Source organism: Rhipicephalus sanguineus, chromosome 2 (assembly GCF_013339695.2).
Source record: "Rhipicephalus sanguineus isolate Rsan-2018 chromosome 2, BIME_Rsan_1.4, whole genome shotgun sequence".
Lineage (NCBI taxonomy): Eukaryota > Metazoa > Arthropoda > Arachnida > Ixodida > Ixodidae > Rhipicephalus > Rhipicephalus sanguineus.
In genome coordinates this window covers 17,202,631-17,274,719 of record NC_051177.1, presented here as the reverse complement: position 1 = coordinate 17,274,719, position 72,089 = coordinate 17,202,631, and the positions used below count along the sequence as shown (strand labels likewise).

Genomic DNA, 72,089 nt, shown 5'->3' with positions numbered 1-72,089 from the left:
CGTTTATAAGGGAAGGTAATCTGCAGTTACTAAGTTTCCATGGAACGTGATTTCCATGGGCCCAGATAATGTAACGCCGTGAAATGTGGAATTGAGCATGTTGTAAAGGAGGAAAGCCGAGTTCATCCGCCTCAATTTTCTATGACAGAACGTCACCGCTCTGTACAAAAGCAGTCATGTTTTGCTTATGTGGTCGTGAGCGCAATAGCACGCTTTTCAGCTAAAACAGGAACGAAGGACAAGTATTTTCTTGCTACTGACACAACACCGTTGAAACAAGAAGGCGTACGAGGATTAACACCATGAGGAAATATGGTCTGCACAGAGAATATTGGAACGCTTGTAAAATCGACTGATAATAATGGAACGTCACGAAAGAATGGCGAAGCTTGCACTAAGCCGGGCACAGGCTTTAAACAGCGAAACTGGACGATTCTGAAGACAAACCTGGTTGCTTCTACACTCTTAAAAAAAAGGGTGTCTGTACTGACTACCTTTGGGTGGTAATCGCCTCGCTACACATATGATGACCTTTTGGGGTGTCAAACGACTCCCTTCGTTCTTCAGACCAACGACTCCCTTCTTCACAATTTGGGGTGTCAAACGACTCCCTTCGTTCTTCAGACCAACGACTCCCTTCTTCACAAGCAGAGAGTCTACGTTACTCCCAACGCAGGAGTCTACGTGACTACCTTTTATTTCCCGCTAGTACCTCTAGGTAGTCAGGGTGACCCCTTTGCCATGGTAACGCTGACCCCCACTGGAGCGTTCCTTGACTCCGTTGTCCTTAAGGACAGTGGTGTACATGACTCCCCTGGCAAGAGTCAGTGTGACCACTTCGTGGTACTCAATGAGACACTCTGCAACAAATAATGCGTTTATTTTTCTTCTTGGTCGATATTGATGAAACTTGCTGAGTTTAGGTTTACTTATGTGGCGATTTCAAATATGCAATTATCTGGAAGAAAACGCAGTTTTTACACATAAAAATTTCATGTGTCTTGATGAGCAAGCCTTTCCAAACTTGGAGTTACAAAGTAAATCGACATATCGCTATAGTTAGGGGATAAAAACTGTATGCAATAGTTTTAAAGGAGTTTACTGCGCTGTTCTGGCATAATGTTCATGAACCCACTAGCCCACATACGAACTCGCGTTTTAAACCCATTTGAGTTAAAAGTTACGTAATATTGAACTCTCGTGAGCGAATCACCAGCTAGACATACACTTACTGGTCAATGTTCAGCATACTATGACTATTGTTAAGTGGGTTTAGGACATGCATTCTGGTTATGTTGCATACAGTTCCCATTTCATATTATTGTGATATGCTTACTTTGTAACTCGTGCAGGCCTAACATGGCACATGAAATGTTTGATATACTTAACACGACATATAATAGTAGAAAAATATTTGCATTTTCAAAATCAGCGTACAAATACACATAAACTAAACAAGTTTTATAGAGATTGATCAAGAATTTCAAAAGAACTTCAAATCAGAGCGAACACCATTAGGGTTTTATCTGACAATCGACGAAAGTTGGTGCCGCTACCTCTTGTTACTCAACAAGGCACTTCCACCGGGTTTACTCAAACAGGAACACTGTGGTGGATGCATGACAGCCGCAACAAGTTTTTGTAGCAACTTTACAGTGCTGCACTCGATTCCTCTGGGGGAAATAAAATACTACTCGAAGTTTATATAGATGAGTCTCAGAACAATTTCCGCTCGCGTAAAACAACAAAAAATGTTGATTCTAGAAGAAAGTAAGCCATGCAACACGGAAACAGAAGAGATGCGGACAGCTCAAACGCTAGCGTTTGGTTTGTCTGTGTCTTCTCTTTCACGTCTGCATGCCTTCATCCTATAAACAAACTGAAATTTCTGCGATTCGTAAAATTATTCTTTGAATCGGTTTTAAACACTTCATGCCATTTCATACATGTTCACATTGTAATGACAACCTACTGTTTTATCAGTAAGCACCTAAACTATAGGCACAACATCCTGCGAATAATGCGTAGTCCTTAGCCACGTCACCACAATTGTTAAGCATTTATATATATATATATATATATATTATATATCTGTGTGTGTGTGTTTGACATTTTTGAGCGCGCAAAAGAACAGGACGAAAAACGACGCGGACACAGCGCTGACTTCCAACATATGCTTTATTTTCTACAGTGGTACATATATATATATAGACAACAAAAAGCAACGCACGCAGGTGCATTGTACAGGAAGGCTTCATGTAAAACCACAAATAAGTATGCATGATAAGCAATCAAACAACCTGATACCGGATTTTTTTCTTCTTTAAGAGATCAAGCGGTCATTCCTGACTACCACTATCGTCTAGTCACCCTGTGGGCCTTGCTTAGAAAGTCTAGTTCTTTTTGGATAGGTCAATTGAAGGTGCACTAATGCACATGTCTCCCAAACTTGCAATCTTCGCCGCTTCAATTATCTCGCGTGTTGTTTGTGCCTGGCTCCTTCCTGTCGCAGTGCACTGCGAATACATGTGATCGCACCCACACTTCCTGCAGTGGAAAGCCACATGTCCCACACCTCCAGTTCGCACGTTATTTGCGTGCTCACGCAGCCTGTCATTGGCACACCGTCCCGTCTGCCCTATGTATTTCTTGCCACAGGACAGCAGTAACTCATAAACGATGTTGTTCTCACATTTAACAAAGCTTTCTTTGTGCTTTTTTTGGCACCTGGGTTTTTCAGAACCACTGTAGGAGGCCTTGCACAGATTATAAAGCTTGTTTGGTGCTGAAAGGACGACTCTTACGTTGGCGTTGTTTCCTATCTTTTTCAGCCTATGTGAGACATCGTGAAGGTACGGTATGACGGCGCATTTCTGCTTGACAGGCTCCGTTTCTGGTGAAGCCTGCTCCTCACCCTCGCGAGCATGTTTGACAGTCTTGAGAAGACCCTCCGCCACAGATGTGACGACATACTGAGGAAACCCCGCCTTTTTCAGGCAGTCAGCTTGCGCCTGGAAACTACACGAACACTTGTGAGGACATGAGCGGCGAAGCGCATTCATTAGGGTTAATTTTGCAATACCCCTTTTAACTAGCTTGGAGTGGCCCGAAGAAAACGGCAGAAGCGGCTTATTGGCCCTAGGCTCGTACGACCAGCAGACCTGGTCTCGCTCGAAGAACATTCGTAAGTCAAGAAAACGCAAGGCGTTGTTTTGCGGCATTTCATGCGTGACTGCGAGCGGTTGCAGGAAACGCGTGAACAGATCAAGTACGTTTGAAGAATCATTGCCAAATTCGCCTGGACTTGATTCTAGAAAGACAACGTAGTCGTCTACATATCTAAACACCTTCTTTACATTTGTGCCTGTTACTAGAAACTAGAAACAGAGCTAACAGGCACAAATGTAAAGAAGGTGTTTAGATATGTAGACGACTACGTTGTCTTTCTAGAATCAAGTCCAGGCGAATTTGGCAATGATTCTTCAAACGTACTTGATCTGTTCACGCGTTTCCTGCAACCGCTCGCAGTCACGCATGAAATGCCGCAAAACAACGCCTTGCGTTTTCTTGACTTACGAATGTTCTTCGAGCGAGACCAGGTCTGCTGGTCGTACGAGCCTAGGGCCAATAAGCCGCTTCTGCCGTTTTCTTCGGGCCACTCCAAGCTAGTTAAAAGGGGTATTGCAAAATTAACCCTAATGAATGCGCTTCGCCGCTCATGTCCTCACAAGTGTTCGTGTAGTTTCCAGGCGCAAGCTGACTGCCTGAAAAAGGCGGGGTTTCCTCAGTATGCCGTCACATCTGTGGCGGAGGGTCTTCTCAAGACTGTCAAACATGCTCGCGAGGGTGAGGAGCAGGCTTCACCAGAAACGGAGCCTGTCAAGCAGAAATGCGCCGTCATACCGTACCTTCACGATGTCTCACATAGGCTGAAAAAGATAGGAAACAACGCCAACGTAAGAGTCGTCCTTTCAGCACCAAACAAGCTTTATAATCTGTGCAAGGCCTCCTACAGTGGTTCTGAAAAACCAGGTGCCAAAAAAAGCACAAAGAAAGCTTTGTTAAATGTGAGAACAACATCGTTTATGAGTTACTGCTGTCCTGTGGCAAGAAATACATAGGGCAGACGGGACGGTGTGCCAATGACAGGCTGCGTGAGCACGCAAATAACGTGCGAACTGGAGGTGTGGGACATGTGGCTTTCCACTGCAGGAAGTGTGGGTGCGATCACATGTATTCGCAGTGCACTGCGACAGGAAGGAGCCAGGCACAAACAACACGCGAGATAATTGAAGCGGCGAAGATTGCAAGTTTGGGAGACATGTGCATTAGTGCACCTTCAATTGACCTATCCAAAAAGAACTAGACTTTCTAAGCAAGGCCCACAGGGTGACTAGACGATAGTGGTAGTCAGGAATGACCGCTTGATCTCTTAAAGAAGAAAAAAATCCGGTATCAGGTTGTTTGATTGCTTATCATGCATACTTATTTGTGGTTTTACATGAAGCCTTCCTGTACAATGCACCTGCGTGCGTTGCTTTTTGTTGTCTATATATATATGTACCACTGTAGAAAATAAAGCATATGTTGGAAGTCAGCGCTGTGTCTGCGTCGTTTTTCGTCCCTGTTCTTTTGCGCGCTCAAAAAGTCAAACATGAATTACCAACTTGCCGATGCCTACGCTCTCTCAATATATATATATATATATGTGTGTGTGTGTGTGTGTGTGTGTGTGTGTGTGTGTGTGTGTGTGTCATTCCATGCCAAGTGTCCCAGACGTGGCGCTCGCACATCACAGATTTTGCTGATAAAATTTGTGCCTTTTTCCTGTGCCACATGGAGTATTGTGGCAAAACACTTTTGGTCGAAAAAAATTTTGACAATCATGGCACCCCCTCGAAATTCGCTTCTATTTATTAAACTGTACCTAATAGAAAAATGTGTATAAAATCTATTTTTGTGTGTTGAGCTACGAAACCGCGCTTGCGCTATCACAGAGGTTCTGTTTAGTTGTCCCATTCATTATTTCCGATTTTTTTTGTGTTTCACTACCAGCTACGTAGCTTCAAAAACTACAAAAATCTTCAATGTTCGTGAATTTTTCTTGAGCTATTTGCAACTCACCCTAACCAATATTAATCATAGCCTGATTTCCAGGAAAGTGTATTTTAGTACAGAAATGTTTAGGGGTAAAATAGACTTCAAATCTTTCCGAAAAAATTGTGATATTTGAGAAAATGTACGATTTGTCACATGTTTGACCGTATTTTTCATACTGATGCGGTCAAAGTAAAAATCCTCGTCATGTGGCGTTTGATAGAAGACTTCATCGTTAAGTAACGAAGAAAGTCTAATCAAATCATTTTTTTTGTTTTAAGGAAGAAAATAATTTTTGAATTTGGCCCTCCGATCGCGCAGTGCATTTCATTTTGCTGCCACTTCGCCGCAAAGCACGTGGTCGCCCTTACAGCTGACACTCGTCACAGGCAGCGGCCAGATGCGAGATGTATGTCAGCGGCTCGTGAGTGGTCGAAAGTCTTGTCGCGCTGTCAGGGCGACGAGTAATGAATTTGCGTTACAATGAGCATTTGCTAGGCGGGCCCAATGGGAAATATGGACGCCCGAGAGCAGCATGTGGAGTCGTTGGCACAATGTCCTAGAGGGACGTCTGCACAACTAGCATACACATACTGAAAGAAATAATGCACACTGTACACACTTCTTTCTCAGGGTATACATGTTGTACAGACGGCCTCTAGCACAATGTGCCAACGACGCCATAGGCTGCTCTCGGGCGTCCATACTTCCCATTGGGCCCGCCAAGCAAGCTCACATTGTAACGCGAATTCATTACTCGTCGCCCTGACATCAACGTGACAAGACTTTCGACCACTCACGAGCCACTGACATACATCTCGCATCTGGCCGTTGCCTGTGACGAGTGTCAGCTGCAAGGGCTACCACGTGCTTTGCGGCGAAGTGGCAACAAAATGAAATGCACTGCGCGTTCGGAGGGCCAAATTCAAAAATTATTTTCTTCCTTAAAAGAAAAAAATGATTTGATAAGACTTTTTTCATTACTTAACGATGAAGTCTTTTATCAAACGCCGCATGACGAGGATTTTTACTTTGACCGCATCAGTATGAAAAATATGGTCAAACATGCAACAAATCGTACATTTTCTCTAATTTCACAATTTTTTTTTCGGAAAGATCTGAAGTCTATTTTACCCCTAAACATTTCTGTACTAAAATACACTTTCCTGGAAATCAGGCTATTATTAATATTGGTTAGGGTGAGTTCCAGATAGCTCAAGAAAAATTCACGAACTTTGAAGATTTTTGTAGTTTTTGAAGCTACGTAGCTGGTAGTGAAACACAAAAATTCGGAAATAATGAATGGGACAACTAAACAGAACCTCTGCGATAGCGCAAGCGCAGTTTAGAAGCTCAACACACAAAAGTAGATTTTATACACATTTTTCTATTAGGTACAGTTTAATAAATAGAAGCGAAATTCGAGGGGGTGCCAGGACCGTCAAAAATTTTTTCGAGCAAGAATGTTTTGCCACAATACTCCATGTGGCACAGGAAAAAGGCACAAATTTTATCAGCAAAAGCTGCGATGTGCGAGCGCCACGTCTGGGACACTTGGCATGGAATGACCCTTAAATATAAGAGCTACAGAAAGATCACGAAGGTCCTGATACTGTAGGAAGGCATTTGACACACGACGTACGTTTTAGCACTATGCTAATGCTAAAACGTACGTCGTGTGTCAAGTACCTTATATATATAAGGTATGATATATATAAATATATATATTTAGCGGTGGTATGGAGAGTTCTGTACAGAACTGAAATACAGAAACACCGTCCAGAAATACAGCGAGACACATTACTGTCAGAATGAGTGAGATATGAAAAGCAATAGTTTCGCTAACATCGTTCATTACTGTCAAATGCGGCAATATACTAGACCTGGCATAAACATTAGCATAGCCAGCAGTCAGTTTTTATGAATAGGAATCAATGGCCAGCCATCAAGCACTTCTTTGCGACATCCATTACATATTTTATGTGGCATACAGCGCAAAACATGCAACATGTGTAGTTCTCATGTAGTACAGGATTCTCATGTAGTCATCTGAGATACAGGACCCCAATAGGTGACACAGCTTGCGTGCATGAGCTTGGCAGTGTCGTGTTCCCAGACCATGTCAGGGTCAGGTGGCATTCTGGCGAAAAGGACAGCAGGTTGCACTGATTCGAGACCACTCACGGCCAGACCTTAAGCGTGGCTATTCCGAATTCTTGGACACGTCTTGACTACCTCGAGACACGAAGTTTCCAAGGAGGCTTCCTGGTCAAATGCAGCTGTAGAGCTTCAATGTGCAGTCTTGAAGCAACCTGAAATAGTCAAGTGCACAAAAATAAACACATGATGACAGACAGATCGATCACCTTTTAATCTGACAAGGGCAGCGCTCACACACCAGATTCCATGAAGTGTCATGGCAATGAACAAAACCAGGGATACTCATTAACTTTGCTGTACTTTGAGGGTCTGTTACTCCCTTAGCCAGCTGCAACTGTTTCCGCTGCATGACCTCCGTACAATTAGAAGGATGTTTTTTTAGAGAACGCATATTTCTTATCAAAATTGTATAATAGTCACGCTCAAGATGTTTTCGCGCACACACTCTATGTCAAGAAGGAAATAGTTTGCTGCAACTAAAATGGCAATGAAGAGATTAATTAACAAAAACTCATTAATTAACTTTTAATTCCTGACCTGGAGGTAGTTGTTTATATTAGAAAGTTGTATCGCGTGCCAATTTATGGCATACACATTTTTTTTAATCGCGAAAGTTACACGTAATTCGTGATATTCATCCTTGAATTTCAAGGACGAAATCGAAACTGATAGCGCCTGACGTGCAGGAAACGTCGCTTCTCTGTTACGTAAGCTCGGAGCTACACGTGAAAAGAAGGTGATGATAGTTTAATGAAGGTGGGCCGAAGCAGAATGTGATCAGGAAAATCTGCAAGCATTCAGAAATACACAAGTAAACAGCTTATTATTTGGGTGCGATGTGTGGTACTTATCTGTAAACATAGAAAGAAAAGGTTGATATTACTGCCGTTTCGGATGCGCGCATCTCGAAAGAAACAAATGAGCACCAAACGCCACATGCAAAGGTAAGGCGATCCGCTGACGCAAGTTAGATGACTTGCCAGTTTTCACGAAAAGGTACGACCACGACGCGCCTTCATTCAAATTTCGTCACTCCCTTGTCGCGGGCAGCTCCGGTCTGACGTAACAGAAAAACCGCGTTTTCTGTGTGCCGGACACGATCAGTTTCGATTTAGCCCTTAAAATTTCACAATAAATATCTCGAGTTACGTAAAACTTTCATGATTTCTGAAAAATGGGTATACCATAAAGCGGCACGCACTACAAATTTCTAATATAAACAACTGCCCTCAAGTCAATAAATAAAAATTAGTTAACGGTTTTTGTTAATTAGTCCCGTCAACGCATTTTTTGTTGCGGCAGAATATTTCCGCCTCGAACTAGAGTACTACTGGAGCGTGGCTGTCATAGAGTTTTTTTATAAAAGATATGTACTGTCTGAAAAAAAATCACCCTGTATAGCATGGCAGCAGTATTTTAATAATAATAATAATTGTTGGGGTTTGACGTCCCAAAACCACGATAAGATTATGAGAGACGCCGTAGTGGAGGGCTTCGGAAGTTTCGACCACCTGGAGTTCTTTAACGTGCACCTAAATCTAAGCACACGGGTCTAAACCATTTTCGCCTCCATCGAAAATGCGGCCGCGGCGGCCAGGATTCGATCCCGCAACCTGCGGGTCAGCAGTAGAGCACCATAACCACTAGACTAGCAGTATTTTAACGAAGACCTGTAGGTCGCGGGATCGAGTCCCGGCCTCGGCGGCTGCATTTTCGTTGGAGGCGAAAATGTTTGAGGCCCGTGTACTTAGATTTAGCTGCACGTTAAAGAACCCCAGGTAGTCGAAATTTCCAGAGCCCTCTACTACGGCGTCTCTCAATCATATCGTGGTTTTGGGATGTTAAACGCCAAATGTTATTATTAGTTTAACGAAGAAAACGGCAAAATGTGTATACAGCTACACGAAATATGGCGAATGTACGACAAGACTAGGCTTGCCTTCACTGCCTTCTTTCTGTCGCATCATTGTGAGCGTGCCCTTCTAGTGCCTGGCTTCAGAACAGCTGCACGAAGGTGCAGCTATTCTAAAGGCCTAATGTGCCATTTTTTCTTCAGATCTATATCAACAGGCAAAGGTCTCGTTTTTCCGTTTGTCTGGAAGGACAACCCACCAGCCAGCGTTGACCAGTATAGAGGGTTGGGAGCAAACTCGGGCAAACTGTGCAGCACAAACATCACCTCAAATCTCAAACAATCGAGGTGATGAGAAGCGGTCAAACAAAAAGGAACAGTGCTGAAGTGACTTATATACATATTAAAAACAACAGCTGATTATGGCACGAAATTGGGACAATTAAGGTGCATTGTAAAAGAATGTCAAATGAGGTACCCTGCTGTAAAAAGTGCTAAATATTCATTGCAGACTATGGCGAATAGAATTCAAATAGGATACAGCGAGTGTTTCGAGGTATAATGACGAAGCAATAATTGCTAGAGATTTATGAGCGAAAAGCACAATGCGATTAAGCGGTGCTACATAGTGGGAGATCACGGATTAATTTCAACTACCTGGAGTTCTTCAACGTGCACAAATCAGAGGGCATGGGAGTTTCTGTATCTCGCCCCCTTCTAAATGCAGCTGCCGGGGTCAGGAATAGAACCCGCGTCCTTGGGCTTCGCAGCGTAACGCTTCTAAGTCCATTTTAAAGGATTTTTGTCCACTGCCCACAACATCACTGTAGACTGTATCTTTGTGTTGAAAATAATAACGAACTGAACCACGGCTGGTATAACAAAGGCATCCAATATCCACGAAACACAGCGTTTGAGCAGTATGTTTACTGCCATTATTACTAGCCGGTGTTGTGTTTACTATTAGGTACTAGCACCACACCACATTAGACAAAGCAAGTATCACAGGAGGATGAGGTTATGCTCGTATGCAGTTTGTGGCAAAAAAAAAAAAAAAACTACAACTTTGAAGTGAACTCACATTTACCTTTGTTGCATGATAATTTTTAGCATCATAAGATCAAGTCACCACTGTTTCAATTAAATGAAACCGTGCTACAAAAGCTATTGCATCAAAGTTTTATAGCAGTTACGCACGCACGCACGCACGGACGCGCGCGCGCGCACGCACGCGCACACACACACACACACACACACACACACACACACAAACAAACAAACAAGCAAACACGGCGAGAAGTTCGAATATGCAGCGAATAAATACGTATTAAACGTGTTTCAACGTCTGGGTAGCAAAGGAAAGAAACACTAAATTCTAGAGTTTCACGAGCCAAAATCATGATCTGGATATCAGGCATGTTCGGGCCGGGTGCATTAGATTGATTTTGATCAGCTGATCTTACTTACCCTTCAAATCTATATCGGTGCAACGTTGCTCTACGTGTCACCACACTCGACTTGCAACCGAGATTTCAACTCGCAATTTCATGTTTTTCTGGCATGTATGGAATAAGGAAACACGATATTGGCGCGCACCACTCCGTTTTACCCGCTACTGGATAGTCCAGTGCGGTTTTCGTCGTTGCCAAGCCATTGAAACACGATAGCAAAATCCGTGCAACTGGAACATCAGAAAGACAAGTGGCAAAGCTACGTGTGAAGCGAATAAAAGAGTTGTAGGCAGAAGCCGGCAGAACTCACCTGAAATCTATAACGACCGTAGGAGCGTCGTCCACAGGCTTCGTCTGTCGGTGCCACTGGGATCCGTCATGCGCTGCCATCTTGCTCAGGCAAGTTCACGACGAAACGAAGCTTACTGCAGGGACTTCTCCGTCCGGAGGCTGCTTTTCCCAAACACTGAGTGACACTGCTTCAGCCAGTCACGGCAAGCGTGAGCCGACGACACGATACTACGCCACGAATGCATAGCACGGAAGGAAAGTCACGCAAAACGATCAGCCAGACACGGCAAGAGCGAGCCGACGATACGATACTACGCCACGAATGCATAGCACGAAGAAAGTCACGCAAAACAATCACTTGCAATCACGCCTGACGACACAGATTATTCTGGCGGACTAAAGAACGACCACAACGAGACGGATCACGAACAATGCCGTCTAAGTCTAACGACGCCAGGCCAAAATGGCTGTCTCGTATTGATGGCTTCGGCTTTGGATTAAAGTAGCCTCCACGAACGCCTAAATGGTTTCGGTTTTGTTTTGGTGCTATAGAACACACATCCATGCATAGTTAAAGCTCTATTGAATAATATCAGGGTGGAGGAGGCGAAGCGTGCCCTGTGTGTGTCTGTAAGGGCTGTACGGTGGGAGGGGGCGCAGGTGAACGTGCATCCCCTGCTCTAGGGGCTAGGGAGAGTGCGGTGAGGCCGTGTGTGCGTGCCTAGCTGTGCTCAACGTTTGCTGAGCGATTTGGTGGCCCGCGCGGATTATCGTGAAGATATAGTTTAGCTGTGGCGGGCAGAAATGATGACCACGCGAGCTATAATTCTGGTAGTATTGTCGCTCTTTAGGAGACGCGGTAAAGCGTCGCCTTGATAACCGGTCTGCGCGGTTATCATGCCAGCTTTGCGGCACATGTTTTTACGGCCGTCGAGTTAGATGTGTTCCCGATCGCCAGTGCGTTCAACACCATGCACGTCCATTTCACTAATAAATGTATGTTTTCTGCCATACATGCTGTCGTAGGAATCTACAAACCTCGCTTGCAAACGTGCGAAGATTCGCAAATTTGTCAGCGCTGCCATTGTTAAACGTTGTCATAACTCTGAATGTTTCGCTTGGGGGCAAGATTTTTTAAGAACCCTGTTTACTTGTAGACGTTTTCGAAGCGCCGTTTCAGCAATATCGTAACTGAAGCCATAACACAATACGTGCGTAATTCCACATTTTACGAATCCATGTTATATATTCTCAACCAAAATTTTTCGGTATACCACAAGCCAAAGCAGCGAACTGTATCTTGGTCGCAGCCAGTGAAGCTTTCTTTTTAAAAAAAAAACCCACCATCACTGACTCCCTTGGAGCAAGGGAGTCATCTATTTCATTCAGGAGCGTCGACCAGAGCATTGTGACTCCCCTTAGAAAAAAAGGTGGTCATCGGCTGCCACAAAGAGAGTCAAGCAGACGTGACTCCCTTTTGACTCTCTTTTTTTTAAGAGTGTAGGTTGTTTCTAGGTTTTAGCTAGGTGATGCTAGGTTGTTTCTACGTTGATTCTCAGCGCAGAGAGGTTCGAGTTAAGGCACAGATAGTCACAGACACGACGCGGATGTCCAAACTCCAGGGACAGAACCTCGCGCTGGAACCAAGCGTTCGCACCTCTCATGGATCTACAGGCACATCGTCGTTGGCGTAGGCCTTCCATCACTTCGGAGTCTTCTCGCAGCCGCCGTTGCCTTTCCCGTTACCTAGCATTATCTCCTTGTACGTACTCGAGGGTCTTCGGCTCGCCGCCGTCGCTTTGGAGCCATTTGTTCTTGGGCTAACTGTTGCATTCTTCATTTTTAGTGGACCGGTGGCGCGAAGTGGGATTTACCCAATTTCCGTGGAACATACTCGTTTATGATGATGATAGTTTTTCTGTTTGTTTCGTTGGACAAGGAGCGATTTTCTGAACAGCTTCGCTGTTAAAAATAAAAAAAAATCAATCGATTGTTCTTTATCAACAAGGAGCATAGAAACGTATAAAACTGTAGTTCCGGAGGCACGGATAATGCGTTCATCTAACGGAAAGAAAACTGCACCGGTACATATATGGTGCCTGCCTTTGTTGCGTGGGGTGTCAGTTTGAAAGCAATGATTACGGGCATGGGAATTACAAGGAACGTATGCCGCAGTAAGAAACTGTTTTTCCTCGCAAATGAATTCGTCATAACAAAGGAACATGAACTGTAGAACTGCAATGTCTTTTCATGTATTCGTAGGTATGTGGCGTTCGCCTGACCGATATTTGGGGAACAAATTTAACGTCGTCCTCGTTTTTATTTTCATAGAATGCGATTACTCAGTCACTGGTGAATTGGCGCGTATCAAAACTTGTGTCACGGTTTTTGTGCAACGGTAGGTATATGTGCTGTGTTTTACGCGTTGAAAATATGTCTGATAAACTAATAAAAAATATAACCAATATGGTTTAGTCGAGCGTTACTTGCATACTATCTGAAGCTTCATATTTAGGTCACCTAGGGGGTTTTCCTAAAAGAACATATACTTACACTACGCGTCGCTCTCTCTGGAACTTCCACCAAAGGTCGTCGTCGCGCAAACTGCTCTCCTTCATAAAAGTGGACCGGAGGCTGCTACCAGGCACAATGACGGCAGTTCCAGCGGAAACAATGAAAAAAACGACAATGCTGACAGCGATGATATGCACGGAAAGAAGCACGACGCTCAAGGCGGTGGTGCCGGAGGTGACGATGAAAACGACCAACCCGGAGGCCGATACGAGGCGGCAGGTCGTTCTCGTGCTGAAAGTGCCGCCGCTGAAGGGCCCCATGGCCACGTTCCCAAAGCCCACGAGCATGGAGGCGGAGCGCGTGAGTTGTGCACCTATTAGCAAGTTGTGCATGCATAAATAATATTAAGTGATACGGGAAAATGCAATTACGACTAACAATACACTTATACTGGTGTACTGTTTTTTTTTTGTTGTTGATGTGTAAAGCTGGGCTAGCTGATACTGCCTTAATGTATCCATTTTTTCCCAGCGAAAACACAAACTACAGGCTGTACACAAAACCACACAGTGCAACCGCTAGACTTCAAACGACTTCAACCAACCACTAGACTTCAACACTGGTTTGTAGTCAAGCGGCTGTGCTGTGTTGTTCGGTGTAGTCTGTGGTCTTGTGTGTTCTCTAGAAAAAAAAATGGAAGCACTGTTTTTGTTTTAGCTATATCTCTCAACTACGTTTATTTGAGACGAGAACAAGCTTGTAGAACTCTCTGAATATGTGACACAATGATATAACGAGCATAACATGACCTAAGTTACCACCACTAGTTGGTAGGGGTGCACGATTGGAAAACGCGCTCATTAAATGCACTGGCAAGCGCCGACTGTTTAAGTGAATTGGGTCACACTTTGGCCGAAAGATCTTTTAAAGGGGCCCTGCAACACTTTTAAATGCGAAGCATTTCTTAGCGAACTTCTGCGACTTTGAGCGTATTTATCTATCTAGCCACCTACGACTTTGTGCTCTCCTGGCCGTTTAGTTAATGGGATGTATGCGAAAATTGGTATAGCACAACATAACTGTGAGACGAACACAAATGACAGGCATAACATGAAAATCATGACATACTTGTCATGTACAGCATGATCTCCATGCCACGCTCATGGCACGCTTGCGGCCGTTTCGCTTTCTTGATATGCACCAAAATTGCTATTGCGTGACGTGACTGTACGACGAACGTAAATGACAGGTGGTATCATGAAAATCATGATATGCATGTCACGTAGTGCATGATTTCAATGCCACGCTCATGGTGCGCTTGCGGCCGTTTTGCTTGCTTGATATACACCAAAATTGGTATTGCGTGACGTGACTGTACGAAGAACATACATGACAGGTGGTAACATAAATATCGTGATATGCATGTCATGTGTGGTAGGATTTACATGACACTGTCTTCTTGCCCTTCCCGCGGTTTATTTAAGAGGATATATACAAAAGTGGTATGGCATGACATGAGTGCGTGACGAATATAAGTGACAGGTCATGCGTTATATATACCAGAATATACGTTTCATTAGCATGGTATAAACGAGATTGTACATGCATGCATGACAAACATGCTATATAAAGTGCACTAGATGGCATGACATGAATGACCCCATTTGCCTCAGACAAAGAAGGCGATGTATGTAGCTCTTTGTTGGCTGCTTCGCATTACATCGATTCCCACAGTGCGTGGGATCTGCCGTTTTTTTTTGTTTTTTTTAACATGGCCAGAAAACGCTGCCGATCGGTAGTGTAGGCTCCTGAAAACACGCGAGCCAAACACTATAGCGACGAACGCTGCCTGGAATTTACAATTAATTCTAGAAGTAAGCTAGAAATCGTTCCTTTTTCTTCCTACAAATGATGCCGTATACGCGCATGACCGCGCCATATACCCAAATTTCACGTCCATTGGCTGATTGAGCATAGTGGGCTGCATAGTTACTGCGGCCGCCGCGGGAGGCCGCCCCGTGCCCGCGCGACCTAGGGTTGCCACCTTGTCCCCCCCCAAAAAAAAACGGCTCTTCGAGAGGAGGGGGGGATTAACGGGATGTTAAATTAGTGTTGAAAAATAGATGTCATGTTAAGTCTCTGGCGTGTAGTACCATTTAATATAACATTACTTTCCTTTATTAAAATAAACCTAATGTACATGCACACAAAAACAGAACACTGAGCTTACCAACTAGTCTGATTGCTGGCATAAAAATGCACGTGATTGGAATAACGCTTGTTCTGTGAGGTTTTGGTTATTGCTCTGAATGTGCTGCACTGAAAGGAACCACATAGACTTCGTCCATAAAAGCTCTCCTTTGCGTCTGAATCCACCAGGCCAGTGACGTTATAGACACAAACGAACGTTTAAATATATATAGTGCATACGCCACAAAAATGTCGCATATTCATATAATAATATGCTCTATTTAAATAATCGCTATACTTGAAGGGATCTTAAAAAGTGGTTGACTAATAGCGTAAGAGGATAAATATTTACCGTCGTAGTTGTTGAATAGGCGCTTATAAAACACCTCAGAAAATAAATAATTGCGATATTATGACATTAAAAACACTGGTTAATGGCGGCCAGTCTTAGGTGCGCACTGGCAACCGGCCCGCTTTCTAAAAAACCGGCTGGGCCGGTCTAAAACCAGACAGGTGGCAACCCTAGCGCGTCCTCTCGCGATCACACTGAAAGTAAGTCGCGCGTTCCAAGCAAAAAAAAAGAAAGAAAAAGTGCTGAAGGACATGACGCGCGCGTGACGTAACTTCTTTACCCCGGGCTATTCCTCCTTGCTCAGCTTCCAGTGCGCTCATCGGGACGAGAGAAGAGAGAAAGCAACCACAGCATGCGACAAATCTCTGAAACTCCGCTCGTATTTTACGGACTGTAAAAATGTTTGCGGCAGTCGATTCGTGGGGCAACGAACTCTTTCAATGAAGCCATCCGATGGTTACTTGGAAAAATGTGCAGGGCCCCTTTAAAGGGAATCTTTCTTTTCAAACGTTCCCGGGTTTTGCTAACCGTGGCTGCTACTGCTTCCTTGCTGACCGATCCCTGACAGGCCCAGAGATCTGTCAGGAAGGTCCAAGAACGTCTTCGGTAGCCTGCGAAACGAGGCTACGCTGTGTGCAGATTCCAACGAGGCACCTTGGAGCTGCTGCCGTTTTTTTTTCCTTTATTTCAAAATACTGTGAGTGAATAAGTTGGCCCATGTAGGAGGGACTACAATTCGCAATCTGAATCTTTGCAGTCCCAAATCAAAATGGGCTATCGACAGTCAATAGCACTCATCAATAGAACTTAATTGCAACAAACTTAATGCAGTTCTGTTCTCTAATCTTTAGAAGGCGTCGCGTGTATCCCGTATGAATGAAATGGGTGAACTGGAGTTTGCCTAGAAGTGCTTTTTGTTGAACAGAACACGTGGACCGGAGGAGTGTTCCTACGCGTTCTCACTTCACGTGCGAATTTCTCTTACAGGAGAACTTGAAACAATAATCATGGAAGAAAAAGAGTAAGTTTCTTTGAATTTTTCAGGTGCAATTTATTTAGTTGCAGTTTTTCATCTCCAATGCTGCTGCTAAGCGTGTTTCCTTGTCCCATGGAGCGCAGCAGTGGAACTTCCGGTAGTCATCACGTGCAGGAGAGTCACATGACCTAAGCAGAAACGTCCCGTATGACGTCATACTACCGCGAAAATTTTGAATGAAAGGGAAAGCTTCTGCTTAGTATTGCATAAGTATCGCTATTTTGCCAGTGTCAGTGTTTGGCCCGTGTCACTTTGGCGCCAGTAGCCTACGCCATGGCGCTTCCAGGTTCTCACTATTTTGCCAGCATCCCTACTGCCAGAACCAGAGTCGACAGAGACGTGCCGCTCTACCGCTAACGTCACGCGTGACGTTTCTCCACAGGTCAAGTGACTCTCCCGCATGAGACGGCGACCGGAAGTTCCGCTGCGGCGCTCTTTAGGATGTGGAAACATGCTTGCTGCCAAGTAGTTCGTGCCAAGAACAAAGTAAATTAGGAAACATGATGTCGGAGTTCATCGGGAGCTTGCGATTTTCTAGAATTTTTACTGCTTAAAGTGATCGTGTATACTCGTAATTATATTATTCGTAATTATTCGTAATGCATAATATCTTTCAGAAAAGCAAAAGAACTCAGAGCGGCGGTGCTGTTGGCATTGACGTACGGAGCCAGTTTCGGAGCGGCTGCCGCGTACGGGGCTTCAAATGCTAACGTATACTTCAAAAAATATATAGAACTGTGAGTATACATTCGTAACATTACTCTGTACTGACTCTATGCTCTGCAAGGCACGTCTTCCCGGCCGTTAACTTTCGTGAGCGCTTCACGCATAAAATTTGTGCAGGCTGTTCCTCTATTGTGTTCCTATATCTAACCTTAGTGGCGAAACCATAGGAGAAACTGAAAAAGCAAGTGACTTATCTCGAAAGAATGTGCGGACCTCACCAGTTTGTTATAGTTTACATTGTTTACAACTTACGAGTAGAGATGCACCCTAGCTTTAGCGCTGCCAAAAAACTTTGATGTCCACATTATGCGTTATGTCATGTCACCTCTACATTGTAAGAATATAAGAGTCTGTCGCATTGTGTTTGCTTAGGTTACTGTACAGGCGTCTTGACTGTTCGACGGTCTTGAGTGATTGCATGGTTCGTCCTGAGGCAAGTTATTACCTCACAAGCCTAATGTACACATGTTGTTTTTTTGTGTCTTGACCAAGATATTTCAGTTCGTGACAATTTATTGTTGTCGGCGTGAGGATACTGGATACGTCCGTACATGGGAGCAAACGTACTTATTTAAACCACCGCTATGGTTTTGTTGAGCAACGACAGCCGGTGATACCGAGAACACCGATCATACCAGGCAAAACAGTTGTGCTTCAGTGCGGCAAGACTACGCGCACGATTGAATGCATGTAACAGGAAAAGAAGCCGATAAGTTCGAAGAAACTTTGACAAACTTACCAAAGCGCTGCAATTAAACGATTTTCTGCCATTATATGGATTAATGCGCCAATCGATGTGCTCGCGCGGCGATCCATTTCAGCGAAGCAAGGCGAAACCAAAATTCGTCCGTTGGATGTACGTAAAAACGCCTGGCGCGTATGTGCGAGCCCTATTACTCAGCACTGGCGTGCTATGCAGGGTGGCCTGAGTTTGGCGAAATTCGGAATCTTTCCGAGCTCTGGCGACGCCCCCTTTTGGATGAGTTAACAGTACGAAAAGGTCAAATCCATCCCTCAGCGCGCGCTGTGTTTCATTGGTTACGATGGGAAGCGACGTCACGTCAAGGGCGGTCGACAAAGATAGGTGGTGTCTTCATACCAGAGGCATCTTCTTTTATTTGTTTGTCGTTCCACTGAGTGTAGAAGTGCACCCCTGCAAGAAAAGTGTCAGAAACATTTACTAACAATGTTTTTTCGAGGTACGGGCTGTTTAAATTCTTTTTCAAGCGTGTCATGTCTGCACTAAGTACCCTTTAGAATAATCAGCACCGTGGCCTCTGAGATTAGCTCCGGCCGAGCGCCATGCTAATCGCCGAGGCCACCTGTGTAATCATCACGGTCGGCCTGTAGATTCTAGCGCATTGCTATGCCGGCGCACGCCCTCTTCGTCCTCTTATTCATCGCCTGGTCACTCCCCGAGCACGTGCGCCCGGCTGATTAGCTAACTGGCTGCGCGGTATACCTAGCTCATTAATTTAGATTATGCTATGACCAAGCTAATTAAGCCAAGTAATGCTAAGAGGGCCCCTGACCAGGTCACATAACGAATTTTAGTTAGACACTGGAAGTTGTTGCGCGCCCAATAAAGAGCATTATGCCACAAGAATTTTTCTAATCGGTCTGTTAGAAGCTGAGAAAAACAATGTTTTGAGGCGGCGCAAAACGTCTAGGTGGCGTTGCGCGAAACCATGATATGAGGAGGCGAGCTTGAACTTCGTTGCCGCTCGCCCGGCCCTTGTAGCATTCACAAGCCAAATCCCTTCCCATCCCTCTTCGGCACGCGAGCGGGAGGATCACATGATACATACACATGAACACGTCATGCGCACACAATGTCACGAGCATATGACGTGCCCGAACCAGCCCGAACCCCTGAGACGCGAGCGGTGTTGTGGCGGCGTTCTTTGCGCTTCATCTGACGCGAGACTAGCGGTGTGCCATATCTAGTTAGACGTGGGAGGATAAATGATCCTAATGAGCGCTGGAATCCGGTATAGTTTCGTTGCAAGGGGTGGCGTCTGCACGATGCGCAAAGCGCGAGAACACGAACGCATGCGAAATGGAGGTAGATTAGTCTCGCATCTCGCTGCGATTCGCAATAAAAATTAAAAAAGAAAACACACACATTCCGCTTGTGTGCTTTACACAAACTATACGTCGCGTCAAGTAATTATCGCAGTGTCACGTGCTACTGTTGGCGACGTCAGAACACAGTCGTCTACGCAGAGGAGCGACGTCACAGCAGTACCATCTGCGTAGGGCCATTCCATCGTGTACATCATCCTGAGCGCGCGACCGCGAGAAGAAGGGCAAGCAGCGTTCAGCTTGAAATATGCCCCATTACAGGGCGCGTAGCGTTGCAAATTTTGGCAGACGTGATCATGAACGCCCATTGCATGCATTGCGCTCGTCAGCTCAAAATTGTCAAACCTGGTGAGGGGCCCTTTAAGACACATCTTACTATGACCATGCTAATGAAGCCGTGCAAGGCTGAGACCGAGTTAATGAAGGTCGTGCTAATTAACGCGGCGATAATTAGGATGTTACTAAGTTCAAGTTAATTAGAATCGTGCTAATTCAGATTATACTAATTAGCTTCATACTATTATCTTGCTCATTAGGTCTGAGTAATAAATGTCGTGTTAATTAATACATTACAAATTAAGGCAGAGCTATTCAACATCATGTTAACTAAGACCTAGTTAATTAATACCATAAAATTGATACGGAACAGACGTGGTGGTTTTCATTCCGAAGCAGACCGAGCAGACTGAGTAGACGAGCCACGTAAAAAGCTGGAAGAAGCTAGGTGATCACAAGCTCCTCCCATGGCTCCAGTCTCGCACAAGTAGTGCGAGCTGACCAAATTATTTTATATGCAAAGAAGCTGCTGCTTAGCGTACACCGCATGAAACTCTTGACAGGCACACCAGCACCACAGTCACGAGTTGAACTGGGGCCTTTTCAGAATCAACGAGTGTGTACCCGAGTTCGCGCGTCAATCAGTTTGATTGACAGACGCCCGCGGCGAAGATCGGGTCCGCCCACCGCGTTTTCTCTTGCCGAGGAGCAGTGCTCACGCCATAGAGTCACGCCGCACTGCCAGCGAGCGGCACGATTCATCTACGAGCTTAATCGCACAGACTATGCACACACGCACGAAGAACTAAAGGTTATATCATCACGTGGCTACGATGTCTCGCATTCAATTTCACCGCGCTCACGACGTATCACTCAAAGCCTATAGTTACTCTGTATGCTACCTTTAGGTAGCAGAGTTGCTTATAGGTCCGCCATCTTGCCCGCCGAGGCGTCCACGTCATGCAGGAAAGCCACCCCTTTAAAATGCGGGAGCCGACGCGGCCCGTGTGCTTTCTCACTCGTTCATAACGCGTCGCTGGAGCAATGACTTTCGCTTCGAAAAAACAAGGAAAACTAAAAAAAATAATGAATTTAGATGAAACGGGTGCTATAGTTAATCTGTTCGATGGCAGTCACTATCAGAAGTAATATTTTTGTTTTAAATAGCAAACAGGAAAACTTTGACAGACACTATTCTGGACAAATTAAGTTCAGCAAAACGCTCGTTTCACGTAGTTTTTGACGCATCTCTTTAAAAGATTTAAGTAAGTGGCCCGAGAAACAAGCGCTAGAATTAGCACTTCATGTTTTACAAATAACGCAAGCAAACGAGAATTTAACGCATATCTAGATAGCTGTGGTATTAAGTAAGCACTCGGTAAGGCTTCGAACTTTTAATGCCGCACAGTGCTCGGACTGAATTATTCTGTTTTGATAGGCCTGTAAGATGAACATTCACACATTCACTGGCGCACAATTTTATCGTTCCGTCCCGTACGATTTTTGTCAACGGCTAGCCAGCCGTTGACAGTGGTCGAAAAGTAATACAAATCCTGTTTGTTATCGCCTACTCTAGTCGCAAAAATATTGGTTCGTGCAATGGGGAGCGCAGCGCCCGGTCATCGTCGCAACTTCGCAGCACTGAGTCACGGCGCTGCTCCGCACAGGCACCACAAAAACTGACGTTCACTAAAAATGGACAACACAAGACACCAACACAACACCAACGAAACACATTCCGCACTGAGCCGGGGCGCCTCGCCCGACTACTTGGGACTGCGGCGGTAAAGCAGCGGTGGTGGCGCGGCGGTCGCCAGCACCCGCGCGGCCGTGAAGCTGGCTTTCCCTCAAAAGGACGCTTTTTGCGCACGTGAGCGCGCTTGGCGAATGGGGGCGCGAGCCGCGAGTTCTATCAAAGGCGCAACTCTGCTACCTGAAGGTAGCATATACAGTAAGTCTATGACAGCCATGAAGCAAGCGCCCCTGGTGGCATTTGCGGCCAGAAATGTTACTATTTACTTGTTTGTGAAGACATCGTTTCTACCGATTCTTTACTGCAGAAACATCCTCAGACTTGTAATGTATGTAGCAGTAAGCTGTCCATTTATTTATCGGTAACATTCGAGAGAAGCGAAACGAGCTGCACGAGAGTGCTGCGTGTGCGCCCTTGTTGCCTTCGAGAGTAGAAATTTCCATGCTGCAGGTGGAACGAAAGAACTTGCCCGAAAGCGGACAAACGCCCACGAACACGCCTGTGGGACGCGCGATGTTCAGTTGGCTAAAAGATACCGCGACAATCACGCTAACGACGCTGCACATTTAAAATGTTGACTGAGTGGTGACGCTGACGCATTCGCCCGCGGTGTTCCTTTGAAAACCGCCGCAAATGCCGCCCATGCGTTTGTGACGCCATGCTCATTCTTGTATATAGCCGTTTTTGTCAACGCTGCTATCGCGCGCTCCGCACTGTCTTCCTACAATGGCCGCCGTAGTGCGAGCTCGGCGCAAACTCGTGTTCCCGAGAAGCTCGGGCCATCCTGCATGGCAGCCCTGGTGCACTAAAAATGAAGAGCAGGTGCGAATGCGGAGCAAGTGGAAAAAAAAGTGACCACTCCGTACAGAGAACGTGCACCCCGTTGTGTCACCAAGTAACCGCAGTGAAAGCGAGTACTAACCATTGTGATTAACGCATTACTAAACATAATGAACCGCTCATTGTACTCCTCCATGATGATGATCATGTGAAGCACAGTGTGCGGCAAGCGAAACAAAAATTGCGATTAACCCAAGCCAAACGTGTGTGTAACCTCATTAAGAAACAGAAATACTTTAATGAACCGTCGGGATTAATTCAGTGACGAACACCGGGACCGCACGTTTCAGCTTGGCTGGTTAACCGTCTGTGCACGGAGTGCTAGGGCGGGAATCTTTTTGCCCATCGTTGTTTTTTTCTTTCCTCCAAGGAACGTCGAACTGCCCAGCGCCAGCCTGAACCTGCACACGTGGCTTCTCGTGCACGTACCTTTCTGCTTGGCACTCATGATCATCGCCGCCAGAATCATTTATTACGTGCACACTTGGAACTAGTAAGCACCACTACTTCGGATATAGGCATAAATGCTTACTTGTTTTTGTCAAGCTTAGGCGCGGTTGCCTGTCTGTCTATCGCTCTTTTTACACAGCGACATTATCGAGACTGCCACCGCTCCGAAGAGCGACGTCGTTATTCGGGATCGACTGCACATCATGGGACAGGTCAGGTACGCGTCAACCTCCGTGGACTACTCATAATCAGTAATGTAAAGAATTACGATGAAGGAGTACTTTGGTATACAAGAGCCCACTACTTTTGTAACGTATGTTGTATAGAGCCTGCAAAGTATTTCAGTCTTCCTGCTCTATCGATGTGTAATTGCTAGCTATAATCAGAAGGCGACACCTCTTTCCCGCGCCAAGAACTTCTGAAAACTGTAACTGACATGTTACAGGCGTCTGCGTGATATTGTCGGGAACTTTACAACCATCAAATTGTGAATAGAGTGCTGTGGTTTTACACGCGCACACAACCATTTGATTACGAGGCCCCCTTCAGTGGGAAACTCCGGCCTAATTTCGACCTCCCGAAGTTCTTTAACAGTGAACCTAAATGAAAGCAGACGGGTGTTACTAATAATAATTTGTGGAATTTTTCGAGCCAATACCACCCTAATTTAATATAAGTGTTGGAGTTTTACGTCCCAAAACCACGATATGATAAGAGACATCTTAGCGGAGGGCTTTGGATATTTCGACCAGCTGTGGTTTTCTAACGTGCACCTAAATCTAAGCACACGGGCCTCTAGAGGGCTAGCCAAAATGCCATCGAGAGGGCTAGCCAAAAACTATTTCTGCGCAAAAACTGCCGTCGCAGGCTTAGGCGACGCGAGCGGCATCGAGTACGGTGTCATTCGTGATTCGACGTGTTTCTCTTGTCTATTTAGCTACGGCGAGTACATCGCCGCCTTCCTGGTCGGCACAGCCATGGTTCTGCTCATTTTTCGGGAGCCGACATTCATGGAAAATGGATGGGGAACTTTCTTCGGCATCGAAAGGTGAGCCTGCTCCGAAATATTTAAAAATATTTTTTCATCGGACTTCTTAGAAGTGCGGTTTCTGTATCATAGATACTACCGGCCTCTCTCTAGTCTTTTTTTTTTTGCCCATATTCTTATTTTTCCAATGTTATCGTCAGTATTTATTTTAAATGACTTAGACAATCAATTGGAGGCCCTTTAAAAAAAACTATATTCTGGCGTTCCGTGCCAACATCACAATAAAATCATGAGACTTGCCGTATACGGGGAAGGTTGGATTATTTTAGCCACCAGGGTTTCTTAACATGCACCTAAATCTAGTACGCGGTTCCTATTTCCCTTTTTTTCTCTTTCTATTGCACTTAGTTCTCTCTCTTTTGCACTTAGCCCTTATCAAAATGCGGCCGAATCGAATCGAACTAGCACCCTATAGAGCTTGGCTGCGCAAACTGCGACGCCTTGTAGTTCTGCCATTTCGGCTTGGAAGCGTAGCAAATGCGTCCTCTCATTTTGGCTCTCTAAATGCTACGATCACAACAACCATAAATTGATGCCGCTAGAGATTATATTTTATTGCATAATTTTTAAATAAGGCGGCCAGAAATGGTCACCTAGCTTGTCTGTCTTAATATATCATCAACTGCAGACCAGAATTATTGGCTTCCTGTTTCTGATTTTTTTTTTCTTCCATCGCGCGCAAGTGCTTTCTTTGATGTAGTGTTCTGTGCTGTTGGGCGACAGACGGACGGAGAAAGCGACGAACTAAAACCGGGACATGTTTTTCGTGTTCAGTGAGCCGTATAAGGATATTGATAAAGCAGCACACAAAAGACACATTCACACGCACACCAGGAAGACGCAAGCGCAAGTGTTAGATGGACTTTTGCCTCAATGTTGAAAGACTTGCCTCATATGGCTCACCAAAAGCCCATCTGTGTGTACTAGTTAAGCAGTACCACTTTCTCTAAAAGAGACAAGTTCCTTCTAAGCTGAATTGAAAAAAAGAAGAGCACTTTTCTACAACAAGAGCTTGATTTGGTCGAGTTGGTCCATGCTGAATATCGTGGGTACAGCGCAACATCAGTAGGAAAAGAAAACGACACACAGGAAAGAGCGCTGACTTTCAACTAGACTTTATTGAAGGTGCTCCGGCCGCTTTTATACATGGTGCAGGTTCCGTGCGCATGCTCGATAACACGTGTGATACTATGTATGACTACGCTAACTAAGAAAAGAATATTCTATATCGGCTAAGTGAAGAGAAGGTGTACTAATGCACTGATCTGAGGCCTTCCTGATAAAAAACGCGTCTATAATTTCTCTTTCTTGCTTCGTTTTTGCTTTTTTCAGAAACCTTGTCTTATGGAATACAGGACTGCACTTGCATTCCTTGCAATGTATAGCCATGGTTGCGCCCGCGCCCGCAATTTTTGTCAAAGGGCTGTCAGCTAAACGCCGCAAACCTGCATTGCAGTTAAAATGTCGGTAGTCTACTGTAGCCCGTATTCTGGAGTAAATGGTGGATTTCACAACTTACAGATGTGTGTAACATTATTGTTTGCCTCGTATTTTGATCGGAATATTTTTATTTAGGGGCCTTTTTTGTCCACACACAAAACGCCTAAACAGCAGCGCATAAGTGATTTCGCAATGCATTACGACAAAATTATCCACATAAATCTTCTTTCCTCGATATTTGGCATATTTTTTCTCAGTAAGAACCGTGTTGCCGATAGTCCTCGGCGGGAGTACGAGTTTTCTCTTGACCTTAGCCGCCTCACAGGGCCCGGCGATCAAAACATTAAATGTATTCGTTCACCACGGCAGCATGTTACGCTCTCTGTAACACCCGAATGTCAATGCACACTCGGTAATACTCCAAGCCGCAGTGCGAGACACACGCATTAAACTGTACCTTGACGTTCTCAGCCAATCGCATCGCTTCACCCCCCCTCCCCCACTCTTAAGCTTTGCTCATCTCACGGGTTGTTGCACTGCCTCTGGCATCGGCCCACATTTGACTAAGCGACGATGTCATCTCAGGTCGCAATGATGACGCCACAGATTTCACCGATCTGTGACGCCATGATGACGTCACAACAGGCAGCTCTCTCTCCACATGCTGCTCACTCGTGGAAGGTCACGGGGATTTTTGTACCTCCTCTTAGGCCTGCCGTGTCTCGCTCAAGGTCGCCGCATAACGACCCACTTAGAGCTCCCGCCTTAAGATGAAGACGCCGCGTTGCACTTTTGGACGCGCTTCTTTTTACTCTCTGATGCTCTTGATTGATTCTTCAGTCACGGCAGTATATGATACACTTTTTTTCCTTGGGAAGTCGCGTGCTGTTTTCTGGGTTTATGCAGATTAGTATAACTTTTTTTTAGAACGGGTCTCAACCTACCCGTCTCTGCCGTAGTCAATTTAGATACACCGCGTCAGGAAAAAAAAAAGCACGATAGCAAAGCAACTGGTCAAACGTGCAGTGTACTGAAGGCAGCTATACTAGTTGTTTTAGTCACGAGGTGTTCACGGAGCACGCCCATTGGTCAAAGGCGGATCTGGCTCACCTTGATTCAAAAAGGTTCAAGAACTGACACATTAGTTATTCCAACTTCGTTTTTCTGAGTGGGACTTTGAATCGGTAATTGACCGACATTGATAAGATATGGTTTTAAAACGAAGGAAACCAGAACGTGCTCCTCGTCACCATCAAACTTATCCCAATTTCGGTTTCTGGATATGGCTCATCTTGAAATAAAACTCCTCGCATGTCACTACTGCAGAAAAATGAAGCCGCCGCATCACAAGGCTGATTTCGAAAAAGGCCTCTGTGACGTTTTCGCTCTCCTGGGCGTTTACGTGAAGCTTACATGAGCGCTGAGTCGGCCCACACTTTCATTTAGCGCGTGGTAAAAAAAAAACGAAAAAGAAAACGAAGAAAACCAAATGCAAGCGCATTTTTAAGGACTGCTTGCCTACAATTGCAACCAACTGACTACTTGCCCATTGCGATTATCCTCTCATGAATATTATTTTCTTACTGATAACTTCACGCCACAAAAACAGCAGTTAATCCCTTGATGAATAACCACCGATGTTTTCAATCGGAACATAAACACAAGCACCAACGCCTTTGTTTATAACACAGAGTGTCGATAAAAAATTCTCAAGCACTAAGCTTATTTAGTTGCACATCGAATATCGCATCCAGCGCACATTAAATAATCCGATCTCTGGTAGCCGCCACAAAATACTGTGTGAAGCTCATTTGTCGCATACAAGCCCGTGCCTTGTCGCCAGCTACCTTACCAGGCACTTTTCAGGGAGGTGACGGACGCATCGGTTGGCATCATCGTGGGCATGCTGGCCTTTCTGTTCCCCGCGGACATCCTTCCCGAGGCACACCAGACGCAGATAATCGAGTGGGCCGATATGCTGAAACGCCTTCCGTGGGGTGTCATCTTCATCCTGGGCAGCTCCTCCACGATCACCACGGCCATAGAGGTACATTGGTCGCGGTGTAAGAGCGAAATCTCTGCCACTCCGTGTCTCGCAAGGTCATACATCGCGTCACAATCACCTTGAGCCGCAAGAACAATTATGACTCCCCCATCATGGCCCACATCGTCACCAAGAAACCAAGCTCTTCCTTGTGAAGATAAACTGATAGTTCTCTGACGCACCTATCTGGGCCATACCTCGCCATCAAGGAAGCCGCTCCGAAATTTCGCGTGCCTTTTGGTCCTCAGCTCGCCCTAACACCTTCGTCCTATCAAAAATTGCCTTGCGCTTCCTAAAACAAGACCTACAATTTGCTACAATGACCTACGATGTGTACTATTCTTCTACTATGATGTCTCGTCCCCAGCGCAGTTGAAGTTCTCAAAATAATGTCTCGCCAACTAACCCCCCCTCCCCCCCAATCAGAATTCGCAGTCATGAAATTACCTTTTGCTGTAATGCGTAAGGTAATGAATTACTTTTGTGGGCTGGTAGTTTACTAATGTTGTGAATTACTGGAAGTTTCAAGGAAGTTACTTTACCGATTACTATAGCATGCCGTCTTTCCTTGTGGCATAAAAGGTGAGCCAAAAAAGGAAAGAAAAATGACGAAGTGAAATTAATCTGAGTGTCAAACCTCAAGCTTGGGAATGAGACAGGTCCGCAGAAAATCCGCGCATTATTATCCGAACTCGAAGCCTTCAATAACATTGCTTTTGCTAACTTTTGTTAAAGTAATTTCGAACTAATTCTGTTTCTTTTCAAAAGTAATAGAAACGTAATGTCATTCAGCGAGCTGTAATTTGCAATATAATTTGATTATCTTCGAAAAATTCTAGACAAGTAATTAGTAATGTCATTTAAACACTCCTTAGTGCTAATTTTGCCGTCTCTGCCCCAACACACACCCCTTGACTAGGGGCTAGAGCATTATTACATTCCACTTGATTACAGTGTGAAAGGCTCTGGTGGGTGCAGAGAAAGAGGCATTTATTAGAGGGCTTGAAGTTGTTCCGTGAAAATCTTACCATTTGGATCCGAGTTGCCACGGCTATAAACATCTAGCAACGTTGTCAGCGACATTTTGTAACAGCTTGTCTAAATAAAATGCGGATAAAGGCTTCCACTGTGGCGTAAATGTTATCGTCGAAGGAGAATCATAAGAGGGCTGCACGCCAACTATTGTGTCGCAACCAATGCTTTACAGCAGCTGATCAGTTAAGTATTATATGGTATTGTCACAAATTACATGTTTACTTAAAGTGCGAAAGAAACAAACAACACGCTGAGGAAGGACGACACTATATGAGTGATGACTCGCGGTTGAAATTCTATTGTTTTAAGATTGCGTATAAGTAAACAAAAATTTCATGCTCGCGTGAACCATCTCAAAGCGCAAGGCATGATAAAGACCCGGGAAAAAGAGAAAAGAGATACGGCATATTCAATTAATATACGCATGCAATAAATTTATTTTATTCTTATTTGACACATTTCTCACTCGACATGTATTCCTAGCGTATTGCATTTCGGGAAGTTAAATGTAGGCAACTACATGCCAGTACTAAGAGTTGTCTTTCTACCTTGATTCCTTCGTTTTGGCGGTGTTCTTTAAAATTTCCAGGCAGTTCAATGGGTGGCTACATACTGACTGCGCACGCGATGGCAGCGTAAAAATATAACTCCCACCTATCGTGCAGAAGCACCGCGCGCAACTCCCATCGTCCCTCTATCCATTGATCCAGTCGGGAATCTTGAGCATAGCGCCTATGTTCAGCAAAGCACGTTAACAAGGAAACAGTGTGCATGCAAGACATAATGAAAAAGAAGTTGCGTGCCTCTCCGCTTTGTGAAGTTGTATGTCCATAGCGAAGCTGTTTGGCACGCAAAGCAGAGGTGACACAAAATTTCGAGCCATAGAGGATCACACACCCTGCAACCAAATCCGAAATGTCTGTCCAGAAATTTACCGTATGTTCCTTTGTTTTCCATTTGAGCAGCATGCTACTTGCGCTTTTTGACGCATTATCCGTTTCGCGACATGCGCTGTCTTGTCCGGATCTCAATTCGTGTGTGTCGCCCGTGTGTTCCCTTCTTCGTTTTCAGTGGACCGATGGTGAGCGGTGGAGTTTGCCCAATTAGTGTGGCACGTACGTTTTTGTTGACGCGCAGAAAAAGTATGCACGGAATTCTATACGGCATCTCTGTCAAAAAGACAGGAGCGCTGTTTTAGACCACATGCATGAACACTTGTTAGGCTACCATCCTCGCGATTTACGCATGTTCCTTCGTGGCAGCGCAACGCTTCTGTTCGCAGAATAACGGCGTGTACAAGATGCTCGAGGAGAGGCTGCTCAACCTGGCCCTTCCGCCTTTCTACCACCAGTACATCTCGGTTCTCGTAATGGGCTGCTTCGGCGAGTTGACCACGTTCAAGAGTCGGCTGCGCTACTTCACCGGGATCGGATACAGGATAGTACGTCGGTGGATCTCAAACGGGCTGCAGTCTGACGTGGCTTTCACCATTGAGCTCGTGCGCGCGCACAGGAGAGGCGCCCTCCTATTCACCTGAGGACAAGTCTGACCCCGCACCTCTACTCTGTAGGACCTGTCCTGTTATTGTTTAACGTGCAAGGTTACGGAAAAGAGTGTTTTGATGATAATGGCAGCCGTATACATCAAATGTTGCATTCCAAGAAATGTTTAAGAAAGGCTTACCGGGGTCCAAACACAGCCCGTCGTGAGCAGCTCGTCATAGCCCCACTTTCGTTTTATTGCGATAGCGACTACATGGGCATTCTCAACGGGTGTTTGCCGTCGCCATCACGCTCCGTATAAAGTCTGAACCGATGACATCGCCCCACGCATCGTATGCTCTACGCGCGACTGAAAGTGTGCAAACGCTGGGGACGAACGCGGCTGAGGCAGAGATGAAACCAGCCGGCCATCTCCTTCACACGAAGGGTGCGTGCGATAGCACCGCGGGAAGCCTGCAGTCGATGCCCTCTCGAGCAGAGAGCTAACGTCCTGGCCGTCTTTCAGGGAGAGGGTGCGGGGGGTTCGGCGTCTCTCGAGCAGCAACTCGAGCGACGCCGAACCCTGTGTCGTGACGTTAGGATACAGTAAGAACCGAAATTAGCTTTTAGAAAACATTTTGTAATTAATGTTTCAGAGTGCACTCAAGTTTACGAGTACATTTTGTAGACTCATGAGGGCTTGACCTTGTGTAAGATGCAAAAGAGAACCAAACAACTCCAAATTTCGTGTCAGCACCCCTTTGAGGATACTAAACAGACATGACCGGCATTCATGCACTCATCGTGCCACCAGGAAGTGACACGTTCACCGGCACAAAAATTTGCCAGGCCGCACTGTTGGGTGAGCTAGTCGCGAAGTGGTTCACTTGGTTCATCGCAGTCTCGCAAGCTGAATCGAGACCCGCTCTTCTTCCTACTTCCGGTGAGCGTGGTGTGCCAGCTGAGCCTGATCCTTCCTTCGGCGAGCCCCAACAACGCCATGGCCTTTGAGTTGGGCAGCATGACTTCGCTTCAAATGGTTCGTGCACCACTGACACATTGTCACCCCTTTTTTTCGAGCAAGTGCATGTGAGGTCGCCGTGTATTGTCACGAAGATCGGCCATGCAGAAAATAGCCGTATTATACTCGCTGTTCCCACGTGCCACTTTGCTTCGCTTCGTGTTCGTACGTCAGTCGGAGTCGGTCGTAGAGGATCCTCATATGTAAGACCGTCATATCAAATCGAAGACTAAGGTGTCATATCGCAGATGATTGCTATATATAGTTGAACTATATCGCGTGAAGGGTCGTCTGTGTGCCACAAAAGCGCATGCGCCAGTTTGTGATAAATTTAGTGCTTGGTTTTCGTTATCAACGAGTGCGCTGATACCTGCCCTTGCCGAAGCTATTTAAACCATCGCATTCTGAAAATAAATGCTTTTTGTCAAGTGCAGCTGCTGCTAACGCCTCGGCTTATTACATATTCCAGTAAAAGCTGGAGATTAGGAGCCGCTGTTTTGCAATAAGAGGGATGTTTTGCAATAACAATGCAATAAAAGCTGTGGCGCATGCCACAAGGCTCATTCGACCTATCTTCATGTTGTATTTGACTTGCACTTCAAAAACAGCGCTGCAATGTAGAAACACACATACATGGACGAAACCGCGCACACGAAGCGCATCTATAAAATAAAAAAAAGCATAGTTGATCCCTCCGTCGTGTGAATTGGTATAACACTAGTGTGAACTGCATCTTCACAGAAATAGTTGTTCATTTTACATTGATGTACGGGAGCTTGCACAATATATATATTGGTATATGGCAGCTATAGCGCCGTTTGACGTGGATGCACCCACGTTGACGCCTAGCGGCACATCTCCATCCAGACAACTAACCTCCATGATCACGATTTAACCCTTGTGGTAGCTGAAGGAATTAGCATACACCTGGACACAGCATATGCTGAATCCCGTGCAAAGATGGCATCACAAGCACACAATAAAGACTGGTACTCGATATGCACTCATTCAAAGGATCGTCATCTGACGAGAGAAATTCCAAGCTACGCCTGCGCTCATGCAAATACCACACAGCGCTTCAGGCACACGAGAGGCAGAGTTCGTAGCTCGAGCCGTAAACGCTGGAAGGCGTTCTGCTATTCGCGTTCCGTATATAGAGTTTCCTACAATAATGCGCTGAAAATACAGAAGTGTTTCCTGTCGGCGCTCGTTAGTGTAATGATGCCCTACTTCACTACATCGCTTCTAGACGGCGACACCACCCCCGCCAACCAAGATCACTGTGAAAAGGTAAAGGTGTGAGAGATGTAGGCGTGTTTGTACAGCCCCGTGCATGTCCGTCCATATCGCAGTGGGTAGCGCGCCAGGCGCCTATCGTCGCGAAGCGAGAAGTCGTGGGTTCGGCTCCACGAGCATCCATATCAACGAAACTTTTTCATCTGGTTTTTATTTGTCATCTGCTCGCGTGCATTTTATCGACGTCACTTCCGTGACGGAAATGACGTTAGAGAAGCTCAGTGTACACCTACTACATAACCCCGGCATAAAACCCTTTCGTGTTAAAAAACATGACGTGTGTGCACTGTGGACATACAACACATGCGCAAAGGTTGACGCGCGAACTGAGCTTCATATGTGCAGTCTAGTACAAACCTGATTGTGCTTCTGGTAGTGTAATGCCACGGCCACTACATAAAAAAGTAGCGGCCGTGGTAATGCGCACGACAACTGCCTATCTGAGAGTGCTATCGACGAGGAGCTTATACATGTGCCGAATATTCCGGATAGCATACTATACGCTTCCATTATTGTTCTTCTAAGCTTACCTTTGCTTCTTGCCACAACTGTCATGTGCTTGAAATTCGGGGTGCACTTAGAGCATTAACTGCAGACATAACTGATTAGCGCAAACAAACAGCGGACAAGTTAGAGACAACAGACAGGACGGAGCGCCTTGTCCGATGTCTTTTTTTTTTTTGTGCTAATCAGTCATGTACGCACCAACTAGCCCAACTCATGTGTCTAATTTCGCACTTAGAGCAATGAAGGGCAAGGTTCTCTTCTATGGCCACTCTACTGCACAATTTGTTATACTCCTGAAGCCTCTCATTGCAGCGCTGTTCTTGAGCTGCGAGTATGTTATTCCAGGCAGCTTTAATAGATTCTATCTGACCCCCGTATTCTAATATGTTCCTCCACTGAACACTCCATCTCGGTTGGAAGAATTATACCAATCCGCCAGAGGAGATGTTTAGGTATGCCTAAGCATTGACGCGCGTCTAAGGGAGCGCCAACAAGCGGCCACATGGTCGATGACGTATATGGCAAGAATTGTAACGCAGCTACACGTGTGCGCAGCGCCGAGTGATGGCATGACGAGGGGTATGTCGTGTGATGTGACGTCACGTGTACAACTGCGGTGTTTAAATTCCAGATTATTTATTCAATGATTAGCCCGCGTAGCGATTACATACGCTAATGAACCGAATAAGGAATGAATTAGCATAGATATCAGATCTGGTGCGGTATTCTAAGACCTTAAAACAATGATCAGTACGTGAATGGACATAATAAGGCCTGTGTAAGGATATTTCCTTTCGAATGTCGGTTTTGCCATGAAATATTTGGTAGAGGTGTTTCAGTCGCATTTTTTTTCGTCGAGAGGATGGAATGTCCCATCCTAATTTATTTTTCATATTTTCTCAACTCTAATTTTTGTTAATGTTGTAAGCTGCACACGTCACAAGCATACTCGAGCACTGTGCGAACGTAAAGTGAAACAATTAATCAGTTTAGATTGATTACTTGTACTCTGAGAACACTGATGTCGTTAATTTTACAGTTATAGGCATTTTAGTAGACGATAAAATAAAAGGTCAGAGTTTCGCGCCTAAATCTCCGTGCGTGACGTCACGGATTTCAAAGTGCATTTTTCATAATTTGGTGACATTGGCCCAACGAAATTTCCCGAAACTTCTTTTAAGTCTGTGGCCCTCTCAGAGGGCAGCGTTTTACCGATTAGGAACGACGTCGGTCCTGCTAGGCGCCGTCAGCATCCCTGGCGTCATGGCGCCTGTTGCGGGAACTTCATTGTGGCGCAGAGTTGTACGTAACGCGTTACAAGTAATCGATTGCACTTTCTTGTAATTTTGTAATATAATAGATTACTTTTTCGAAACTGCAACATTCTGGGTAATTCGATTACATTTTCTTGTAATTGATTACTGGTAATCAAATACTTGCTTTTTTCCAATATCAAGCTGTAACCTGTCTTCTATGGCAGTTCTCGTCCCGAAAAATATGCGACTGCTCTGTCGCATATTTGCAGGGACCCCCCGTCCTATCGGATGGGGGGTCCCTACAGAGACTTTTTTTTTCATATTTTCCTTGGCCTTACCAGCAACGCCTTACCCGAGCGCCAGCAACAGCGAAGCGCGACGCTTCATAGAGGACATGGACATATTTCACATGCGTGAAAGCATGTTTCATGGCAGCCTTGCAGAAGTTGTGTGTGCATCTCGTAAGCGAGAGTTTCAGAAGCCAAGATGTGAAATCCAGGAATCTGGCTACCCCCAGCAATTGACGAGTTCAGTGTGCCATAGTTTAATCAAAGAAGTCAATAAGGAGGAAAGGGGACACACAGCGCAAGAAGCCACTTCAAAAAATCGCAGGATGGCTTTCATTCCCTACGTTCACGGGCTGGCACACAACTTGAAGCATATAGGGAACAGATATAGCGTGGATGTGAAGTTCACAGCGAGAAACAAGTTGGCGCGCTTGTGCCTTAGGGTTAACAAACCGAAGGAGTTAAGTGACTGTCCTGTGAAACATCGAAAACAGAAGCAATATGTGGAGTGTGTCTTGAAAGTTGTTTATATGATTCCGATTTCTTGCAGCAAGGTATACATGGGTCAATCTGGTAGGTGCGTAAATAAACGTCTTATGGAACGCCACGCTTCACTGAAAGCTTCAGCCCATTCGCATCTTGCAGTGCATTGTCATAAATGCGGATGTCATCCTGTGTTGCATGAAACCGAGATACTGTTTAGGCATAAGGATCAGGCTACACGTGAAATAGTGGAGGCGTTTCATATGAGAAAAAGGGGCCGTGACCATGTTAGCCATCCATCCATCACTTTACACGACAAGGAGTTTGACTTTCTTGATAAGTAAAGATTGTTAGGGTCACTATGCTGTTATCATTGTCCTGGTTCTGAAAGCAGTTAGGCCTCTTGTTCGACTACGCATGTGTAATTGGTTCTCTTGTGCTTTTAAATGTGATTCTGTTCAATAAAAATTCAGTTGTGAGTTAAGCGCTGTCCTGTCAAAATCTTAGTTCTTCTGTCCTCGTTTTATGTGCGCTTAAAAAGCTTTTGCTTTAAACATGCATACTTTTTTACGGAGCGGAAAAAAAAAATATCTGGGGTTTTACGCCCCAAAACCACGATATGAGTATCAGGCACGCCGTAATGGAGGGCTTCGGATATTTTTGATCATCTGGTGTCCTTTAACGTGCACTGACATCGCACAGTACACGGACCCCTAGCATTTCGCATCCGTCGAAATGCCACCACCGTGGCCGGGATTGAACCCGCGACCTTCGGGTGAGGAGCCGAGTACCGTACCACTCCACCGCGGCGGACAGAGCGGGAAAAAAAAAAACCGGGGGAGCCGCTGCTCACCCGCGTGGTGTGTCGAACCGAAAGCCACCGCATCCCATAGCTCCCTGCGATTGCTTATTTTACGGGTCACCTATTCAATCCTCGAGGAATTTTCGCCTGCAAAATCCTAACGATACGGGTACGGGTACGGTACGGGTTTCGTTTGTAGTTTCATACTTACCCTTGAGCGAATGACAGTTTTTCCTTATTCCAAATGCTTCCCCATGGCCTACAAGGGCATGAGTGGGCACCCTACAAATACCTGTGTGCATGTGTTTCAGATTGTACCCGGCTTCATCACCAAGGCCCTGACGATCATGCTCTACATGACGCTGATAAACTTCACCGTGTCCCCGACTGAACTGTCTGAAGGGCACGCAATCGTGAACTACACAAGCAACTTGGTGTCAGGCGATCAAGATTCAGCCAGCGTGGCCATTGATGTTGCGCAGGTTGCCTTCGAGTGACTACTTCGTCTATCCTGAACATTGTAAAGGGCATTAACAACTCACCCAACAAACAGCGGGCTGTTCGATGGCCGGCAGATGATATCGTCTTGTTTATTATAGTCACGTGATGACATGCTTTCAGTTTTTTGAGAAATAACGAAGTTTATTACGTTAAGGGCGATTCGTACATTCACGTAATACGTTTTTGTATTGCAGAGAAACGAACTACTTGGAGAATTTCAAGAACAGTAGCTGCAATAAATTGTTCTTCCATTATTTTATTTTTGCGTTTCAAAAGAAATATTTAGCATCCCCTTCATAGCCATTTTTTTACAGACGAGATGATAAGGAATGCGATGCCTCTCGCCGTCTGATGACAGCGCTTGCCTAATTACCAACAAGCAGTACGCATATTGTTTCTTCCTTATATTGCAGGCGGTAATAATAACGACATAAACCGGGCAATTCTCTCCCCGTTCTTTCATATCTCTAAGCGGCTTGAGTTCATGTAAAGCTGCTATGGTGTCTAATTCTGCTAAACCAGCTGTGTAATTTTATGGCACGTATATATTGCACAACGCTTGACACTTCCGTTCAACGTGGCCCGAAATTGCAGCCCACGAAGTGAGATGTGATTATGACCAGTTTATCTCGAAGTCTTGGTCCAAGCGCTGGTCCACGTCATGCACGATGAGTAGCTGAAACAAGAAAAAAAAAAGTAAAGTACGGGGAATGCTTCGAAAACTTTCTAAGAAGCCGAAAGCCTATAGTTGGACCCACAACGATGTGGAATCTCCCAGAGCTTCAAAGTGCCTCATACATAGATTCTGACCCGTTTTCAATTTTTAATTGGCTAAAATAAATGGAATGGACATCTGGGACGTGACGCGGTCGTTCCAGGAAACATCTCACACAAGCAGTGTCGAAACAGAGCCCTGCAGGGGCGTATAAAAGGCATCCGCTCTGTTTCGTCAGACGGAAACGCCCCGTGACGAAATTTGAAGGGGACAGTGTCTTGTCGGGAAAAACGGCGAATCAGTAAACGGGGGTCACTTAACATTCACCTGTTGTGCCTGGTGCTCATCCGTTTCTTTTAAACATAAAAAAGGCGTAGGCAAAACGCCCCGTGACGAAATTTGAATGAAGGCGACAGTGCCTTGTCGGGAAAAACGGCGAATCAGTAAGCGGGGATCACTTAACATTTACCTGTTGTGCCTGGTGCTCATCCGTTTCTTTTAAACATACAAAGGCGTGAGGCAATCTCACATTTCGCACTGTGCAAGAAAAACCGCAGCAATTGCTGCTCGTAACAATATCTGGGGTTTAGGCGCGCCGTAGTGGAGGGCTCTGGAAATTACGGCGTGCCTCATAAGTTCGACCATCTGGTGTTCTTTAACGTGCACTGACATCGCGCAATACACGGGCCTCTAGCATTTCGCCTCCATCGGAATGCGACCTCCGCGGCCGGGATCGAACCCGCGACCTTTGGGTCAGCAGCCGAGCGCCGTATACCGCTACACCACCGCAGCGGACAACTGCTGCTCGTGGAATTTTGCGCCGCCCAGTGAAGGAGAAGTTGTAAACTACGTTTCGTCTTGCACACGGCCCGAGAGAGTGCCTTGCGTCCAAGAAACACGAAACAGATAAACACCAGAGGTCACACGCGAAGGACAGGCGGACCGCCCGTGCAGATAAGATGCCGTTCTCTCCGACAAGATGGTTCCGCGACGGGCCTTCATTGAAGTTTTGTCGCTCCCTTCGATTCAAGGCTTTACCGTATGACGTAAGAGAGCGGCATCCTCTTCGAGGCAGGCTCAATTTCGAAATTTCCTAGATAGAAAATTTCGAAACTGATGGACAGATTTCCCGATATCTGAGACACCAGGTGAGAACTCAACAGAGTTTACCTTGTTTTCTTTGACGTAGCGGAAGAGCAGGCGTCGACTTCCGATGGTAACGTTGTTTGGCGCTTGCAAGACACCGCTCACAGAAAATGCTGCCACCACAGGCTTTTCTTTGAAGCCACTCACTCCGCGGGATACGGAAATGACAATCTGTGAAATTTTGAATTTTTTTTTGTCTACGGTTGCCTCTGCATCTATCGCAGCTCGACGCGCACTTACCTTTTGGGCCCAGTCGGTAGAAAACTTGTACAGGTTGTATTTTCCATTTTCAATCGTATCTGAAACATCCATTTGAAAAAAAATTATGCCGTTATGAATGAATGAATTGAACCTTTATTTCGCAGGAGAGGAAGGCGCTCGGCCGCAGTTTGGGAATAGGTGGGGAAGGGATTGTTCGGTAAACAGCATATGCACAATAAATTAACATGAGTTGGTGCGAATCCGTTTTCGGTATAAGTTCAATGGAGTCGCTCTCGCGCGAGATCGTCGACCTCTTCTACACCACTAACAACAGGCCACTTATACTAGCATAGTTCGCAAGTGCTTTTTGTGCTTCATCATTCGACTGTAGTACCTTTCCTAAAGCGCTTATGTCGTCGCGTGGCAAGTGTTGGATGCGTGTTTGTCCTCGCGAGAAAGCTGAGCAAATCCAAATGAGGTGGTGTAAATCTGCTCTGCATAATTCTTGACAATGTGGGCATCGGGGAGAAGTGTTTGCAATTGCTTGTCTGGGCCTAATCCATTTGTCAAGTACATGTGGTGTGTATGCTGCATTGGCCATAACCTTATTCAGAAATATCTCTTGCTGGCGAGTAAGTCCGCCCTTGTCGCTTAATAGAGGTGCTGGTGTAGCTTCTAATAGCCTTCGTTTACTGTCGGTTTTCAATTTTACGCGAATATAATGCATAAATGCTCTGCTAGGAGAGCCTGCGCGCAGCATTTCTAGGTAGGGATTGAGGTCCGCCAGGTTTGGCGACGAACTGGGGTGTGGGGTGCTCAATGAATAGTCAAGCCCACCCGCTTGCGCGGCGACCGCATGAGCGGCTTCGTTTCCCCCGTCCGTGCCAGTGTGTCCCGGTGTCCACAAAATTTCCGCATCGATTCCGCAATCCTGTAATCTCTAACTTTTTTCTAATATCGTTGGCCACCGCATCTTCAGTCGTTGTACCGACATGGTTTATGTAAGTGTGTTCTCAATATATCGTACACTGATTGGCGATGAGGTCTTACAGTTTCATGGAAGGTAACTATGCTACTTTTGTATATGGGACAATGTACTAAGCATAGTCTATATAGCAGAGCCCGTGGATCGCGTGAACCCGCTCCATATCAACCATTGAAATACGGATCCGTTGCCGCGAAGCAAGAAATTCTGTTCCGAACGACTATAGCGAAAAACGCCAAGAGTGAATATATGCGGCTCACCTGGTGTCCCCTTTCAGATGACTAGGAAAAGGGGGCGCTCCTTCCCTTGCCCCACTTTGTGCGCACACTGATTCTTTTAATGCACCACAACAAGATCACAAACGGTAACGAAACATATGCTCTTCGTTTACGGTCGTGACTAGCCGAAGCCGCTCGTTTCCATGCGCGTAGTACTACGTGGGCGATTGTAGCACGTCCGAGCAGAACCACTGGACGCACGTATAACGCCTTATTTATTTTTACGTTCCTGCAGGAAGAACCACTCCCAGCGGTCTATGATTATCTTATCTGTACATGTTATGGAAATGCGTTCAGGTAATCCTTTTGTGTGCATATGGGCGGCCCTCTGTCGGCTGTGTATACATGCTACAAGGCTCGCTCTAAAATAGTAAGGTTGCGATGCCCACGACCACACATTACCGGTCAAGCTTAAGCACTGACTGTACTTGCTTTGTGCTGTCTACTCCAACAATATGCGAGGCCATGATGAGGTTAACGTAACCGAATTCAATATTTTGGTTAGATGTTTGGTACTCTTCGGCTATTGAAGTATATTTTGGCTATGATGATACACGCGTGTACATCGATCACGCTAAGAAAATATCTTGCTAAGAGGTCACGCGCATTCACCTGGGGAGTCTCCGTCATCCCAAAATAGCTCTCCTTTTGCAGTACCATCCTTGTCAAGCATGACACACAGAAGCAAAGGCTTCTGCCGCCTGAAAAAAAAAAACACAAAACAACCAACATCATTCTGTAAAAAGCCACTCTCAAAGATAGAATCTTTCTTAAGATGCCCCATACAGTTTAAGTAAGACTGCAGTGTAATTCGGGCTGTATAGCGAGTATAATCAAATAAAAATGTGCCACAGATTGCCAGCAATTGGTGCGTAAGGCAAAGCTACCCGGAACCACTGGTGTAACCAGGAAAAGAGGGGTGTTGGAGGGTTAGAGCCCCCCCCCCCTCCCGAAATTTCTCAGTTTTGCATGAGTATATATACACGGACACAACAGTCGCACGAAAATACATAAAGTATGGTTGACCCCCTCCCCCCGAAAAAAGGTTTCAGGCTACGCATGCGCCCGGAACGTTCGGTATAAGCTTCATCCCGGTGGCGCCAAGAAGGTTAACCTCCTTGAGTGGCGCACACAAGGGCCCTAACCCAAAATTAAATTAAAAAATTCGGCAGATCCCACACGTTGTGGGAATCGGTTTCATGCGAAGCAGTCGGAGTACTTCTGTGCTGCATTTTATGGCTTTGAGCCAAGCGTTACGAGGTGGATTGACGTGTTTTTGCAAGTGTAGTAGCTGTGTGCACATTGTGGGCTTACCAGGCACGTCGACAACACTGGCGTTTAAAGGGTAATTTATGGTGCGACGTAACGTCAGCCCTCACGCTAACGTGCACATAAAGTGCACTTAGTTTCGATAATACTGACATACGTCAGTATTATCGAAACTAAGTGCACTTTATGGTGCAGTCATGTGAATATCATACATAACTTTAGCTAATGTATTCCTCCGGGGTCGAGCAATGCTTCCATATAGCTTGCTGATTCATAGGAATACAAATGCAATGTTTATTAGACTGCTACAAAAGCGGAGCCAACACTGGAACCACCGACGTTAATCTGATTTGACGCCTGTATCGTAGGAGTACGTATGTAGTGTTTATTGCTTTCTTGTAAAATTAGATAGCCAGCACCACAACCACGATTGACGTTCCACCGGCATTACGCTTGCATAGGCTGTTTTTCCAAACAAGTTTATAGACCTAGCGTGGCTCTGTGGTAGAATACCTGAGTGCCACGCAGAATGCTTGGATTCGATTCCTGCTGGCATCCTAATTTCTATTATTTGCATTCGTCGGGTGAACGCTGCCACTGTCTGTTTTTCTTAACGCTCTCGCATTTAAGTTATCAATGTCTGTCCTCGCCGTTCCTGGGTAAATACAAACTGTCACTCACCTGTGTCGCATACCCGTAAACCGTGGCCCGTGGTAAACGGCTATGTGCCACACGTGTCTAGAGGAAATGGTTTGACGACGTACGCGACGGGATTTTCATGTTATTCATGTCATGACCAGACAGTCATATTCGTCAAATCCTCTTACCCTCCTATGCCAATTTGGTCTACACCAAATTAAGGAGGCGATCATGAGAGCACCCAGGCGTAGGCGGCTAGATAGGTAGATAGATACGTATATAGAAACACTCCAAGGTTCGCTGAGAAATGCTTCGCATTTATTAAAGCAATTAGATGGGTGTATGGAATGTTCTTACTGATCTGCTGTGGTCACTGTGCTCGTCGCAGCGGGGAAAATGTGGCCGCCGCGAATGAGGATGCTCATTGGGTCGCTCAGATCAGCGGGGAAAGACATGCGAGTGCCATGCTCGACTTCCATGGGTTTCATGGTGTAAAAATCGTACCAAAGCCCAGCGGGTACGTAGGCCTTCACCTTTGTTTGTCCCTGCGTAGAAGGCATTAAATTCGGGTAACGAGTCGCGCAAACAAGCAGCACGCACACTTCTACCAATGTAACTGCCAAAAGCAGAGGCTCCGGAAGTCCTTCGTGGGAGGCGCGATCGAGAAACCCGCTAAGCCACGCGTTCCGTCTGGTTCCAGGATAACGTTTGGAACCATGTTCTAATGCGCACTCACACAAAGAAGTACGCCTGTTTATACTTAGCACGTGACTTTACGGGGAAGATTTGTCAGATTGTAGGATGAGCATTTCAACCATTTCATTCTTCTAAATTTTTCATTAAAGGGGCCATAACGCCCAATTTTCGATGATGATCCGTGTTATATGGGTTAATAATTCCTTGTGCCTTCACAATTGTACAAGTTCGCAAAAATTTTAGCGCATTTGGTCGAGCAGGCTGTTGGGCTAGTTGGCTATTCATGTACACTGAGAGAATAAGCGCTAAAATTGACGAGCACAAAAAAGGAAAAGAAACAAAGGACTGGCGCTTCATGAAGTATGGCATGGTTCATAAAGCGCCAGTCCTTTGTCTGTTCTCCTTTTTGTGCTTGTCAATTTTTAGCGCTTATTTTTTCTGTGTTCATTTGGTCGAGCACGTAATTTATAATTGAACAAAATTATAAAGCCGCGAGCGGCCTGAGAGTCGGGCAACTCTGGCGCACTCGTGAGCCGTGACGTAACAAGCTGCTTGCTGTGCAAGCTTCTTCATTCTGGCGAACCACTTTGTTCTCTGGCCAGATGCGCGGCCAATCGAGTCATTTTCAGCTTTCTTCAGCTTGGCATTGACTGATTTGCGGCGGCTGAAACTTTGGTAGAAGACGATAGCTCCGCTGCATGCAGCACATGACGTCACACACGTCATGGCAAAATACCGGTCGCCGGCAGTGGGCGGTGTTTATAGCCGTCGACTTCTATGACTTATTTCGTACTGAGATACTCTTGTACAGTGTATTTTTATTGCGATAGCAATTATATGGACAGTCAGGCCCCTGTCGTCTTCGCAAACGAATTCTACGACGAAGCGGAAAAACATTGACAGACCTAAAGTTACATTCAAATGAGTATTTAGCAAAAACTCGTTAATTAACTTTTTAATTCTTCACTTGAGGGCCGTTGTTTATATGGAAATGTCGTAGGACGTTACAATATATGACATGACAATTTTTTTAAAAATCGCAGAAAATGCACCTAATTTGACATAATAATCGAAATTCAAGGTCCCGATCTAGGCGATATACTGAAACTGAGAGCACCGGGCGCGCATGAAATTCGTCGGCTGTGTAACGTCACAGCGGAAGCTCAGGTGACGATTTCTGAAAAAAGGCGCGTCGCAGCAGAATATGGTCAGGAAAAATGGGAAGTCTTCCCGAATACCCAAATGGGCCGCTTTGCGTTTGCTGTGCAGTGCTTGTCTTTCTTTCGCGCTGTACCCAATAAAACCGCAGCATCCGCATTTTCCTTCACTGTACAGATTAAAACTATGCGGCAGCCACTGCAGCGCTAATTCTCGCAGACAAGCGAACGAGTTTTTTTTTGCTCTTTTTTCGTGTTTAACAAAGAAACGAATAAGAAACGACCGGTATAAATAGCTTGCACGTGACGTCATGGACGCAGCTTCTGAATGTAGTTTTACTCGTCAGTGGTGGTTTCGATGACAAACAAATTGCGTCATTGTGAAAACAACGTGGCAGGAGCGTCTCTGTGCACGCATGACGAAATAACCTGCATGTAATTTTTTTGATAGCATTATTGTGACATCGCAAACGTCGCGTCTCCACATGCTGGTGCTCAAACATGGTGGTTTCAGTGACGTCAATGCAAGCCATCTATAAAAGAAAGCGATATATGAAGCCGGCCTACCTGGTACAGCGCCGGATTGAACAGAAACGCTGATCCCCACATGAACTGCTCGTCAATGTCGTAAGTGTTGCGGTCATCCGGGAATCTGCAGGGAAAGGAATGGTGAATGCGTGTGAACAACGCTTCTGCCTCAAACCTCGGCCAACAACATAAACGAAATCCACATCTGCTCTTTGCAAGATAGCATGTTTCAGGGCATGCATTGCTTTGGTGAATACCAATGTATACCAGTGTAGAGGAATTGCGGCATCAAGCATACCAATCTTGATGAGCCACGATTATTCGAAGCCTATTTCATTTACGAAATGGAAATAATGACACGAATGTGGTGTTGTGCATCGAAAGGAAGAAATTCTGTGCAACTGGCAATGTAGAGTGCTTGAAAAAGTGAAGGTTAGGTTTAAGTTCTCCGTCCTCTACATATATATCTATGCTCGTGTTTAAATTGGCGCAAAAAACAGCTTCGCGTACGTTTTCGCCTAGAGTGCTATTTTTCTGACTGCCCTAGAATGACGTCGCGTTAGGAGGTTTAGAGGTGTGTTAATGACGCTTGATAATCTGTATTTCTCGTGTAATATACGCGCAACGTATTAACTGACAGTGTTCTTTAAAATCCCTGTGGCTGCCTTGAAGAAGACAAGGTCACTTGTCAAAACGTTGGCTCCAGCGACACCTTGTGTTCAAGTATTTTTCATCGCTTCAAGCTTCCATCTTTCCCGGAACTTGTGCCGCGTTCTGGGCGGGTCTTTTTCTCGCACTTGCCAATAATTTTATTGTAGTTTCGCGCAAAGTATTTGTATATTTAGAGTACCTTTCAATTCTAGCTGACAGCCAAGGCCAACTCTTGGCTCTTGCATTCGCCAAGAGCTGACGCCCTGGACAAAGTGCATTCAAATTGCGAAAGAAGGAAAATACGTGCGACTCTTGTAACGATTAGGACTGATGCAATATAGGATTTTGTACGATAGGCATGGGCAGGGGGGGGGGCACTAATCATCTGAGGAGGTGCCCTTTACTCAGACGGACCTGGTCAAAGTGCAGGCTTAAAGTGCAGGCCATGTAGGTAATAGCGGGCGAGGATGTCGCATTCCTTGAACTGTTTACTTCCCACCTTTACTCGCAGAAAGCCGGGGACCATTGTGAGAAGCACGTGAGTGCTTCATTTTACTTTTGCATCCATGAACTGTGAAGGTTGTTTTTTGGGGGGATCTTTGCGCTGAGATGAAACTTGGCTTATGCAGAATCCTGCGCGCGCCTACGCTCATGACATTGAGTCGAATGGTTTGGTTATTTAAATGAAACTGTCTAATCAGCGTCCTTACTGCTGCAAGAATCTCGCGGAAAAACTTACGCAAGAGAGAAACATGACAAAGACACTCACTCAAAGAATAGAGGCCGGGCGACCGTCTCCCCGTAGACGTGGCTCCTGTAGAACAGCGTGTACAAGTAAGGAATCAACATGTAACGGATAGCCAAGTTCGCAAATGCGCTTCGTATCACGGTTTTGCCGAGACTGAAAGGGTCTTGGTCCTGCGGAGAAAGAAATTTCGCTCATATTCGGCACTGCAAAATACGCACCGGTGAAAACATCGAGGTTACAACACAGAGTCCTTCCGCAACGTTTTCGTAGAGGCGATCAAATAGGAAAATTTCAGCGTCAGTTCACGATTGTGAAAGTGCGTTTTCGATGGTGAAATGCACGCGTCCAGTTGATTCGTTAGACCTAATGTGAAGCGCTAAAATTTGCGTATTCCTTTAAAAAGATGGCACGATTTAATGTGTCCGTTGGAATAAACATTAAGGGAAGCTTTCTTTGAATGTCACAGTTTAGGATGCAAATAGGCACTGGACGGCTGTATGTGTATTTTATGTCCAAACAAATGCAATAAACTCCTCGCGTTGTTCATAAGTCCGGGAAGTTTGGTTTCGCGCGTGGTGCGCCTCCTGACCCCCCCTCTCTCTCCACACACACACACACACACACCCATATATATATATTGTAAAGGAGAGAGGCAGAGACAGCACCCTTGCTGCGGGCCGCCTGTTCTTATTCTGACCTCGTCTTTCTCTTCCTCGTGCTGGTCGAACACGAGGGACCAAGCTACGCTGCCTCCCCTCGTCATCACACTCGGCCATGACTGCGAATGAGCGAAGCCGCCGACAATGTCTCTGGTGGCCGATGCTGGCTGTGTCGCTGTGGTCGGTCGCTACAACGCTTGGGCTTGGCTTGGTGTTTTGCCGATGACGCCTCTGGTGGGCGGCACTGACTATATTTCGGTGGTCTGTCCCGGCCACGCTGCGATTTGGTTCGGGGGTCCACCAGAAGAGTATCTGGAGGACGAGACTGGCTGCATCGCGGTGGTCGGTCTCGGTTACGCAGGGACGTTTTGTGGACAGCTTCCAAACATACATCTGGCGGCGAGCTTCGGCTGTGTCGCGGAGTAAGCGATGGACGCAGCACGCCCGAAGGAAGTTGACGCTTCTTCGGGATAGAAGATGGTACGCCAACGGGCTCTGCGATTAGCGACAGGGCAATTTTCTTGCGCTTGTCCCGGAGAACCTTGTTGCTCATCGTGAGGTGATCGGGTACGCATTCGGTCAACGAATGCTCTTGAAGTAGCAGAAGCGGCTCTAGTGGGTCTGCGAGCACAGCCATGTGTGCTATGGGCTCTTCCGGTACATTCGCGAAAGGCAGGCCATACACGAGAGGTGCTGGCACCTGCGCAAATGTGGTCGTGGTCTCTAGGAACGTCGCGGAATTCGAGATCCTGAGCGGGGAACCCTGCTCGCGGCTAGTGTCTGCTGCATGGCCATCTGTTCAGGGGCTGCAGGCCACATATGGAAAATTGATTTGGTGTCCCTCAGAAGCTCGATCTCTGAAAGAGGGCTGGTTGGTGCAGGACAAAGCTGTACCTCCGAAGCTCTCTGTGGATGGAGTGCAGGGCACAGATGGGCCATCGGGGCAGTGCCCCTCACGAGCTAGGTCGCCGAGTGATGGCTGGGTGATGCAGGGCAGAGCTGATCCGCCGAATTGGTTAACATCTCGAGTCCCGTCTGTCGCGGAACGGCGATCGTGGCAATGCGGAACCCGACCGAAAACAGCAATGAGCCTGCCATTCTATTCCATTCAGAAACGTTGCTTCACGCCTTCGTACTTATGCCACGCCTTGGCAGCACCGCGAAGGCGGTCTATGGCCACCCACCATTTCTCCTGGTCTGACCAGGCTTCGCGAGCTCCGAGAGTGTTGACGGTCGCCACCCAATTGTCGGCGTAGTACTGGAAGCCGCGGAACTCCGGTAGTTCGCAGGCACCGGCTGATAGTGATACGGCTGGCGAAACTTCGGAGAATGACGACGCCAAGCAGCCGAGTTGGTATGAAAGCTCCGTGAGGGCGTACCGGAGCTCTCTGCGGCCATCGGGTGAGCTCTCTTCGTGGTCTTGCGAGGCGGCTGCGGCCAACGCGGCATTGATCGGGTAAAGTGCTGGCAAGGCGGCAGGAAACAGCACAGAGCAAGGCGTTCACAGTGACGCGGAGTCGCGCGATGGTACGGGAAAGCTCGGCGGCGCTTTCGTGCGTTCCGTACGCGGAGCCAGTGGTCACGCCTGAGGAGTAGGAGATGGTCAAAGAACTCACTGAGGCGGGATCCTTGTCCGAGGGCGCTTGGACAGCACCTCTAAGCAGCTGAGGTGTCAATGGAGTACTAAGCAATACGTTGTCACAACGGCAAGCGTGAGCAGCATCCGGGCAACGGCAGACCGTGTCCGTCTACTGCCTGCCCTTGGGCCATCGAGGAGGCCTAGACGCCGTTCTTGAACGGAGGCACAGGTGCTTCCAGCAGTGGTGCCTCCACTATATATATATATATATATATATATTCTATCGGCGGTTCTTTACAAGTGAGCTCATAGGTGTCACAGTAAGTGAGAGCATTTTTCTATCTCTCACTTTTCTCCACCTCGCACAGTCCAAGAAAGTATATGTAAGAATGCAATACTAATGAAAAAGAAACAAACAAGGGCGACAAAGGAGGAAAGAGACAAAAATGAAAGAAGCAATGATGCAATACTACAAATAAGTTCGGTAATGCAAACATGCCTGTGTTTCCCGGAGTTAGAAAGAAAACTGCGTGCGCATGGCGCAAAAAACTTCCTGCAGAGACCACAGAAGGGAACAGATAAGTTTCTGTAGTGTGATGTCTGTAAATAATATGCGATATATTGACCAAACTTATGAAACGTCTAACATTGTAATTGACAAAACTTACAATGCCGTCATCGGTGTTGTGGTTCCTGGAAAATGGATAAAAGGCTCCAAGTGCGTGCCAGCGTGCGCACAGCTCGACAGTTGTGTTCCCGTTGAAGCCACATATGTCTGCCCCCATCAGTGGCATTCCGTACATGCCGAAGCTAAGGATATCTGAAAAAAAAAATTACGAGTGTAGTCGCTAATTTTTCTTTATGGGAACGAGTCGGGAACGACGAAAAGAAGATTCGTTTGTATTGAGAGAGAGCAACAACTTTAGTAAACTCCCGCTCCCGGTTACTGTGGGGAGAGCCCCTTGTACAGGGCCCCATACTGCGGCTCGCCGGGCCTGATCAAAGGGTCATCAATTGGCTTCCCAAGTCCAATTCGGAGAGTCGCGCCTCCCACGACCAATTTACGAGTCTGTCTTTAATTAGCGGCAAGTCGGCGTCTGCCGGACGCTGTGAAGTACTGGGACCAAGTGCGTGAGTGTTCGTCCATGTGCCTATTTGTATCTAGACTATTTTACGGGTGAGTTTCGATCCCGCCATATTGGGCTGTTAATCTTACCGCTCTGTATCTTTACCAACAAAAAGAACAGCGATACGGTAGACGCATACGCATGAAAACGGTTGGGCTTGGTGCACTCCGTTTCCTGACCTTATCAATTTACGTCACGAGAAGGAAAATTAAGAGAACATTCGTTTAACATCCCAAGCTTACGTAAGATCGTCTATAGTTCTGTGACTGTCCACTCTTCCAAGAAGACAACTGTTATGCAATAGAGGTACAGGCGGCGCCACATATGGGCACCAACGCCTCCTTAAATACATTAAAAAATTGCGTTGCTTTAACTGGAGGCGCAATGCTAAAAAGACAACAGAGCTGATGGGCACCTAGGCAGCCCCAGCTGGCCGTTGCTGTTTTGCGAAGCTTTGCAAATTTTCTATTTCTTTCTTCCTCACGAGCAAGCGTTGGTCACAGACGCTATATTGACCTCGACCTCGACTTCAGGTGCACTCGACGGTTACGAAACCTGGTGCGCACCAGTGCTGTAAGAGGGGAGGCGCGACGGGTAGGAACGAATGATGCTTACACTGCTGCTCACCAGGTGCCACGAAGTCGAGTGCATATGAAGTGTTAGTCGATATCAATATAGCGCCTGTGACCAACGCTTGCTAGCGAGGAGACATCGGCGGCGTCACGTTTTCGACGCCAGTGAGCCCTCTAGCTCCCTTCTAGTTCACTGTAAAGAGGACGAAGTGAGGGCGTGCCGGTTCATGATGATGATAGCCTTCTGTCACGTGACGTGTTACGTGACTTTACGTCATGTGACCAGTATTACGTAACTTTGGCGGTGACATGCCACGTGACTAATTTTACGTGATTTTAGATCACGTGATGTAAAATCACGTAACATTAGTCACGTGACATGTTCCCGCCAGAATAATGTCACGTGGCTAGTATTACAAGATTCTGGCGGGAACATTCTTTCTTGCCTTGCTTTCCCTATATTTCCCTTTCTCTTCCTTTTGTATATCTTTCTCTGTACTCGTGTTCTCTCGCCCATCAGAGTTATTGCATCCCACGCCAAATGGGCGCACGTGTTCTGGGAGCGAAGCAGAAGAAGAGGACGAAGAGAGGCGTCAGGGGAGCGAAGGGCACAGGTGCCTTGCGCCTTACGCTCCGCCTTGCGCTCGTGGAAGCGAGGACGTTTCGTGGCTTCCTCCTCTTTGTTCGCTCCACGCGGCGGTATCAAAAGCTTAAATAGCTCCGCCGTGAAAAGACACATACTACTGTCGTATTTAGAGCATTAAAAAAAATTTACTCAAGAATCAGAGTGAATTTAGTCTGGTAAAATCGTATCGCCAATTTTGCGAACGCCGAAAGATGAAGGATCCTTTGTCCCGTATCACACTCTGATAGTCTGCACCTCTGATACGCATACACGGTGACTTGTTCGGTGGTACTGACGTTTTATACGATGGTCTCTCTGTACTAATTAATTTGTGGGTTTTTACGCGCCAAGACCACGGTATGATTATGAGGCACGCCGCAGTGCAAGGGCTCCGGATAATTTCGACTTCCTGGGGTTCTTTAACGTGCACTGAGATCGCACATTGCACGGGCCTCTAGGATTTCGTCTCCATCGAAATGTGACGTTCAAATATACAGGATCGAAACCACGCCTTTGGGGTCAGCAGACGAGAAACGCAACCACTGAGCCACAGCGGTGGCTGCGTTTCATTGCGATAGCAGTTATATGGACACTCTCGGCGGGTTTTTGCCATCGCCGTCATGCTCCGTATGAAGTCAAAATCGACAACATCAACCCGTCCATCGAATGTTCTACGCGTGAGCAAAAGCATGCAAGCGCTGGGGACGAACGCGGCTGAATCAGAGATAGAACAGGCCGTTCATCTCCTTCGCACGAAGTGTATATGCGTTAACATCGCCCCGCGTGCGAGGATTGCTGTCATTATAGCCCCTCAAACAAAGAGCAAACGCCCCGGCCGTCTTTACCAGGCGAATGAGCGTTGGTGAGGCGGAGGGGACTGCGTCGCTCGAGCAGCAACTGCTAACTTTGCTCATAAGGGCGCGGTCGCGAGGGCTGGCGCACGCACTATCTTGACAGACGACAGGAGACGGCTCCTAAACTTGCTGTGCTCTCAACGCTTCGAGTTTAGAGGACTGACAGCACGAAAACCGCTTCGGTCCCTGGAGCGGCCGTATTCCTTTAAACGAGGGGTCGGCAACCTTTTGAGGCGGAGGGCCGAATTGCATGAAGTCGACACTGTGGGAGCCGGACGGCAAAGCTCGAAGAGGCGGGGGGGGGGGGGGGGTGAGGAATTCGCCGAATGCGTGCTAAAAATAAACATTGCTTCTATTCCAGTTTTGTACATTATTGTAAATAATGTACAAAACTGGAATAGAAGCAATGTTTATTTTTAGCACGCATGTCACAAGGTTGCAATTTACAAACATACAGGTTACAAGAAAAAGCCCACTTGAGGTCAAAACTGCCATGTCGGCCTTCAGATAAGAAGTGACTACGAGAGGGGGCAAGGGGGTTGACCGGGATGCCAATCTCTGCCTTAAACCAGTGTTTTGTCGAGTTGCGCGAGACTGGATTCAAAAGAGTTAGCTGCTAGCCTTACTTCGTAAACATTCCAATTTGTTGCTATTGCATTCGTTGCTTCGCCCTTGCGGCAGAACTGTGATTTTTTTTATCTGTTCGCCATTCATAAACACGCACTCAACAGGCGTCTTATGTGTCTTGGCTTGTTTAGGCTGCAGCAGGGGGCACACCTCTTTGTCCCTGCAAATACAGTGTTTTGTTGTCCATCTGAGTCTTACTTCGCTTCTTTTATCACGTTCTTGGAAATCGCTAGGAATTGGCCCGATGATCGCGTGATTGTTTGTTATTGTGCTTCTGCCTCCAACTTCATATTGAGGATAAAACAGGTTTCAATGACTCGTACAATACTGAGTTATACGTGCTGCTGCGCCAGTTAGTTCACGATTGTTAAAACAATTACAACTGCCATTTGGTTAGCTCTTTTGGGTATTAATTTTTCAATGACCATGCTTCAGCGTTTGTAAAGCATGTCACTATTTTCGCTTGCCGCGGAAGACACTGCTTAAGAACAAGTCTCGTGCTTCTGGAAGAACTGACGTTGATTTGGGTACCCTGGGCTAGAGCTGTGCACGGGCCGTATTTCCGAGCCCGAGCCCGGCCCGGGCCCGCTGAAGCCCAACGGCAAAGGGCTGCGAGCCCGCCTGGCCCGGCCCGACGTACGAAAACACGATACCGGGCCCTGCTCGGCCCGGCCCGGCCCGGCTTTTTGAAGGTTCGCTGCGAAAACAAAACATCGTTTTCCGGTAATTTGGCATTTTATTGAGCATATCAAATATGATCAAACGACACACGGCGAACAGTCTCTATTACACAGATTACAAATTACAAGTAGACGGCCTCATGTCAGCAACACTGGTGTTCGCTCGCCAAAGCCGTCACGTGTATGCCCATGCAAGCGTCAGCTTTCACGAAGGCGATCTACGTCGGGTCGCTCTCACGTGCATTTTCACTCATATGGGATTTGGCCTTAAATCGAACGCGAACAGTCGCATGGCGCCGCTCAGGTGGTGTTACTTCTCTGTTTGTCGGAGTGCAACAGAGGCAGTGCTTTACCTGCTCCCCTTTTGTTTAAAGTAGAATGGAGAGGAAAAGCGGTAAAGGGCGGTCGCGGAAAAGGCGCTGTATGCGTGCTGGAAAACAATTCCCGCTTATTCTCTATATTTCGGGCTTGAGTTGGGCTTTGCGCCGTGCCCGAGCCCGGCCCGATAAAACTCCAAGTAGCCCGAGCCCGGTCCGGGCCCGAGGTGAAAATACGTCGCCCCGCCCGAGCCCGGCCCGCACGCCGGGTCGGGCTCGGGCTTTCGGGCTACCCGGAGCCCGTGCACACTTCTACCCTATGCATCCTCAATCCTTAGTTAAGCGAGGCAGCAACTCTCAAGTCTGATAGCGTAAAGTATAGCTTTTTTAGGACTTCTTGCGCGTGTCTTGTTGCACACGTCGCTTGGCCGAGGCACTGTTGACAGGTTTTCGTCGACTTGATGTCTCATTCAACATATTCTATGTATCAATTTGAACATTCAATACTCACTAGGAATACTGAGTTTCATATCCTCCCACGAAGAGCTGATATCCCCGGACCAGTGGCCTGACCACACAGATTGTCCGGGCGATGTCGCCCGAGAGATGATGAAAGGTCTTTTCTGGCGGATCTGAACGAGGGCCCTGAAGATAAGAAGAAGAAAAAAAAAACATGCCCAATCTGCGGCATATGTACCAGTATTGAGGCCGTATCAATGAAATCCCTTATACATTTGACGTAGGTCTCTCAGATGGACATTTAGCGCATTTCTTAATAGTTTGGGCTTAGCCAGCATGGCAGGTCTAAACTACGAAGCAAAAATTACTGACAAGCAGAATCCGCGTGCCTCCGCTAAACCCATTCTAGAGCGTCCGAGAGGATCCTGGCAGACCACCACAAAATACCCTGTAAATGGGGACCGACAAATGCTTTCCTACTACCACACAACCACCTCTTTTGGCTCGGTATACACATCAGGTGAAGATGAAATGTTCCGTTTTCCGGTGCTTCATAACAGACGGCGGTTCATTCAGGCGCATTCCCACTACAAGCACTTGCAAACATTTATAAAGAATGAAGGCATGGAAATGTTCGAAGGAAATCATGCACTGTGGCATATGAGGGCAGTTATTTATGACAATCTCTGAAAGAAAGAGCATAATACACTTTGAACAAGATCCATAAACGGAAAAGCCATACAACTAAAAAGTTTACGTAAAAATTTTCCACACGCTATTCGAAGCCCAAGCTTGATACCCGAGGAAACACCTCCTTTGGAGCTGTATAAGTGGCGCGTAACCGTAGTTTCATCGTAGGAAACTCAATTTATTTTCTGTTGTACACTGTCTTCTTTATAGATATTTGTATTACGTGACAGAGGGATGCACGTAGGCAAACACGGTTGTCTCGCTGAGTCGGCATAGAAATGCTTACGCATGTAACTTGCCTGAGTAAATCATCTTAACGAGATGATGTGCTAGTCTGTTGTAACGAAATTTCGGTAACGACCAGTGTGGCGGAATGGGCGCCTCCATTCCATTCCAGTTCCCTTCTGGGGAATTAGAACTTGCCGCAATTCTATCCTTTTCATTTCCTCGGAATGAAAAAACTTAGCCCATTCCCACTCCGGGAATGGCCGGGCAGTTCAATTCCATTTCTGTAATTCTTCAACGTAAGAAATGCATCTTGATAGTTTTATCGAGTTAAGAATGAACGCCCCATGAAGCTGATGTCATCAAATGCATTAACTGCAAAAATACGCAAAACACGATACCAAGGCCGAGGGACAGTAGCTTGGTGACATATCTCGTGCAGTACAACCACCCTACTAATTCCCATAGGGGCAGTTCTCCCGCTACCTATAGTATTTGCATGGTCAGCATGTGTGAACGAATGGTGATGTTTTAATATTGTTTAAGCTTAAATGTGTTAAGGCTAAAATGACGACATAGCGTATTTTTATGTTGACAAAAGTAGTATTAAAGAAGACTAAGCAGTTTCGCCACGCGTCCGGAGCGGTCGTGAATATGGAGAAAACTAAGATTTGTTCAATGGGGAACAAAACCCTCTAGGATCTACTGGTATTAGTTGGAATAGTGCACCGCTCGGGCTGTGCCTTTGTATCGAATACGGAACACTGGCTCGCACTGCTCTTCAGCACTCACGTTTGTGAAGCGCGCCTCGCAAGCATGGATGGGGTGAGGAGAACTTTCTGTGCTCGCCTGTGCGCGGGTATGCAATGTCTTCCTTGTCGCAAATGTTATTTACGTGTGTCAGGTACTTAACTGCTCGTGAGATAAAGATCAGGCTGTGCATAGAGTATTCGCCGCTTTCGTGTGGGGGTATCAATGGGAACCAACGCGCAGCGATAATTTGTTTCTCCCTTCAGTATCTGCTGGGAGATTGGGCATTTGTTTGTACATTAACTTATGCCTCAGTTTGTAGTAGGCGCGTCGCTTATAAATGTACCGTGCTTGTAATCAGCCAAGCCATTTTAAAAATACTGTTTTATTGTTAAATTAGAGGCTCTTACTTACTAATGTTTGAAGTTTGAAAAACAGCACGTAGACGAAAACGTGCTCTATTTTTCGGAAAAAAGACGTAATTCCATTCCCATTCCAATATTCCGTGCAAAAAGCGCTTAGTTCCATTCCTATGCCATTCCTCCAAGCGTTGTCCCCATTCCATTCCGGGGTCACGAAAATATGGAATGGTTCCAGAGTCATTCCAATTTTGGAGTGGCAACTCCGCAACACTGGTAACGACTAAGTACATCGTAATGGAATGCTACACTTTCACTCAGCGGCACCCGTAGAAACCGCCCACGTTTTACAACTTGAAATTATTAATTGACCAGCAGCCGACACAGGCAAGAGTCGCTTAAAGCAATGCTGGGGAAAAGTGGGGATGGGCTAAATTCACAGATTCGAAGTCGTTACAGAAGTAGGTAACAGCGCATGAAGAAAGAAAAGATCAGGAAGAGACAGTCGCTGTGCGAGACTTCTGCGGACGTAATGGAAGCGGGATAGATCAAGCAGGCTAGGTGACTTTCTCGCCGCTGCGTTTCAAAGAGGATAACATTGCGGGGAACTTTCGATATAACACAAGCCTTGCTTATCATGCAACTAGTAACGTACTTGTACGTCGCTCTGGCCTCCATTTGCGAGTAGATGTTGTGGACGTTGTAGTGGGACGAGATGTAGTGACGGTCGCTCATACAAAGTGTCTTCGCGCACAGCCTCTCTCTGCTTGGCACGTACGGGGGGTTATCCTCTTTCTGGTTCGGAGGGCAGCCGTCTTTGTGACCGTCGTAGAAATTGGATGGTTCGTTCATGTCCTGCACAACGTGAAAACAATCTTCACAACTTTTCGCGATTTGACATCGGGCTTAGTTCACTGCCATGCCGTCAGAATAATCTGCATACCAGATCCGTCAGTTTTGCCACAGATTCAAGGGCGTATTTAGTTTCGAGTAGGAGGACAGGCCGCGCGAACTGTTTGTTTCAATTCACGCAAGCGAGTCCATCAGAAAAGATGAAAGGCGTAGCTCCAGCTTTCTGGTAGGTGTTGTCTTCAACAGTGTCTTTACGTCGTTTGATCATCTGATTCTTCAGCACAATGCAAGTGACGGCATCCATGGCTGCCTACACTACCAAAAATGCAATTGTCAGTAGATAGCATAATAAAAAAGAGCGAGGTGTCAGCTCGTGTATATATGTATGTATGTATGCATATATATACACACACACAAAACTGAAGTAAAGGCAAAACAGAAAGAAAAAATTAGGGAGGGGGAGAAGCATGTAGGGAAGGGTGTTTCAGTTCCACTAACGTGAAACCTGTGGAGGGGCCAAGCATGCAGTGTGCGCCGGTGTTTCCCACAGTAAAATCATTACTAATTGGCAATGAGAGACAGAAGAGGGATTAGACACAAATACCCGCAGTCCTCTTTTAGTTAACGTGCACGCTGCGAATCTTTATTGTTCAACTACGCACAAGAGAAATCTCCCAGCGGCACTACATTGCAGGTCAAGACCAAGTGCCTATATATACGCGGTGGCCAGTGAACGGTTGTGCAGCGCGAGCAGTCGGTTTTTTCAATCAAGAAACTCGCTAGCAGACGCTGCCTGCGTCGGCGTTGTCTCTCGTGGTCGAGGGCGCGTTCTCGTTCCTTGCGAGCTAGTAGTTCAGCGTTCATCGCAGAAGGAGCGTTTCCATAGTCAACGCGCGCCGTTCGCTCTCTCCTGCCACACAGCGAGCGCTGAGGTGGTGGCGCCCTCTCTTGCGCAGGACAGCAGACGATTATGCAAGCCGCGACAGCAGGCGACGACGATGCACGCCGGCACGCCGAGACCCTAAGGTGCTTCGCCCCTAAAAAGAGATTCTCTTTCTTAACAACAACCAAAGAGGCTTGCTCGACAACTACTGCGTTACCAGATGTACTGCGGTATCCAGGATACGTACCTGTCTATACTGATGACACCGGAGTTAAAACCTCTTCAACTTCAGCATTTATTATACCGCACCTAAATATGTGAGAATGATTGAAGTGATCTCGCACGACATCATACACAGCAGCTGAGCTGTTCGCTATTCTATGTGCGATAAAGTTTATAATTTTTTTAGGAGATGCGCGAACATGGGTAGTTTTTCACAGGCGGCGCTAACACCACTCTACAACACAAAAGCGAAAATTAGCAGTGATGACCTACGAAACAATTCCACAGCTCAAAAATCCAAAAAAGGGAAGCATGAAAAAAGGTCCCAGTGGATTCCTGGACATCGCAACATTCCCGGCAACACAGCTGCCGATGAAGCAGCACGACAAGCACATCGCAACGATGATATGATTTCTCTACCAGTTACGAAAAATGAATGGAGAAGTACTTTAATGGCAACATATTTCTAAATGTGTAGAAATGCGTGATTGGAACAGAGTTGTGAGATCGGATTTACAGCATATTGATTTACAGCACTTCGAAATTTCGTTAATATAGAACCACAAAAACCGCTAGCACGGAATTGGCCATACTGAAACTCCCGAATGCGACTGTGAATTTGTAGACGAAGATATATGCCACTTCCCTCTAGGTTGCCTACATCATGACGCACCGGGATGCTGCCTGAAATCAGAACTAATGGCACTGGACCGTTCAGTATGAAGAAACTTTATGGCTCGTGGCCAGGCTACAGAAGAGCGCTTTCAAAGCGTTAAAACGCTTTCTTGAAGACAGCGGCACTGTTGGATCTTATTAAGGCAGTTATGTTTTCACTATATGAAGGTCGCTTATTATATGTATGACGCAGTTATTTTTTGTGTTGTCTCTTATGCTGGCCATACGTTATGATACACCCACATGATGTATGGGCTACCTGCTGACTAGAGACGTTATTAGGCACATTATTACCTGTAATTTTGAGGTTATCTGATACAGTATCAAGATGTTACTGAAATCGCATATTGTATATGCCACGCATTACTTTTGTTTTGACGTTACTGTGAGAACGCTGTGAGAACGCTATCTTTTTAAATAGTCCTGGTGTTCCTAGTGTTACTGTGAAAAAGTTGTTAGATATGTAACTGTAAACTCAATATGTTGTATGCTTGATCCCTTGAAGAGCTAAAGAGTAGCCGGTGCCATATTTGTGCGCCAACATCTTCTTATACATATCAATAAGGAAAAAACTTTTACCGGTTGCACTAAAACACCAAACAGTTAACAGCAGAATCAGCTTTTAAGGATCAACAGTTGAAGTTCACTTACAACAGCTAAAAAAGCAACTTTGCCTAACCTTTCAGGTGGTAGAAAGAACTTGTACTCACAATCCAGGCTCCATCGAAAGGGACCTCATCGTGAAACCTAGCGAACTGCTTCATCCAGTACGTCGTCGCATTGGGGTGGCTGAAGTCGGGGAACACGCTGCTTTTGTCATTCCAAACCTGTCGAGTGTGGAATGCGAGGTGTGGATATATTAATGGCTAACATTATTGGCTGCGCATTTATCAGCTAGGCTAACCACTGCCATGCTTATACAGTTTGCGTAGCTACAGCAAGTTTTTTTGTGTAAATCCATCAAGAAGCCTACTTTCAATGCACCGCGTGTTGCACAATTGTTTTTTATCATAGGAGCATTTATTCGTGTAGAGGAAGATTCTGAGTCTTCTTCTGAGTTTTTTCAACCTTAGAAAAGCTCACAAAGGCAGGCAAAGCACTTGACTAAGGCTTCATACCATTACCTTTCCATAAACAATGCCTCCGGTGATATTTTTGACGAAGATATCCATAGCAAGCCCGTCGTCGTACGGAGGGTAACTGCCGCGTGCTTCAGAACCGCTCACTGCGGGATCCTGCGGATCACGTGTACTACGTATCAGAATGCATGTATCATCAAAAATATTTTGTTCAAGAAAGCGTTCGAGGTTCTCTTAAAGCTACTTGCCACGATGACGACGTAGTGACGGCCAGAAGCGTGGAGATCATTGACGAATTCCGGAAGCCCTTCAAACCTGTCCTTGTCGTAGGTGAAGTCGTTATTGCTTTTCATGTAGTCGATGTCGTTCCACTGGGTGTCCTTGATGTCGCGAAGAGAAAATATCGCACACATTTGTACGAGTTAGGCAACAAAGTGCGCAATGCCCCATTGTATTATTATTTTTGTGTATATATCAGCACTTAAATTGATTTTCGAGCCGTAGTAACTTAGGAGCGTGCTCCGAAAGAGCAAATACTTAATATGCCGACATAATGCGTCTGTGAAGAAAGAAACTTTACTGGACATTTTAGCCTATATTTTTCGGCCGTTCTAGATAACTGTGGCAGTTCTGTGCGAAATCTGGCGAGAAAGTAGTAATAAAGGATGACATTACATATTTTATAACATTTTTTTTTTCTAAAAATGCCAAGAACAAGTTTTGTTTTAAGCATGAGAAACATTTGCAGTTAGACTTCGCGTCGGAAAACTATGGTTCTATGTTGGGCTTCACTGCACATTTTTATTGCGGGCTATACAGATGGCAATGATGCGCAGTGTTGTGGCAGATACATTCACTGCACCCCAAATTAATGGTCTAAACAGACGACAGTGAAACGCATTAGTGAGGTTCTCTTTCTTGTGATTTGTACTACATAACGCGTTCTTTGCACGTATGACCGAATAAGCTCAGCATACTAGACGACAAACATTTCCTATTAGAAGCTTGAAAGCATTGCGTAATAATTAATTGTGACAAATACTATAAATATAGAGTGGCCAGCGTGATCGACATTGGCGCGCACACTTATTCGCTGACGGGTTGCGGATAATCCTTTTTTTATGCTGGGGCAGTTGCAAAACTGAATGACGAGGTGGTTGATGACGAGAAGATTAACCGCGCGTCGTCGATAAGGATAATGATCGTCGTAAACAAAAATACAAACATTTCGAGCTGTCGCATTAAAAATAACCTCCAGGGTAGAGACCTTAGTGCCCGCAAAGTTTTCCCAATAGTCGTGACACACTCAAGAAGCTCTGAGTAAATACCAGCGGAATTCCGGCCTTGATGTTCATCTCCATGATGTACCGAGTTCGGTTTAGCGTTTTGTACCCGAAGCGGCACAGGTGAAAGCCCAGGCCCCAGTAAGGAGGCATTGCGGGCATGCCCACGACGTGCTGCATCTGGCTCACAACGTTGGCCGCCGTCGGGCCAGCGAACACGAAGAAGTCCAGAACGCCGCCCAGTGCGCGGAATGTGACTGCAGGAGTGGGCTGCAGCACGATATCTGAAGGAGAGACATATGCGTGTGATCAACGTAAATGTCATTTTTATTGAGGCGAAAGCCTAACGTGAACGAGGCCTTGAGCGTAACTTAGGCGGCGTGAGAGAAGGGAAGCAAAGTAGATCATGTGACGTCTATAGGGGAGGGAAAAACCATACAAAAGCGAGTGAGAGCATGACTGTGTATGTATGATAAAGCAAAGTAAGTGAGTAGTGCATTAATTAGTGAAACATAATTATATCATGTTAAAGAAAACTGAGTGAGTACTTGGTTAAGCAGTGAAAGTTAACCAGTGAATGTTAATTCGGGAAAGTTAATAAATAAAGTTGAATTAGTGAACGTTTGACGTCGATACGCAGTGCATGGAATAATAGCCCCACCGAATAGCTTTCGCCTTCGAGTCATCTCAGGCAAATGCATCAGAGCCTCTTTGAAATTTTGCTGTTATTCATACACGATTACGTTTTTTATACCATATTACAAACCAATCTGTCATGACCCTCTTCAAATTTGTAAGTGCCTAAGCGTAAATACTGGTTAGCAGTATTCGACAGTTGCCTCAACGAATAACTGACGGACTTTAGACTACAGTTCGTGTGCGTTAAGTATTTAATTGTAGCTGTAGACAGACGATGCATTTTAATCTGACAACAGTTAAACTAGTTTGCATTATTCTGACGGTAAGTGTAACGTTGGGAAAAGGGTAAATTGTTCTTGGGGTCGCTAAATAATGAGTAATTAACAAGTGGTTGGTGACCAATGTGCAGACATCGGATTGACTGGGCCTTCGGAAGGGCCGAACAGGAAGAACAGACGGAAAACCCACCCAAGGCATTGCTGTTGTGCAAGAATACACCGTATCCATGTCGGTCGTCGTCTACTCCAAGCAGGATAGGGTGCGTCCCGTAGAGGTTCTGGCCACGCTAGAATGTAGAAGTATTACAATCATCATCAGTATGAGAATGCGTCTTAACGTCACTGAGGGTTTGTTTAGTGTACATATAGGGAGCATCATGAAAGAGTTCAAACACGGGAGGAGAGAACAGACGCCAAGCTCTATTTGCAGCAAAGCTATAGACATTCCACGGTCTAATGAGACCCATGATTAACCCTGATTACGTGCTAAGTGCACTCTTTCCTAGCCCAACACCGTCAACCAACACTTGGGTAATACGTAGCCTTGTTCCCTTATGGAGGGCCTATAGGCACTTTTCTGTGTTTTCAGGGTGCAAGTGGACATTTTAATTAGGTTTGAATTAACTATCCAAGGGGCTAACTGAGCTTTTTCTACATTCCACTTAATCCTCATCATTCTCGGTACCCTATACAACCATTAACTAGAACCATTACTAAATTTTTATAAGGCTCTTCTTTTTTCCGACTTTCGTATCACACCTTTTTTAGTGTCTCGTGACCCCCAAAAACGGTGTCACAGTGACATAGCTAAAAAAAGGGTGCTAGCGACATTGCCTTATGTAGCCTGCAGCTAGCTCCGTACAACTCGTAGCTACATTTATGCTATTCCAGGCATATATGCAGTCCCATCTTATCTACGTCAGTACGTACGTAAGCTGGCTGACCCTTTTCTATATGTAATTATACAGTAAAATGACAAAGGATGCACCTCTGTATCCTCAACGTAACAAAAAGGACTATACGAGATAAAAGAACACGATTCATTTAGTGAAGAAACCTCTTTGTGCCTCCTTTCCCAAATTTATGGTTTGGTGCACCTGCCAGTTCGCTCTGTCACCGCCAAGGCGCAGTTAATTATTGCACTATCCCAAGGTGCCAATCCTCCCCACTATTTCGCAAATGTCCAGTAGGGAGTTTCTGCCTGAGTCTCCTAATGAGTGCGGCTGATGCAAATGCAGACCATAGGAGGTCTGTCCCGGTTGAAGAAGAAACGGCTGGTCCAGTTGAGGCTTCGGCGCAGCGTGGTCCACTGTTCTCCCAGACCATAGACGTAGTCCGATGGCAGTAGTGTGGAAAGCTGAAGAAACTGGTCGGTGAACACGAGGCGTGACAGGTTCGTGTGGAAACTGGGAAAGAAGGGTGAAGTAGGTCTTCGATTAGTGTATGGCCCATTATACGCACGGTGCACACACACTTCAGCACCCAAGGGCTGACGATGACTGCTTTATAAAGGAACGTTTTTGTGAAGTATACTCGTTCTTTCCGATGCTTTTCTTTCCGGCAGTTAGCATTACTTTTCACTGCGCGCTAAGTAAAGAACAACAATGTGTCAGGCAAAAAAAAAAAAAAAGAAAACGACAAGTTTCCGTCAGTATGCTCACGTATATCATAGACGTCATAAGCATGACTTCCTTTCTCCATGTTCTCATAACTCCTCTGAAACCTTGGTAAGGTTTTTTCGAACGTATTGTTCTGACAAAACTGCGATAGCCCATCCAATGAATCTGACATCTCATCTAAAGTTAAGGTTCTCTTTCTGAAGACCATGGCTGGGCTTAACAGTTTCGGTACTTAGAACTATTCATACGTCGTTGGTCAGCCATGCTCGCTAACGTTTTGTTCCTCATTTTATGGCGAAAGCCTTATAGATGTCTCATCAAACGCGAAAATTGACCATCGGCGTCCCGCGTCGGCGGCATCAACGCGAGTGATGCAAAAAATATTCACATGATGACGCCACCATATGGCGTCAGCATGACGTCACAGATCGCCAAAATTTGTGACGTCATCGTGTGATGTCATGATGACGTCATCGCATGACGCCGTCATTTGGTCGAAGGTGGGCGGATCATGGAGACAATGCAAGACCAGGTGAAGTGCAGAAGGCTCGCAATTCCTCCAATCCTGGAGGCAGTGCAAAACCACGTTCGGAGCAGAAAGCTTTCGTAGGGGGGCGGGGAAGGATCAATACATCGACGGAGAAGAAAAAGATGATGGCCTTCGCCTTCAAGTCGTCTTAACCGAATGCATAATGGATTTTTTGCGCTTGTTCCGTTCCTGTTATCGCAAACCGCTCTAAGGCACATTTTAGTGAACCAGGACCTGTGTTTTTCAATGTCTGTCGTCGTGTATTTTTTCATCAAAAGGTTGTTAAATCAACTACCCTTGCTTTTAACGCTTCTGTGTTACAATTAAAGCACGTATAAACTTACAGAATTGTTGATTGACGATCGAGACGGTAGACGCTCAGTTGACCGTCCTTCGAGACGCTCACGTTGTAAAGGCGGCTGCCTCTGTATGTTCGTGTTGCAATTTTTGGCACAGGAGGTGTGAAGCGTGTCTGAGTCGCATCCGTGATCTGAAAAAAAAAAGCACCTTGCATTGTAGAACCAGCCCTTTTGCTTTTTTGATGCGAAGCGTTACATGGTTAAACGAAAAGAAATCTGGCGGTCGTTGTTGTTGTTGTCCTCTCCTCATGGCACATACCCAATGGAGGGGATCGGCCGAGTAGTTTGTGAATTCTTCCTATATTTTCTGCATGGTGTAACTCCTTGGTACGCTATTTGTTTTTAATCATTGAATTGAAGTGTCAATTATGAGTAATGAAAATTTTAATGCCCATGGAATTTAGCAATAGATTTTTAGTAGCAATGATATATTCCTGAACAGCAAGGAAAACATCCCTGTGGCTGTACCCCAGGGTAGTGGCCCCAAAAGAAAGAAGAATGGGTTCTGATAATTCCAGGCCCAGCTTTTGAAGAGGTGGTATGGTATGGTATGGAAAAATGTTTATTTAGGTCCGTCGGGGCGTGAACTAGCACGTAGCGGGCCGCTCCCACGTCGGGACAAATAGGCCTAACCTGTCCGCCACGTCGTGGGCCCGTTGGACTGCCCATAGCTGCGTCCTTAAATCCGTACTGCGTAGCGCAGCATCCCACTTTGACGGTGTAACGTTTTCAACTCGTAACGCAGGGCACCGCCAGAGCATATCATCTAAGCTGGCAATGTGTTGAATCGGCGACATGATATGAAAAAATAACCAATCGTTTCTTCGTGATTACAGAAGAGGCACAGAGAGGAGTTCACTAAACCTGATCCATTGAAGTAAAAATGGAGGGAAGTAACGCGGCAACAAATTTTTGTTACGGCAACTTCCTCTTTGATGTTGTTGTTTTCCTCTGAACATGGCTCATACTCAATGCAGGGAATCGGCCGAGTAGTGGATGACCCCATTCAATATTTCTTATGTAGTGTATCATTCGTAGAAGCCATAATTAACTAATCTATTGAATCGACGTAGAAAATATTGGTAATGAAATATTTAAAGCAGGCAAAATATAGCTAGATATTTTGTTAGACTGTCCGACGAATTCCTAAATGGCGAAGAAAACATCCCCGTGGCTGTATCCCAGAGTGGTGGCCCCAGAAGAAAGAATAACCGCTTCTGATGCTTCCAGGCCCAGCTTGCGAAGAGGTGGTACTATTATTATTTTCCTCGATTTCGTGTACCGGCGACAGGATAGAAAGAAATGACCAATAGTTTCCTTTCGATTACAGAAGAGGCACGGCGGGGAAGTTGCTAAACCTGCTCTATGCAAGTAAAAATTGAGGGAGGTAACGCACGAAGGAAATTTCGTTATGGCCAGTTCCAGTATTTTTAACGTGGATAACTCGCTGCGCCAGGAAAATAAGAGGTGCTTATGCTCTGGAGAAGCTGTCAATACTGGGTCTGAGAAACGTTTTCTGAATGCTAGTGAGCGAAATCTTGCAATCGTGACATGCGCGGTTAGCGGGAAAACACGAATAATCGGCGCCAAAAGCGACGCCTTTGCTAAAGAATCACCCACATCATTTAATAACAAACCATTGTGGCCAGGTACCCAGATCAAATGAATACATTCAAGGTGAGCGGGAACTATTACTTGAAAGAGCTTTAGTGTAGCCGTGTCACCAGGTGCGGAAAGAGAGGAGCACACAAATAATGAGTCAGTTATAATTGCAATTACTGTAATTGAAATACTTAACTTGCTTAAGCCTAATATTATTGCCATAAATTCAGCAATAAAAGTAGGAAGAGAATCAGGCAACCGTAATGAAAAAGACCAGAGCAAAATATTCCTATGCCAGATCTTTCCTCAGATTGCGATAACAACATTCGTTGGTAGAGTATTCAGATGCTCTTGCAACAACCCATGTAAAATGCCATGAGATAGTAATTTCGCGTGGATCGGAAAAATATCGTCGTAGACAATTTCTGGAGTGTTGCATAGTCATAGGAAGCATGTTATGTGGCCTAGTCATAGGAATTTGTACATTTAGTAAATCAAATAATGTTTGAACAAATATATATTGTGGTTTGCGAAATCTGGGCCAGTCCGAAAACGCTGGTGTATAAACAAAATTTGGAAGGTACATTGTTCACCTGTTTTCTTGTCCCTGAGTCAGTAGATTTAATGATTCCTGTAATTCTTGAGAGGTATAAACTATTCAGTCTACATTTCCTGGCATTGGACTTTTCTTTCTACAACGAAGGAAGTTGAATAATGCCCTTTTGTTTTTAGATTTAAACATTTAGTCGAAGTGTTTTTATCATATTCCTCTTTCTCGCATGGGACAGTACGTTTAAATGTTGCCGCAATGAGCTGATAATCTTTCCAATTTTGTCGATGATGATGACGATCATGATTGCCTTTTCACGATGATGACGATCATGATTGCCATGATCGACTTTTGATGATGACGATCATGATTGCCTTAATGAATGGCTTTTACATACGGCTTTTCTTCATCTGTAGTCCTGTGTGCACTCAGTATTTCACCATCGGCTAGGCGGGGCACTCTTGTTTGAAGCCGAAGCAATCACGAATTCTGATGTATTTTTCGAGATTTCTAAAACTGAGCAAGCATTTTTACCAAGGTCTTAATTTCTACCACTGGAGACTGTCTTAATATTAGAATGCAAGCAGGCTTTAAATTTTGTTATAATTAACCAATGTTTTCTCTTTTCTTTCAAGTGATTTTATTAGACATGCGATTTCAATGTACACGTGAAGAGGGTCGCTATTTGAAGCAAAATCAATTGTTCTCCAAGACTTCAGTGGGACACTTGAGGCACAAAATGTCATATCTAAAACTGATCGTGATCGACCGCGAACAAATGTAGGCTGCCTCATATTTAGGCAGGTAAGATCCTCAAGACTATGGCACATACCCAGACTGCGTATCGTAACATTTCGATGATAACTACAAGAATGTTTATTACTAAAAAAAGTAAAGAAAACATAAAGAGAAATAAAGCAAATAACAGCTATTATAGTATGTCGAGCAGACCAGACAGCCGTGCTCATCTGACTAGAACAATTAGCAATGGATGTGTGAGATTTTAATACGTTTTAAAAATTACTTTACGAATATTTAATAAGTAGAGATTAAAATGGGATGCGTTTAGTGGCTTGAATAAAGTCACAAAGCGCATTAAATACGTCTCTGTGACAATGACCCAAAACGAAGGCACCGAAGTTTTGTACAATTTCTGCAGTTAAACTTAAACCTACCTTGGGAAACGGATTAACTACAAGTATTTTTGTAAGTAATGAATGTCTGCAACATGACTAAAAATAATGTTCAAAAGTTTCTATTTCTTCGCAGAGTTGACAGAGTGGCGATATCGCGAGACCAGCCCTGTGTAAATATAAATTTAATGGGGGGGGGGGGGGGGGAGGACACGGCATCGCGATCTCGTTATCGTAACTTAAGATTGTTTATTTTCTCCACTGCGGTTTCGATAGCCCTATCTACGGATAAAACTATATATCACCATCATGAATGGTTATGTGCCGCAGAAATTGGGCAAACCCCACTACTCGCCACTGGTTCACTGAAGATAAACAGAAAAAAAGTAAACAATAAATAAATAAATAAATAAATAAATAAATAAATAAATAAAATAAAATAGTAAATAAATAAATAAATAATTTATTAATAAATGTATAAGTAAGCAAATAAATCCGTGTGCTACACAGCTTCGTAGGTAATACACCTTCACAGAGTGGACTGGCTCATGAATTTTTTCTTTGCTAAACCACAATCGGCGACACCAAGCCAAGTGTGGCTAAACGTCGCCTTCACAGAATATTTTGCCTTCCGAATCGGAATAGATAATAGTGCTTTTTCCGATTGCTGTGGTAGCACAGAAAGTATTCAACATGTTCTTTGCCGCTGTCCCCGCTACAGGCGCACAGGCTGTCGTTAGCGGCTGTGTTAGCCTCCCTTGCTCTTTTGGAACAATTTCGAAATGGCGACGAAAACTGTCGTCACTCGCGAAGGGTGGCCAAGGCTTTGTGTTTTTACGTGGCGCTGGCCTATTAGAGAAATTCACTCGCTACTCACTTGTTTTTATTTTCGGCGCCTGCTTTTTGTCTCAGCTTTTGCTTCCATCGTTCTCTCTTCTATACCCCCTGGTGTAGGGTAGCACACCTGAAGTTTGAGCACCAATTCACCTACCTGCCCTTGCCTCATTTTCCTCTTCAATACTACTAAAATCTAACTCTTTTTTTACTGCCTTTTACCAAACCCACCACTTCCCAACAGAGAACTATAATAGCTCTTTAAAGTTTTCTTCGCACGAGCAACGAGCAATACGTGCCTTTCTTTTCTTTCAATAAGCATGGTTAGAACACACGAGACAATTCATATTTTAGGTACCGGATGTCACCTCAGGAAATTAAAATTGGTTTAAACGTGGAACTGAGAATTTTTAATATTGATGGCATTCGGCGTCGACGCTCCTTCGACACTCGGAGGTCATTGCAGATGGTGGATTACGAAGTTAGGATGCACAGGCAAACTCACATTTTTGCTCTTTCCACCTCTAGCCCAGCCGTGGATGGCTACACATGGCGCGACCGTTATATTAATCACGTACGAAATATTTTAGAATCACTGTAGCTCGCAATGGCACCAATGTTGCTGCAAGCTGCCACAAGACTGCAGGACAATCCGCACTGCAAAGTTCGATGGTGCGTTATCTACTCGCCACAAATGTTGCCTATGACAAAATAAAAAAAATAATATTAAAGGCAACCCTCATCCTTGACTCAGGTGTCTGGCAGTTGCACTCACACCTCTGCGTTCGTGTTCTCAATACCCAGGAGGTGTGCAAAATCGAGGAGTTCGTGTTGCCAAGATCAAGTTTCGCAAAATCAAGAAGGTGTGCCACTGGCAGATCCGCTGTAAAGCTGCGTGCGTATAGAGGGTAAGTGAGGACAAATGGAGGATTAAAAAGGAGGATAATAAAACAACGCTGAGTGCTGAGTGTCGTATAATAAAACAACATATTTTTCCTAGATTTTTTTTGCACCACTAGCGTGCACAGTTATGCATGTCTAAGGATTTCTGGTAAAAGAGCATCCTTTCACCAACTTTATTGCCATAAAATTATTGTCAATTTTGGTAAGTGAACTTTATTTGCGCATTTCGTGCTTCCAATTCGCACGCGTGTTCGCCAATGACAAGGAAATATTTCGCACAATATATTTATCAATCTTTCAATCCTGCCAAACCCGAGATTCTTCCCCATCTTCTAAATACATATGAGGTTTGGTGAGTCCCATCGAAACATGGTTGCGACGTGATAAGAAGCCTTTCTGAACACGATGCGCTCACCGTGATCCTCGCTGTGTCGTTCCCGTAGAAGACGATGTTCACTGCCACAGACTGCACATCCTTGTCGATGCCCGATGGAATTTTTCTGTGGAGCTTTGCAAAGATGTGATCCGGAAAATAATCCAAGTCGTCTAGCACGTATCCCTGATAATCGGAAGGATAGTAGCAGTAAGGAATGTTCAGTCCCGATGCGTTGCCCAGTGCGCCCCAGCAGCAGCCTCTCGCCTCGCAGCCCTGCTGCGAAGAGCCGGGTTCCGGATAGCAGTCGAATCGATCTACTACGCTGGCCAGCTCACATTTCTCGTCGTAGCCTATAGAATAGGAGTACAGCAGCAACCAATTAGCCCGCCTTGTTCAGCTAGCAATTGAAGGGTCATGACATCCAATTTTCTATCACTATCTGTGTTATGTGGGTTAACCCTTCTGCGTTTATAAACAAGATGGCGAAATTAAATTTTAACCCATATGGACGAGCACTTAATTTATAACCTAATGTTTTTACAAACACACGAGGGGCCCGAGAGCGCCCGGACAACACTGGCGCATTCGGAGCCGTGACGTAACAAGCTGCTTGCTTTGCGAGCGTCTGCATTCCGCCAAACAGTTACCTGATCAAAGAAACACGTTACCTGATCAGCGGTAATGCTTCGGACAACTGTTAAAGGGGTACTGACGCGAAAACTTTCTGTTTTCGTTTTTTTTTTGCGTCAAATGGAACAAGTCCTCAAGAGCCCAGAAAACGTACTGGTACTGGTATGGTATCACCCAGCTGTCAAGCGTGCATGCTCTGGCTGTGCTTTAAGGTAAGCTGGCAGTCATACATGCGGGGCAGTCACTGTTACTAGATCCATATCGACGCGATCTAATACGCTAAATTTTTTTCGTAGATGAACTTAGCAGTGATATGTGATTGCTGGCTTAACTTACCGAGTGCATTCCACGAAAAGCGTTGTGCCTGAAAGCACGCGGCGCTGCAGATGAGAAAAATGCAAAACGTGTAAATTAGGGTAAGGCGGGGCAAAACGCGACAAAAATGTGAAAATAGTGAATATCTTTTTTTATTTTACTCGTTACCATAAAATATCAACACAGGAACTTTCTTTTGGGTACAAGGTATGTGCTACATAAATATGGCCAAGCTGCGACGGTTCAAAATATTATTTTAAAAAGAAACAAAAAATGCACCACATATCTCATTTTGCCCCAACCTGCGGGGCAAAACGAGACGCTGCGTGAGGCAACACGAGACAGCGTGAAAAAATTTTATCCTTTCAGTTCTTGCAGTAGAAGCACTTCAAATTCACTCCGTGGGCAGCCACGCAGTCTTCATGCGCCCAGTCTTTGCACTCCACGCACTGAATCCACACAGAACCCGGCTCTGTGCTGCTCCGAAACTCCTGAAAAGCATTCAGTGCTTTGTTCATGTCGTTTTCCTCCCAGGAAACTCTAGATGATATTCTCTCGTGCGTCCGCACCATCCTTAACAAAAAAAATATTGCAGGAGACCAGAAGGAGCAGTCGTGGGTCGTTTGCGGCTTTGACAATGGACGCAATATCATATATAATGAGTGTAAATAAATGGTTCACTTAATAAGACACTCTCTAAGGCAATTCAATGCCTTTTCGTCGCGTTTTCCCCCCCTCACATGCCCGAATTCAAAAACATTTCCCCTTTGCCCCACGGCACCAAATGAACTAAACTTTTGGTGGCATGTAGCTAGTAGTATAAAGTAACAACGTAAATAATTAGATTGTTGTACTGATGCCGGAGTAGCTTCATGCACGGATCCGAAAATTTGGCCGAGCAGAATTTCGCCCCTTTTTGGCGGGTCACGAACACACTGACATCAGCCGCGCAATTTTTCCCGCGCGAACGCTGTGAGCAATAATCAACTTTTACACATAAAATGTCGAAAACTGCCTGCACCTATTGCTGAAATAGAGAAACAAAGAAAAGGTACTTTTGGTATTAGCTATAGAGGGCGGCAAAGTCAAAATGTTGCGTTTTGCCCCGCGTCTCATTTTGCCTCCCCCCCCCTACCCTAAATAAATGTCATCAGTCATCGAAGCTTTTATTTGCTTGTGTACGTTTCGTACCGCGCTCTGGTATTTTCGCGACATAGTTTATAGTTTCGCGTTATAGTTTCACGACAGTCAACTTTTCAGCGCACGACCCTTTTCTAACACCGCAATGTGTCAAAGTACAGGGGCGTGCATCTTTCGCTGGAAATCTTGCAAAAAGTATTTCGCGCTTACCGCTGTTTTTATTTACTTAATTTTTGCTCAAATTTTGCGGAAAGCTCACTTTTTTTGTCGACATATTTCAATGACACACTCGGCACAGTTGATTGCCTATAGTTTTTCAACGAACAATGTATACTTGCATTATTTTGGGGTCAAACCCATCTGCAGTACAGACGGCGCTCGCACAGATTTTCGTCGCCGCTTGGCGGCAGCTGCGGAGAGCAACCGCTCATAGGAAGTTACCTCGTAGGCAAAACGCTCTTCTTGCGCGCATTGCCTATACGCGGCAACCCTCTCTGACGGCGCGAATTCGATTAGACCGTTAGTGTGGTCGCTAGCGCAATAATAATAATAATAATAATAATAATAATAATAATAATAATAATAATAATAATAATAATAATAATAATAATAATAATGTACAAAGCTGGTACCTCGAGGAAATAATTTGTCCACAAGGAAAACAAAGTATATGTAGATACTTTATATATAAAGTTCTTTTACCGAAATTCCCGCCTAACGTATCCCCCACCACATAAATCTCTCTCCAGAAGTGACCAGGTTTTATGGCGCAGACTTCAAACGGCCACAGTCACGACTCATTTCCTTCTCACCCTTATTATGCATGGCGAAACTTCTCCTCATTGCAACTTGTGTCCGAGCACCAGAGCCGACTTCAATCACGTCTTTGTGAATTGCCCAAACAAACCCAAGCCCCCGTGGCAAGGGTCAGAACACCAGGAGCGATGGGAGGCTGCTTTGCGCAGCTCGCAACCGGAGTTACAGCTCCGGACAGTGGGCTGGGCCAGAGGGGTCGCCGAAGCACAGAAGTGTCCGGCCACCTAGAGCGGCCCGAGGGCCCATCGTCGTCCTGCTTCCGCTTCCCCCCCCCCCCCCCCCACACACACCCCCCTCACATGATTCTTTCACGAATCAATAAAGTTGTTTACCTACCTACCTATCTTATATATAAAGTGTATAAATATCTTTTCAAAGTACTTATTTTTCAAAACTTCCGTCTGCTTACGATAAGCTTCACTTACGAATTTTCACCATAACACTTGTTTTTACCGGTTCATTTCTTTTGCTCTTCTGACACACAAAAATTATTGTAATCTGACTCGTATACATATTCCGCTAGAATTAGTTATTCACCTCTGTAATACCAAGGACTGAGCTG

General features: G+C 45.6%; 2 protein-coding genes across 2 annotated transcripts; one reads left to right on the top strand and one right to left on the bottom strand.

The window, feature by feature from the left end:
- Positions 1-17,566: 17,566 nt before the first annotated feature.
- Positions 17,567-36,289, top strand: LOC119381062 (solute carrier family 13 member 4-like). Its single transcript, XM_037649051.2, has 8 exons — positions 17,567-17,680; positions 22,994-23,116; positions 23,213-23,290; positions 24,011-24,121; positions 27,428-27,608; positions 29,923-30,081; positions 31,023-31,160; positions 36,085-36,289. The coding sequence occupies exons 2-8, from the start codon at positions 23,070-23,072 to the stop codon at positions 36,268-36,270; spliced, it is 900 nt and encodes a 299-aa protein (XP_037504979.1). The 5' UTR covers positions 17,567-17,680; positions 22,994-23,069; the 3' UTR covers positions 36,271-36,289.
- Positions 36,290-36,719: 430 nt separating this feature from the next.
- LOC119381061 (lysosomal alpha-glucosidase) lies at positions 36,720-69,130 on the bottom strand. The gene is made up of 19 exons (XM_049412142.1): positions 69,127-69,130; positions 68,666-68,976; positions 63,214-63,359; positions 61,962-62,127; positions 60,912-61,008; positions 59,850-60,088; positions 58,770-58,901; positions 58,567-58,677; positions 58,153-58,269; positions 55,466-55,665; positions 52,839-52,972; positions 48,194-48,345; positions 45,309-45,457; positions 43,928-44,012; positions 41,865-42,052; positions 40,212-40,300; positions 38,376-38,434; positions 38,160-38,306; positions 36,720-36,950 (listed from the first exon to the last, which is right to left on the bottom strand). The coding sequence occupies exons 1-19, from the start codon at positions 69,128-69,130 to the stop codon at positions 36,888-36,890; spliced, it is 2,589 nt and encodes an 862-aa protein (XP_049268099.1). The 3' UTR covers positions 36,720-36,887.
- Positions 69,131-72,089: the final 2,959 nt, after the last annotated feature.

Bases quoted from the DNA above. Each gene is read 5' to 3' on its own strand.
- LOC119381061 (XM_049412142.1), bottom strand. The intron at 60,089-60,911 runs GTGGGTTTTCCG...TCTCTCCTTCAG, and splicing joins GCACAACAGCAATGCCTTGG to ATATCGTGCTGCAGCCCACT. The intron at 58,678-58,769 runs GCAAGTAGCTTT...CGTGATCCGCAG, and splicing joins GTCACTACGTCGTCATCGTG to GATCCCGCAGTGAGCGGTTC.
- LOC119381062 (XM_037649051.2), top strand. From the start codon at position 23,070: ATGATCATCGCCGCCAGAATCATTTATTACGTGCACACTTGGAACTA. The intron at 23,291-24,010 runs GTACGCGTCAAC...TTGTCTATTTAG, and splicing joins CACATCATGGGACAGGTCAG to CTACGGCGAGTACATCGCCG. The intron at 31,161-36,084 runs GTTCGTGCACCA...CATGTGTTTCAG, and splicing joins GCATGACTTCGCTTCAAATG to ATTGTACCCGGCTTCATCAC.